We start from the raw sequence: 70,788 nt of genomic DNA on the forward strand, positions 1-70,788 counted from the left end.
CCTCGCACATTACTCTAGCGATGCCATTAGTGTCCGGTGCTGTGCTGTTTAAGGCACTCCTCTTATATTTGAAACAAGGCTCGAGGTATAAGGAATGCTTATAGCATGCCATTCCCCCAAATTTTGCTTCCTAAATTTTTGTCCCTTGAAAGCAGTGCCCTTGGAAGGCTCTTGACATTGGGAAAGCTATGAATGATACACCAGCATTAGATTTGAGCCAGTGTTCAAACGCCTTGGTACTTGCCCAAGCATGGGATAGCCGTGCATGTGGGATAGCCATCCATCTAAAAGTTGAATTTTCTTTTCAGAGAATCTCGGGAAGAAAATATTCACAATATTTACACTTTGAAACACGTTTTCAGCTGGGTGCGATTCCAAAACCAACTTCTATTTTCAGGTCATCGTTTCGAAATGTAAGTTCTTTACGGAATCGCTCCTATCACAAAATGTGTATTGCAACATAAATAATGCGCAAAGTTTTTTTTTTTCTTTATATTCTCTGTGTCGGTTCTCTTTTTGTAATGGTGATCCCCCTTCTTATATTAGTAGCAGTTGTCCTTGCAGTTCCATTAACCAGAACCAATTTTGTGTCGGCAAAACCAGTGCGATGCAGTTGTATTGCCACGGTTGCTTTTACTTGGTGCTTGTAAGTACAAAACCCAAGGTGTTCATTCCTCTACTTGGACAGCATTCTTGGTGCTTCTGCCCTCAAGTAGTGTTTTGCATTGATTTCTTCCTGGTGCAGCGACGTTTTTGAGGAACATGGCTAGAATGGGACAGGTGTCAGACTAATACTGTGTCCCTGCAAGGCCACAGATGTCGCTGTAGTGCTACCACATTTCCACACATCTCTGACAATGGACAAGACTGGAGCTCCTGCTTTGTCGCTTGCAACTGGAGCGCGGCGAAATTTTGTATAAATTTAAATGTGCCTGTCTAGTATGCGTTGCCTCGAGCGGGGTCCTTTACATTGAGAGTGCTTCACGCTTTGACCGTCCTTCTTTGCAGACTGGTATCGACCGCTGTTTCGGTTCTGGGATGGACGGACGTCGACTCCTTTACGGGGGCACGAAAGTCACCAAATTAGCCGCTGAACAAGATAACGTGGCGTCTATGATCTTATGCACCAAAATGGCCCAAGTGTCGTTACTCCGCAGTGTAGCGTATTTAGTGGCTCTAAGCACCGCCTCGTGCTAAAAAAGACAATGCATTAGCTCACCTTAAGCTGGCCTAATCCCTGCGTGTTGGCGTCCGAACCTATGGTGGATGACAGACTAAGAGCCCAGTAGGTACCCCACCTCCGGCGTGCGGTCGTTGCCTTTCGCCAGGTCTTGGCTGTGCGTGCGACAAAGCATTATCAAAGGCAGAAAGCCCGCGCTGGAGATGGAGCTCCTACCGGGCTCCTAACCCGTTGCTAATTATAGCGGAACTTTGTTGGAACTAGGGCGAGTAAGGAATCCTCCCAATCTCATCTGTTTTGTTCTAATAGTGAAGGTCGAGCTGGAATGGCAACACTTGGTCGTGCCAAGAGGCCACGCACCACTGCCGCCTCTACACTTGTCACTCCATGCACAACGTCGACGGGCACAAAAAGGAGCCCGCGAGAGGGAAGCCCCTCAGCTGCGGCGTCTGCCTGAAACAGTTTGTCTTTAACCGCCGGTTACAGACTCGCACGGGCCAAAGGCAGTTTGCGTGCTAGGCAGGGTGTCGAACCGGAACCGAACCGGAACCGGACCGGTATTTTTTCCGGAACTGAACCCGAACCGTTATATTGTTATCGCGATGAACCCGAACCGGAACTGAACCGGAAAAAAATAACGGTTACCGGCTCATGTCAAAACGGTTCGGCCATGCGCTGTTGACAATGGATGTGCTATCAATGCCATTTGTTTTTAAGTGCCGTCAACTGACACACACCTCGCTTACATATTTTTCTTCTCCACTCAGTCTTAGGAATATAAAGGCTGCATCCATGAATCTTGACATAGGAAAAAGTATTGTGCTGGTCGCGGCTTGCACGGAAAAAAAAAAATTAAAAAGCTGTGCAAAAAAAAAAAAATTGCGTCACGGGATTTTATTTTTTTACAATCTCGTAAATTCTAAATGCTGCTGTGTGCTCATTTCATAACACGTTTCTAGAACGCGCGAGTTCTTGAAGCTTGCTTCCATCGAAATGAGAAAAGAAAAGGGTGTGGAGTTTGATAATAATGCATCCGGTTTCGTATAGGCACTTAGAAGCTAACATATTTGTGAGACAGCGAACTCTTCTATTTTAATATTTATCGTATTACGTCCTTCTGGTGTTGCGTTCGGTGAAGTGTTTTTCATGTTCCGTATCTTGTTTAATGAAAACTTCTTTAAGGGTCTAATTTGAGTTACTGAAGGCTAGTTCAAATAAAGAAAGCTGTATTTTCTCCCCACTGTTCCTTCAATTGCTTACACGCCGAGGTGGCGGGATAGTTAGCGAGTTCTACTTGTAAGGGGGTTTGTAAGGAGGTCGCGGATTCGTAAACGTCGGTGAGGTAACCTTTGAGTGCACATAAACCATTCCTGGTAGAAATCCCTGAGCCTTACACTACGATGTATCCCGTTTCGTATGTGCTGATTTCAGATGTTTTATTTGTAATTTATTTTGATGTTGCAATTTGTCATTTATAATTTCCGAACCGGTTCGCGAACCGGTTCAGCGCCCCGAACCGGTTCGCGGATTGAATTTATCGAACCGGAACTGAACCGGAACAAAATTAATTAACCTGAACCGTAACCGAACCCGTATTTTTTTTCGGTTCGACACACTGGTGCCAGGTCTGCCGGAGGGCGTTTTCCCACAGTCCCATCTTGGTGCGTTGCGAGAGAATCCACACGGGGGAGAAAGCATTTTGGTGCAGCATGTGCGCGAAGACGTTTGCGTACAGGTCCAGCCTGTTGGGTCATGAGAGAATGCACGACGGGGAGCGGCCGTTCCGGTGCGAGGCCCGCAGAAAAACGTTTACGCAGACGTCTCGTTTGAATGCGAGCCGGAAGAAAGCTGCACGTGAGACCCGTGTCGTCTGTGTCGAAGTATCGTTCAAAGATTATCCGGTGTGCTTTGCTGCCTCCTCAATATTTGTTCGCACAAAATAACGCAGCGATAGGAGGAACCTTATTCGTGACTTAAATCGTTTTTCAAAACTATCCGCTGTTTGTACTGACGCTCCAGGAATAGCTGCACTACCATTGTTCTTGCACCCTTTTCTGGTGGACCGCACACGAAACAATAGGCTTCTTTCTTTGGGGATATGTGAACTACAAACGAATGGGGCTGCTATGCGCTTTTTTATTTCCTCGGCCTCTATCCTAGTTTTGTGGCTCTTGGAACAGTTCCTCATATACTCCACATTGAATTGGTTTCCCGATATCATAACGCATGTTTTGCACTACTTGCATTTGGCTCTTTATTTTATGGTCATTGCGGCGAATTACCAATAAATATCCCGCGCATGCAATAGATGTACCTAGAACCTCGGCCAGACTTTTTTCTGAAATACTTTGCATCCCACAAAGAAACGATGGAGGCTGTATTAGTCGTTGCTGAGAAGACAAGTTGGCCGCTGAACAAGGTTGCAGTTAACTGTCTGCCTGCATCATGTGTCCAAGATGGCAACTAACGGTAACTGCAACATCATCCCTGTAGAAGGGAAGTCTTTTGTAGTGGGCTCCAAACTGAAACCGTCAGCAATCAAATTTCCTTTTTTTCTTTTTTCTGAACGCTATGGAAGGTTACATTTTTCTAAACTCACCGCATTTACTGGTGTACAAGTCGCGTTTTTTTTTTTTTTTCGGTTTTTTTTTTACAAAATTCCTATCTCGGGGTTTTGTACAATAGTGCGACTTGTATGCTTTTTTTTTTTCTTCAAGTATGGATCTTAACTTTGCATATTTGCCGTGGGGTTATATTTAATCCATTCATTGACGACAATGTTGAAACGCTCCCACTTGTGCAGATACTGCGATCACAATGTGCAGATGGAGGCTTATCCGCGCAGTTTCTCCACACCAACCTAGAAGTCATACCCTTTACCACTTTCCACCTTTGTGTTTGGAGGAGCACCAGAGCTGGAGTTATAAATTATTTTGGGTAGTGGTTATCAGACCACTCAAAATTTCAGGAGCTCTGTAGGCGAAAAAATGCCGACCCACTATAAATAAGTTAATCGGCAGTGAAATGTACTTGTTTTATTATCACACATGTGCAAATCGGCCAAGGGTAGGAAAAAAAAGATCACGGGACAGTTCCTGTATACATAAGAGTGGCTGCAACACCTCGGACCTCAGCATTCTTGTCCCTATTTCAGAACCTAGATGCCAATCTTGTAATTTTTGTAATGAATATAATTTAAAATTTTCTCAGTATTTTTTTAAACATTCAGTTGCTCGGTTACCAATAGTAAACCATTCTCGTTGAGGTGTCAAACTGCTTTCATAACTGCACATAGCCCTCTGGCCAAAAATGTCGCCAACTTTAGCGAGGTTGCGATAAAATGTTGAAAAATATGATGCGAAACGTTTAAAGAAGAACCCAGTACTTATGCCACGAACCCCATGATCAGTTTAGCCACCCACCCTCTTCATTCCACAATAGTTCTGGCCCCATACTAGACACAAAGCCAAAAATATTTTATGTGGGCAGAGGTGAAAGTAAAACTGATCATCATCCGATTCACTGTTTGGACTTTGGATATCGCTGCGTTAGAGCTCTTGTTCTCGTTACTTTCTTTCCTAAGAACTTTTCTTAGAATTCTTTTTGCTAAATGTGGCCATTGGTGCCCGCTTCGGTCTGCGCTATATGTCGTGCTCGCTTCACTTGAGTCACTCTCGGTGACTGGTACTCTTCTTAATCTTGCCGTTCGACTTTCTGAAAAATTCTCCCACGCACAAAATATGGCGAATTGCACGTCGCTGCCTCAGACTCCTACCCATAAGCCGAATCAAGTTTCGGCAGTACAAGTTCTCAATGCAAAGTCGCTGTTCATAATGTAAAAGCATTACATCGAAATCGGTGGCACCAAGTGTCGAGACATTGTATGAAACTGATTCCCATCGTTTATCCCTGGCAGTCTTGTCCACCACCATCGCATTCATAAATAGAATTGAAACCAGCGTGATGGGTATTGCTGCAGTTTTTGCCTAGTGTTTGAAACTATGTACAAGATCTAAAGATTCCTCTGCCAGAACCCCATTTTAGTACTCTAAGTAGTGCTGCTTTGCTCGAGGAGTGTATGATCTTGTGTTGACTTTCCCGTGACATCTTGAAAAACATCCCTAAAATGGGCAGATCCATGAGAAGCTACACCAAAGGCCCATAGCAATTGCTGCAGCACAAGATTTCATAGCACCTCTGGGAGGCAAGATAGAGCTTCACCCCTTGTTCACCCATCACGAGTGTGTGCGCTCGGCAAACTCGCCACTAGCAAAACGTTGCCGTCCACACCAGTACACTGCAGACAAACTAAGAGAGCGCAAGAAGCACATTCATGCTTTTGCATTCACAATTCGTACGAAGTGCTTAGGTGTCCTCAGAATATTTTTTTTATTTTTTATATGTTTATAATTTTTTTATTAATTATTAACAATTTTAACAGATATTGCAACAATGTTTTGACAACTAATGTTGTCATTCTAAAATTTCCTCTTGTATGCCTTTTTTTTTGTCTTCAAATGATGCAGCTTATCTAATTTTTTTTTTTTTTTTATTGAATCATTTACTGACCAACATCACTTGGGAATCCCTGCCCAAGTATATATAGGTACTATATCTTAGTACACCCATTTGTGTGAAAATGAACCACTTCTTACTTTGTTAGCCTCATTTTTTTTTCATTCCACTAACATTCAACCAGTCCGCAATGCGCCACGCACTGGTGCACCGCAGAGAAGTTGCGCCCGCGGAGTCAATGTCGCAATTCTGTGTATGTCGCTTCGCCACAGCACAGCCTCTAGCTAACACTGCAGTATACACTGGGCTCGCGACAATTCAAACGCTGATGTTTCGTACTTCGGATTAATTCCAACAAATTTGAAAATTTTGGTTGCCCTGCTATGTTTTTAGCGTATCCATAAGCCGCATAGTTCGAACGGCGTTTCTGTGTAATTCGTATAGGTTCTGGCGGCGTTGAGTGCGCTTCATTCCGAGCACCGGTGTACCGCAGAGAGAGAACACGCTTCCGCAGGTGTCGCTTCTCTGCAGTGCACCGGTGCTCAGTGAGAAGCACGCTCAATGGTGCTCAAGCAGGTCACGCACGAGCTAGGAAAATGTGCACCATGCGAAAATTTCCATAGCAACTGGTGCGGACGCTGTTACGTAGGGACAGCGTGGCATAGGTCCACGCCACATTGTCCACGCAAGTTGGTAGAAAAAGTGCCGTGCGGTGCCCGTTTTCGTCGCTGATGTGTGACCTGCTTAATACAGTAGTTCACATTAGACAACTTGGCCCGATGAACAAACCTAATTTTGTTTTGATTCGTCATCGTGCTGTCAAACAGTCCACGATAAACAACAATTTTGAGGCATGAATAAACTTGTGTGGTACATTTCAGAAATGTTTCATGTGTGGCATACCTGCTTATGATCAGTAGGCCTAAGTAGAGGAAATCGTCAAATATCTGCTTTGGATGCGTAGCCATTTATATGGCAAATCATAATTTTATCTCGCATCATATTTATATGAATTCTTTGGTAATTCTAATTCAAACAAAATGTATGGCTTCCTGGAGTTTGAATTAATGAGAGTCTATTGTACAAAGAAGCATGGTAATGCTATGTTTCCTCGTTTTCCCCACATCTGCCAGTTTCGATCTGGATGAGCATCGTGCCGGCATGTGGTCGTGTATTGCATGGTGTGCTTTGAAGAACCAAGGCTAGCTGGTGTACTGCACTGGGCTAGCTGGTGTACTGCACTGGCTAGATTTCTCATCTAAAGCTGAGAGACTCGTCGCCCATTGAGGCAGACTAACTTCCGGCTGTCTAAGCATACTTTTCTTTATTTATAGCCATAAACCTAATTGTGTGATATTAGCTCTAAAATTAAGTGTACCGAAACAATTGGTATCAACCGAGCACAGCAGCTCGAAATTCTGAAAATGTCTTGCTTGGTGGTACATTAAAGGGACACTGACAGGGTATTTATGCTATCCGATTAAAGCTTAATTGATCGTATCTACCGTCAAATAGTTAAAGGACTACTTAGAGAAAGCAACTAAATGTGATGACAAAAATTTGCCTGTAGCACAGTTAAGCTACTCATCAGTTATTTCAAAGCCCTTTCACTACATTCAGGTAGTCTCCAACTATACAAAAGACCCATTTGCCTAGAATCCTGCACAGCCCCGTGAACCTCTATCAATGGGTCTTTCATATTGATGGAGACTGTACCGTTCCATAAATCTAATTTAAAAAAACGAATTATGAACAACACGATCGCAAATCAAGATATTGTGGTTCATGACGTATATGAGACACGGTTTTATTTAGAAAACTTAACTCTCATCACGATTCACCCTCCGGCTCCGATAAAGCTTTTCCCAAGCCACGCAGATGCGCTGCGGTGAGGAGAGAAACTGAGAAGTGCAATGTCTACTGCACGTGGGTGCTGTTTTTCCGCAGCGCACACGTGTGTGAAGAGAAGTGCACTAAACACTGTTTAACAACACACCCGAGCAGACCATCAAAATGAAAAATATTGCGAGACTTCCAACGACTGTCCGTGTTCGATGTGAATGTCGAACCCAATATCAGTGCTTCTCAAACTGTGGGTTGCAACCCCAAGAGGGGATGCAGAGCGGCTCGGGATCTTGAAAAAAAAAATGCAAACCTGGCTTTTCTGCGGTGGTGTCGCTGAAAACAAAGTACAGATCACAGATCTGCAGCTAGCTGGAACTGAGTGTTGCAGTGTCCTCATTTTGAGAAACTGCTCTAACGAACAAGCTCACTTTAGTCATTATCATATGCTCGATGGCACACTTTTTTCCCTTTTCGCTATGGTTTCTAAATCGGATGATTCACGACAAAACTGTCGGATAAAATCTCGGCGTTAATTTTGTGTATTACCGCTCACGTGAAAGGCTGGAATTTGTTTTTCTACGGGTCGCAGATGTTGGGGAAGCACTGCAATAGCTGCATTTGTTTTCAGCTGCCCAATACGTTTTACTATAATGCTGTAGTTTTTTCTTTCTCCCCCTGCGGTGACACTACTGGCACTGCAGGTATCCGAAATAAATGAATAGTACATTATATGAAGCGACAATAAAAAAAAATAGAAAATTCAGATGCCTACCATATGATACAGCAGTGTAGCAAGGATCAAACTCCTTGTTAGGAGAGAACATTGGGCACAATATTGATATAATATAGTAAGGGTGGAGGCAGGCTGGTGAATGTTAACCATATTGAATAAATCTGAGACTGGGGCAGGAATGAACGCACAAGTCAAAGGAACAGAAAAGGACAGGACATCTCAAGACACGTTGTCCTGTCCTTTCCTGTTCCTTCGACTTGTGTTTATTTCTGTCCCAATCTCAGGTTTATTCAAATGGACAACATTGATGCAAATTTTTAACATTTTTGTGAAATGTAACGGGGTAAGCACTTGGGCAGAATTTGATGCAAATGGAGCAGCAATCACATTGCCGCATATGCTATGCCAGTTGGCGATGTTCAAGCCCAAAGATGCAAAGTTTACTTGGTAGTGCTCCTTGCTTGTAGAATGCTCGTCTAGATGGAGGAATGAGGCAATAAGTTGCATAAAAAGGTTTAATTGGTGACTCACAAAAAAGCGTAAAAAAATTTTTTTTTTTTACAATATCAGGAATTTAATTTAACCTGAACCAGAGTAGAAGAAGGCTTAAATTTAAGAATATTCGAGGAAATTTGGAGGAATTAGTTTAAAAGCTAAACTTGCAAAAATTCTTGATTCAAGGTGCTTTAATCCTACTTTCCTCATCCGTTCATAGTGAGGACTTAAGATGAACTTGATGCCAGAATAAAATCTCGCACTAGTGGTACTACAGCTTTTCTGGGAGGGTGATGGCACCAACTCATGTTTACAGCAGATAAAGATACCTCCATTTCTAAACTTCACATAAACAAAACTAGACAGGCAGGGAAGCACATTGTGAAACTCTAGCCTCACGCACAAATCCCCTCCAAATATTGCCTATGCAGATCTCTCACTTGTGCATATTCATCCGATGCCAATTTAAATAGCTCCTTTCCCTGAAAGTTTTTCCGCAGGCTTCGCACGTGAAAGGCCGTTCTCCCCGGTGCGTTCTCTCGTGACTCAATAGGCGACCTTTTTGTGCAAATGCTTTCCCGCATGTGCCGCACGGATACGGTTTCTCCCCCGTGTGGACTCTTTTGTGACTCACCAAGTGAGCGCTCTGTGAGAACGCCTTCTGGCAGACCTCGCAACGGAACGGCCTTTCCCCCGTGTGAGTCCTCATGTGAGTGTGCAAGTGAAACCTGTGAGCAAACGCCCTCTGGCAGACGGAGCAGCTGAAACGCTTCTCTCCCGTGTGCAGCCTTTGGTGCCTGCTGATATCCGACGCATACCAACTGGAGTAAGGGCACAACTGGCACTGGTGCGCATCCTGCTGTCCCGAATGCACCCTGGGTTGCGGCGCGTCCAGTCTGCCTTTTACGAAAGAGGAGTCGCTCCCGCCGTCCCAGCACTCTGTCTCTGCCAGCACTGTTGGAGAGACCCGGGAAGCATTAGTACAGTTCTTAGCCTGCGGACCTCCTCCACGTGTAGGGTGTCTGAAATGCCGAGGCTCGACCTAAAATGGGCCGTAAAAAGCAGCGCATGCACGTAGCAATCTAAACTTTTCGTCAAAGGTGTATTTCACGGATGGGTTTTTGCTTCATAAAACTACGAGGCGTAGCTTTCTTTCTGTAAAAAAACAGGGCCAAAAAACTTGTGAGTGTTAACAGCGGACGGCGAGGCAGACGAGTGGCAGGGCGAGTTTGGCGCATGTGTTTATAGATGGCGCTACCTCCGTGTTCTGGCTTGCTTTTAAAAATATTAAAACTGCCTCCAATGAACATGTTCCGTTAAAGTGAACATGATCTTTTTCTTAATGTACCTCTGTAGACAATGATATCAAAACGAAGTAACAAAAATGAAGTAACAAAAATAAAATGCGACTGCATAAGGACGGCTCTTGCTGCATGCAGATTTCGTCTGTGTGTCGTCTGCTTTCTTTCGCTGGTCGGCTACACCTTCCAACACTGCTCCCAATGCCATCTATCAACATGTGCGCCAAACGCACTCTGCCACTAGACTCCGTTGTCTGCGTCGCCGTCCGCCATCGACCCCGGCAAGTATTTTGGCCCCATTTTTTACAAAGAGGCAGCTATGCCATGTAACTTTAGGAGGTAATTAAGCCCATCTGTGAAATACACCTTTGACAAAAGGTTTAGACTGCTATACGAAGGAGCCGAATTTTATGGCACATTTTAGGTCGAGCCTCGGCATTTTAGACACCCTATAAATGTAGGACAGTGAGAAATAAGAAAAACTGGAGATGCTTTTTAATATTTTTTTTTTTTTTTTTCATTCCCCAAAGATCATCCTGACAATATCCCACACTGTCTGGTGATAATTACGAAAATGCAGAGGGCAAGCAAACAGGCTTAAAAGGGCGAGGGGAGGAATCACACTTTTGGCTTCTAGGCTAAGTGGCGCAAGCTACTGCCTGCCGTAGCATCCATCCACGTCAAACTTTGCAAAAAGAAGTTTGAAGGCTCGCCAAAGCTGGAGGTTCAATAAAAGTTTGTGACATCCCTACTCAAGTGATATCACACACCGAGTTAGTACTAAATGGACAGTCGTGGCACCTTCGCGCGAGGCTTCTTTGTGCACATAGCCAATGACGAGGTGAAAACGGTAGGGAGGCGCTTTATTTACCCGCCTTGGGCGCAAGCTTCTTGCCTTCAACGACACTTTGGCATCTCATGCAGGTCGAGTGCACACACACAGCCAGAGTATCGCAAGTGGCACGGAGCGTGTGCTGGGGCATTTGAAAGAGATATCCTTCCGTCGACTCTGTCAGTGACAACAATTTATCTGCCTTGGATTCAGCTTGGCTCGCTTCCCAATGCATACCTGCCAAGTTCGGAAAAACCAATTCCGGGAGAATTGCTAAGCAGGGACGGGGGGGAGCGGTGTTTTAAAAAAGAAATATTGACAACAAATTTACGTGAAGGCAACTTCATTCCATTTATATCTCACTGCTCATGCTAGCGAGATGCAGCCGGGCCTCGCTATCATTGCAGCCGTCTGTTGTGACAACAAAATATCCTCGTTTAAGTGTGGGAAAAGGGGGGGGTCGATTTGCATTTTCTGGGAGATCTTTCTGTCAATAGTAAAACCGTACAAACTGGTGAAAATTTGGGAATCTCCCGAGTAATACGGGAGACTTGGCAGGTGTGCCAATGGCCACAAGCAACGACGAGCGAGAGGAATTGCTGCGCCTCGAAAGTTGACAAAAAAACGCGGGGCTGCAGCGACTGCTGGGGCATCGCATAGGCCATGACATCTATCCATGGTAGAAATGTCCGTCAGAATGTCACTGTGCTAGAAACGCCAACGCAAAATCGTACACTGCCCGGGAATACAAGCGCCGCTTCCAGTGCATCAATGTGGTTCAAACACAATAATTGCTGGCATCTCGTAGTCTAAAACAATAAACGAGCAAGCGCAGCAAAACAAGCACTTCACACTGGTTTCGCACGAGCAAATGCAGTGGTGTTGAAAGGGATCACATGCGTCATCGTCTATGCCGACCTAAATAGAGAGAAGCAGTTTCACGCAAATGCCACAGACTGGGTGACGGGGATGTCGATTCGACGACAGACTGGCATAAAGGACACTGCGCAGAGAATGCACGCTGGCACGAGTTGAGTTGGCTGGTGGGAAGGGCCCCTCTAGAGGCCGCTCGTCAGAATCTGGGACGACTGCCAGAGCAGGCCTGCAAAGTTAAGGAGGGAATAAACGTTTGAAAGGCATTAAAAAGCGATAAATTAATGCGCGCACCCTCGAATGCCACTCCACATTGTGCAGATTAAAATGGGGCACCAAAAACCAATCGTTACAAAAGAAATAGTGAAAGGAGTGCTCAGAAAGAAAAATCTGCAAGGAAAAAGAAGGAGACTACTTATACAGCCAGGCCCCAATCAAGCTGATACTCTGTCCTGGATAATCGTGTCCGCTTTTGACTCGAGCCTGTTGGCTCTTGATTTGAGGGAGTCACAATTTTTAAATGGGGTTCAGACGGGGTAAAGCTTTGGAAATCTTTACTTTCTCAGACTTTTTATATCATCGGCAGTCACTTTCGGCACATGTGACAACAGTCGTCCTGAAATCGGGCAAGTACTTTTAAACTTTCACTGTATTTCAAGGACTATAGTCTGCAGAGGCAAATTTTGGTTAAATCTATGAAGCTTTTCCATAGATAGCTTACACCCGGTTCATAGCCTGCACACGGTGTCTTGTATGCAAGAAAAAAAAATTATCATACGCAGTACACCCCGACAAATGTCCGCCTCATTAGCTCCCGAAGAACCTCGAATTATGCGTAACTCATCATTAGCTTCCGCTGCCATCCAAAAATCCGTCCCGTCATGATGAACGACCTAGAATAAGCAAAGCCTCTAGATAGTCTGCATTGCGTAGAATTTCAGCTTGTAAGCATAAGCGTGTATAGTGTGCGCACTATAGCCCGGAAAATATGGTACTTGCACACCGAAGTATGGCATACATTCAACATATGGTGTCGACAAGGTATGTGCTGGTTCCAAGCAAGACAAAGCGTGGGGCAGGCTCACTGGTACGCGGCGGCCACTCAATGTCGAGGCCAAAAATGGCTCGCACAAACCCCGAAAATGCGCATACTGGAGGCTCAAAAGAGCAGCTCTGGCAACTGTTGGCACCAGTCAGAGTCAAGCCTTGAGGATATCGCAGATTTGCGATCGAAACCGAAATAAAGGTGGTTTAGACCTCTGCAAACTCGCTGCAAATACATTCATTTTTTTTTTTTATGCACATCCATAATTATTTTATTTTTATCTGCTTGGGCTCCCCCTCAATAATTAACCCAATATAGGGGGGAAAAGGTGAGGCATTTACACGGTACGATTAGAGCATGTTCCCACTGTAATATGTTTGCCGCATGAACAACTCCACTGGCGGTACTTTTTGTTGAAAACATGATGGTTTGCAACAAAAGCACCAGACTTCCTCCCTCATCACAAAATAAAGCAAACAACATAAAACACATGCAAACATCTTTTTCCATCAAAAAAAAATAATTACTCTTCAGTCAGATGCATAAGACATGGAGAAGCTTTAAAACAATCTTAAGCACAAACTGTTTGCATAGCTGCCGCGTAATGGGCGCTTCTCACCGGAAGCGACATTTTTGAAGCAAAGATAAAACGGTTCACCAAGTAAACACTTTTCTGCGAGTCTCGCACGGATACAACCACTCTCCCTTACTAAAGGGGCAGTGCAATGATTCTCAGACCCTGGCCAATTCATAGTGAGAATTAGCCTATGTAACCTAAGGAACAAAGAATGGACTATTTAAAGTTTAGAGTACCCTTATCCTTTGAGGGACGTGCGCAGTGACATCACCAGGAGTGCCACCTGGTTTCCCATCAGGTTCTGTCTTCAAGGCCCTTGGCACTCCCATCGCAATTGTAGACTTTTCAATGTATGTATCTACTACAACAGAGCCCTGCACCCACTGAAAATCATTGAAGGTCGCAGAGAGAGAATGGTTCCGTTGACTTCCATTAAATGGCACCATGAAAACTTTCGTGCTCCCAATAACGTACCACGGTTCCCACGACTGCCACATGAAACTGCAGATCGCAAGATGATGCGATTTTTTCCTTCACATTTACACAGCGAAATAGCAGCATTTTGGCAGAAGGAGGCACCTTTTCTCTCGCTTGGGCCAAGAAAGCAATATAGAAGACGCAAGCTGCCGATTCTTTCGCCGTTAAAATCGTTGCACTGCCCCTTAAATCTATGGCAATGCGTCAAGTTGGTTGATGCAAATTCTTTCCCACAAGCGCGTCCCTTGGATCTTCTTTCCCTCCTGCTGCTGGAAAGCCTTGCACTGCTGCCCGCCAAACCCGTCTCCCGAGGAAGGTGTTTGCTCTCGGCGTCCCAGAAACCGTAGACGTCCTCTTAGTCACCGGCGGCTCCCATGGTCGGTCCTGCTGGGGATACGTGCCAAATCAAAGTGAAACTGCCCCCATTTTCTCCGCGATACACACGCTAGAGTGGTGGAAGTGGCCTTAAAAATAAAGTATGTCAAGTTTAGAGCGCTGAAATCAAGGCTAGTGCGCCCAGATTTCAGAGTGATTTCAACTGGTTAGTTGTGTTTGCAACAAGATCTGCAAGGAGAATAGCAGGCACCTCTTTGCTAGCTATCTTCCTCGCCACGCGGCAACGTAAAGCACGCACACTTGCAACCAGTCTGCCCAGGAGGCGTCCAACTGCAAACTGCAGACGCTCTCTATGGCTTCAGTTGCTCCCTCTGTTAAACCGAAGCTCTCTACAGGTGGCCCTAGAGTTTCTGTACAGCTACGGGAGCCAGAGTTGCGCATTCATCCCTGTAGAGCCGGCTCTCCTGCACAACCCGGGATTTTTTGCTCGTAGCATGACTGAATTCGGCAAATAGCGGCGCCGCTATTTGCTTTTGTTTCTTTTTTCCTGGAAAACAAGAAAGGATGAAAAGGAGGCAAAAGCGGGGGAACGTACGCCAGGGTGCGTGCAACGTCGGCAAAGCGACCGTATCAGTGCTTTCCTGCAGGGCACTAGGATTCTTTGCTCCTCACACGATCGATCTCGGCGAATAACGGCGTGGCGGCACGTGGAAAACGGACGCGTAACTCTGGCTCCCATAGGGAGCCTATACGGGAAGTCTAGGTGGCCCTAGACGCCACAACAGGTGCTTCCCTCAACCTCGGCAATAGCAAACAATGTTTTCAGTTAGGCTTAGCAAAAGATTTTTCCGTGTTGCGCAAAATTTTTTCCTTTGTACAAATAAAACATGCTGAATGGACGCAAAATCATTGAGGTTCTTTTGTCAGGCTACTTCGACCCTGTCAACGATAGCCGCCATCTCCCGGCAGTTGCGTCGTACAAACAAGAGCAAATTCACGCTTTTAATTTGTTACTCTTTGCTCGGGTAATATTGCACTTTGCAATTTTGATCCACTTAATACCACTTTCAACCACATCAGTAGAAGATTTTAGATCAATACGTTAAGAAACCAATTCATGCGGTTTCTCGAAACAGCCAACGATCCCTCCGACTCTTGTGGTGATAATGTCGGCAGGGACGTGATTGGTTTGAATAATTTTGAGAGCAACTTTCGGAGCAGCTAAAATCCCGGCTCGAAGCACCAAAATGAACTTTTGGAGCATAAGCACACTCCTCATTCATTCCACTGCGAAAACCACGTTACGATTCGTGCATTGGCCTGTCCAAATGAAAGACTGTGCTTTTCTGCATTCCAACCACTGTAGAACCAATGTTTAGCATATACGACATAGCATGTTTGAATTGAGAAGGTGATTTGATTACCTGCACTGATGGCATCTTACACGTAGAAGCTGATGATGATGCAAACTTAGCATGTGAAAATTATACCTTACAAATTTAGTTATTTCCTGCCTCTGTCCACAAACGGTTGAGGGCCCCTTTGGAGATGTTAACAAAACATAATAATTAAACTGATAGTGCAGCCCAGATGCTCCTCATTGACGTGATTCATCGACCCTTCCTCAAAACCTAAGTTCAAAATATCCTTCCTTGAACCTCAGATGTGAAGAAAAAAAAAAATACTCGGTTAACGTTGCGTGCAATCTGTCAAGATGACTAAAGGTCTATTCGCACGACGCATCTTGTTGGCGAATCTTGTGCCTCAAAACTAGGTTTCGAGAAATTGATGCCCCGTGTGAACGCAAGTGAAAACGTCCTCTGGAAAAGGTTGCGTGCGCTCCTTGCCTCTGGAGTGAGGTTCTGCCGACACCTCGCCGAGTCCCGTCAATCGCACGAAGGAGAAACATGGATGCTGCCAATGGCTGCTCGACGTCGCTACGTCATCTCCGACCTTCGAGGTGGAGCGATCTTTCGGAGGAGCGCTGCTAACCCGCATCGCCCGTACGGTGCGTACGGGCAATGCGGGTTAGCAGCACAGGTTGGTGCACTTGGTGGCACAGTGCAGATTTCCCAACCGTCGCAACAAGTGCAAGCACCGTATATAAACCTGACGACTGGGTACAACAGATCTTTTGGCGGTGGAAAAATGTCCAAAATACTCGGAGATCATCAGCCTGTTCTTTGACGTTTGTAATCCTTCCCCGGTTTGGCAGGCCTAGAAAACCGAGTGAGCCAAATCCAACAAAGTTTACCGGGCGGCCTTATTAAAGCACACTGTCTCCCCACATTGTGCGTACTTCATATCATTTTGGAGTGAAACACTCGATAATCCTGGTGCAGATTACAAGGTTTGGCAATGTTTTCCTGAGCCAATACGTCGAAGGTTTCGTGCGTCAAACTCCATGTGTAAACGGGCCAATTTCTGGACTTCTCGGGTTCGTAAAACCGTTGCGCGTTAAAACATGCACCGTGCGAATAAACCTCGAGTTAATCATATGGACCGACAGAAGCTTTCCTTGCAGATTTTAATGATGAATTATCGGAGGGTCCTTTGTTTTCGGGTGAAACCCGATTTTTCCAAATATTTACACCCCGACCATGGTTTCTGTAAATTGGGTTGAACGCGATTTCTTCCAGAATTCAGAAAACGGACTACACCATTTCCACGCACGTTGTCGTAGTAAACTGGAGCTCACAAATAACCTCGTTAAAAGCGAATAAGAGAGCAGCAAGGCTGAAGCTACTTAAAAAATACTTCTCAGAAAAAAAAAAGAAAGAGAAAGTTAGTTTTGCGAAGTATGTCAAAGGGAATTAGCAAAAAATCAAAACGACCAAGTGAGCTCTTTACCACGTTTTAATTCTGTTTTCTGTACATCGTTGGCTTGTTTATGTAAATAAAATATTCCTGGTCCTAAGGCTAATCAATGTTGTTTTTTTAATTGTGAATTATATTTAATAATTTATAATAGAACCCGAAAAACCCGGGGTCGCTGAACGTAGCGTCTGACTTTAACCCGCCGATTTCTGAAAGATATAAAATCCGAAAATGAAGGGATCTACGTATATGTTGTCATATCAGCATTCATGAAGTTATATTTTTGTTTCTCCCTCAGAGTCGAACAGAGCACGGCCTCCGCAGGCGTAGCTTCACTGGGGTGCAGCTATGCGCGGCGAGAAGCGCACTCAACGGAGCCAGTGAAGCCGCCCAAACAGACCACGAACAATGAGAAATATCATGAAAACTTCCCAAGTACAGAGTCATGTTCCATACGACCATCATATCACGCGTTTTTCGAAGGAATAATTAAAAGTTGTAAAAATTCGCGCGAGCTCACCATAACAGTTCGGCACAGTGTACCGACGCGCTCAGCTATTCACTCCCCGGTGAAGTGAAATGTGCTTTTGGTGCAACGTTGGCGACAATTCTTTACATTTCGGTGCAGTGTGTCAGGGCAAGCACTTTGGCGCAGCAAACACATCACCGCGCTGGAAAATCGGCCCCAGTCGTTGCCGGTAGGCCTAAACCCGCGTACCTTCTCTTTGTCGTACGGCTGTCCGGACTAGGAGTCTCCCGTTGTCGAAGACTGTCGAGATCGAGAAGTCGGCGTTGTCTTGCTCCAGATCCATATCTCTCGTTTTGTTTTGAATATGGGAAGTCCGTGAATTTCAGATGCGGCACCGAACAGCGGCTGCAACTTGGTTTTGGCTTGGATTGGATTTTGACGGCTACTCTCGCGCAATCATGCTCTCTCGCACGAAAAGATATAATCATCGAGCGCAATCGTGAAAATTAAAGTAACGTTCCTTTAAACCAAAAATTCAGTGCCCTCTATATATGTTTTATTTTTTGTTTTAATATCCGAAGTAAATTTGCCATTATTACCCATTCGCACCACCGGTTTCGATTTGTTCGGCTGCTCCTCGTTGCCGCCGGAGAGCTGTCGCCCGGCCGCTTGTTGCTCCTTTGACCCGAGTCTTTGTCCGTTCTGTCCAATGAAAACTGGAGGATCCTCAATCTAGGACTAAAGTCACTGGATCCTGCTTTATCTAGGACAAAAGGACCCATGAAAAAGGGAGTCGCACTGCGCTATTGTCGAAAGTGTTGAAGGACGAACATGTCTCGCGAAAATAAAGCCTTCATATCGCTAACTACTCGTATTTTTGTTTAGGCATGCTCGAGCTTCAACATATATCGTCACCGGCTTTCTCTGGCGTTGTTTTAACACAGATATAACAAGCATGCCAGAAAAACGGGATGGGCGATCTGTCGGGGAAGGCTGACCATACGCGATTCTACGGTGTACGTAGCTCCCAAGTTGTCAATGGCGAACTATAATGAGCGATAAGCTAAAACCAATGCACGAGTGCACTGAATGTGTCACGAAAATTAAGTGTTGCGGGGGACTGTCCGCGCTCGATGCGAATACCCAACCCAATAATAACGCGCTTATCGTGATCCATTAATAAGACAAAACCCAAAAAAAGTTAATAGCGCAAGCAGCATTTTTTTTTCCTTCAGCAAGAGCTTGAATCAGTGTGGCAAAACAATTGGCTAAGGAAATTTAATAAAATTTTGAAGAATTCCTGTTGTTTATTTTAGGTACCCCAAAGCACCCACCAGAGCGTTACAGCGAAAAAAAAAAGTAAATGATATTAATGTGAAAAACAGTAGACAACAGCTTATGTGCTAAATCAAAAATAAATAGAATATAATATGAAAAGCTAAAGACAGGCCAAGGATTGAAAAAAATTAAGTTCTCTGTATGCAGAGACTATACATCTGATAACTTATTCTAACATCTACTGATGCGTGGAAAAAAAAAAAACAAGTTTTTGAAGATTATGATGATAATGCACAGGCTCAAGAGCTGGACAAGAATGGCAATAAGAATCCCTGAAGAGGAGGGGGGCAAGGGGGGACAAACACAAATCTCCAAACAGCTAGGTGACTGGTGTGCGACCGAAAAGCCCGCCTGGTCCTGGTATCAAACCAGGGGCTTCCAGTGGAGCACACTACCAACTGTGCTAACCAGGAGCTAGACGCAGAGCAAACGGGTTTTGTCAGCTGCCACCAGTCTAACACCAACCAGGGTGAACGGACTGCATTTTATGATTATAATGCAATTAATTGCAGAAGTGCAAACGAGCTGGAAAAGAATAACAAAAAAACAAATCTCCAAACTGTGTTTGGAGATTTGTGTTCGTACTTTGTCCCCCTTGTTCCTCTTCTCTGGGGAATATTTTCATCAACACAGATTGGTTGACGGGTGGAAGAGGAGCGAGGTGCTCATCACTGATCGGTTAATGGAGGGGTCATGTGACCTGGGGTGGAGTGAGGAGAGGTGTAGAATTATAAGGTTCTGGAAGTTCAGCAGGCTTATCATTTTAAGTGTTCAGATGCCACACACATTAAATTATCCAATGAGGAGCGCCGTGAAGTAGGCGTCTGATTGAACAGGCTTGACGTGTTGCTAAACGATATTGATAAATACATCGTATATACAACACAATTGCCTTTTTTTTTTTGCTTTTATATTTTAGTTTATTTTCCCTCACTTTTTGCCGGTGAATTTGATTTGGACAGCTAGGCAGTTCGAGCTACTTTGTCTTGTAATCTTCCACACTTCAGAACCAGAGTCAAAGCTACTCTAATCAACCTCCTTGGCTATAATAAAGCGAGTTGCATCCCGTTTATTTCTGAAAGTGCGGAAGGTAATGTTTTCAGTAGAAAAAGCAACGATCCCTTTTCTCACTCACTCACACTCACTCACTCACTCTCTCTCTCTCTCTCTCCCTCCCTCTCACTCACTCACACACTCTCTCTACCTCTCTCACTCACGCACGCACACATGCACACACACACTCACTGCACTCACTCACTCATGCACGCACACACTCTCACTCGGCTCACTCACTCACGCACGCACGCACACGCATGCGCGCGCGCGCACGAGCACACGCACACACACACACACACACACACACACCTGGCTGACCCTAATATGAAGATTTGTGGATGGTTATTATATGGGCCTTCAAAGGTAATTTAAATATTACCAAAGTAAAATTATGTTATAATAAACAGCGACTGCAAAAATTGCAGTCATGAAAACGACCAGCTTTTGTATTATATACATTTGGGTCCTGAAGTAAAAATCACCCACTGCTACAGCTTTCGTTTGAATTCAAGGTACTTAATTGGTTCTGCCCTCAAATGGTTGGAGAGCTATAGGGAATTTGCAGCAAATAAAAAGGCAATTTGACATAAAAACTGAACCTGTAGTACAGTGCTATACGTTGTCTACCTTATTTCGAGAAAAATAACATCTTTCTCTATCGAGGAAAAATTATGAACAACAATGCTCACAATTTCTTTAAGGTTGCCAATCTCTCCACAGCTTTCAATTATTTTCTCTCTCCCTCTGCATCAATTTACCAAGGTATAGTTTATGATGTACACAAGACGCAGTTTTGTTCCGAATGGTTGTCGCATCAAGATTCACCGTCCTGCTCTAAAAGTTTTACCCTAAGGTATAGAGGTGCACCATGGTGAAGAGACACACAGTGAAATATATGTGGGTGCTACTTGTCCATATAGTGCACGAGTGTGTGGTGAAAAGAGTACTTAACGTAGCTAAACACAACTGAACAGACCATGAAAATGAAAAATAATGTTCAACTCTTGAAGGCTGTCGGTGTTTCACGCAGTTGTTGAACCTAATAGTGTGTTACTTGAAGCGATAATGAACAGGTTGGAAAATACAGATGCTCACCGTATAATGTGAGGCCCAAGATCAAAGGACAAATAAATCGTTTGGAACAATGTTAATTCTCATCATCTCAGGGAAATGTAGCAGGGTAAGCTCTTTGGTAGAATTTGACACAAATGGTGCAGCCATCACATTTCCTCCTGTGTTGCCAATTGACATTCAAGGTCAAAGTTACAAAGTTTACTCGCTAGATCTAGTTTCTCATTCAATGGGTATATCTAGACGAAGGAGGAAATAAAAGCAAAACTTGCCGGGAAAGTGTTTTATTTGCGATCCATTAAAGAAATCCCAAACGGGTATACAATGCTTTTACAATATCAAGAATGCAAATCATTCTGAAATAAAGATTGGCAAAACAAGGTTCAGATATACAGGGTGTGTTTTCTTAGCAGCACGAAAATTTTAAATGAAGCGTTTTCTGAGATATCCGCCCCCAAATTTTCTACTTAATCAAAATTTTTATCCATTCAATCCAGCAAACTGCGAAAGTGACCACTATAGCTGAACTCTAAAAGTGCAAAGTTCAGAAACGAATATCGAGGAACACAGGCTGGCTACACGAATTCTACTAAATGGAACAGATGGAACAGTTTTGGCACACGACCACCTCAAAGCTCGTAATATAAACATACATCCTAATTACAGTAATTAAAAAAATAATTAACAAACTTTAGTCAATTATAGTCCGATAATAGTGATGGTTATATTCCTATCTAATTCCTGCCAAGTTATATAAACACGCAGCTAAAACCACATTCATGTAACTTTTCCCCCGTATTCGAGCAAATTTGGAGGAATATTTAAAAGCTAAAATGACAAAAATTCACAATTCTAGGTGCTCACTCAAAACCCTGTTCTCCTCGCTTGTGCATAGCAACGGGTTAAAAGTAAGTTGACACTTCCCAATGTGAAAATGGTCCCAAAGTTAGAAGCTGCAATAGATGAGGGCCGTTCACGAGCGAGGAGAAAGCCGCAGTGGCGGTACTGCAGCTCTTCCTGGAGGGCCAGTCATCGCGACGTCTGATCAATGTTTACAGCAGACAAAGATGCCTCTGTTCCAAACTCCCTCGTGCGAACAAATACTTTAATATCGCCTCGCAGCCAACCAAACCGCAGCATCGGCAAATAAGAATGTCCAAGAACCAATTGCGAAGCACGAATATACCGAGCCACGCCCAGCATCTCTTTCAGGTGCCAATCACCGCAGTCTTCGACACAAATCGCCTCCACATACCGCGTAACGCAGATCCCTCACTTGTGCGCGTCCTTCCGATGCTCCTCTAAATGGCTCCTCTGCGTAAACGTCCTTCCGCAGGCCTCGCACGCGTGACTCTCATCTCCTCTGTGAGTGCTCTCGTGATTCAGCAGGTGGAACCTTCGTGCAAATACCTTCTCGCAGGTCCTGCATTGGTACGGTTTCTCCCCCGTGTGAACTCGTTTGTGAACCACCAAGTGTGTGCTCTGGGAAAAGGCCTTGTGGCAAACCTCACATCGGAACGGCCTCTCGCCCGTGTGAGTTCTCATGTGAGTGCGCAGGTTGGTGATCTGCGAGAAGCCTCTCTGGCAGACGGAGCAGCGGTAAGGCCTTTCTCCCGTGTGCATCCTTCTGTGCCTGACGATGTTCGACGCAAAGGGACTGGTGTAAGGGCACAACTGACACTGGTACGCGTCTTGGTATCGGGGCTGCGTCGGGGGTTCCAACTTGTCCAGCAAAGAGAAGTAGTCGCTCTCGCCGTCCCAGCAATCTGCCTCGGCCGGCACTGTGAGGGGATACGGTAAACGGGATGAGGACAGTTCTTAGGCAGATAATCTACACTGCCCTCGGCGCTAAGTTGCACGAATGTACTAGCGTCTCGACAACCAGCAAATGAAAAAAGAGTAAAAAAAACAGTTGCAACTTTGAAGTGGTGTCCCACTTTGAGTTACAGTGCAAAATAAATAAGCGTAGACCCTTTGTGTGGAGCTGCTGTGCATACTAATTTCTCTTTTATGGATCGAGCTCAATTAGCAGCCTATGGGCGCAAACAACAATGAGCAAGAGAAATTGCTGTGCCTCGAAGTCGCTACGACATGGGGGGCCTGGAGCATTACGTAGTCTGCAATGTCTGTCCATTGTAGTCACACTCTTCAGAATATAGCCGTAGGAGAAAAGCCAACACTAAAATACACCGCTCGAGAAAACGAGCAATGCTTCCAGTAAAGCAATGTGCTTCAAACACAATGCTATCTTACATCTTGTAGTCTGAAAAAACAGGCAAGAGGAAGCGCAACAAGACTATACCACACCGCGCTGGTTTTGTTCAGGCAAGCGCAACAGTGGTGAAACACATCATGTGGGTCGACTTTTTATGCCGACTTAAATAGAAAGATTCAGCTTGATGTCGACTAGATGATGCTGGATTGGTTCAAACAGTGGCACTGCGAAGAGCACATAATATGCTGCCAAAAGTTGGCCAATGGGAAGGACTCTCCCTCCGAGGCAACAATATGCCACATCTTGAGACAGTCGCCAGAGTGGGCCTGCAAGGATGAGTGGGCAATTGAAGGTCAAAAGGCAGGAAAAAGCCATGAGATTGATTTTTATTGCCACAACACGTGGCACATTGAAATGGGCAACAAAGGGCACTATTTGAAAATTTAATCGCAACAGGAATGCTAAAACACAAAATCTAAAAGTTAAAAGAACCAGGCTAATACAAAGGGTCCTTCAATTCTGGATTTTAAATTTTTCAAAAATCAGGGGAGGAGGGAGGGGGTATAATTCGGGCAGTTTGTTTCAAGCCAGTAATCAAAAAGAAGCCTTTTCTTTTTTTCAAAAAATATTCCTAGAATTTGGGTTTGTCAAGTCATAATTGTCATCCTTTTAACGTGAAACGTTCTTCAGCTAGGCCTTTACATTTTATCAAGTCCAGCTAAAAGAGTGGCCCCGAGGCTAAGCACTGATTGGTTGATGGGTGGGAGAGGAGTGATGCGCTTGACACTGATGCAACCAGAGGGGTAGGCGAGGAGGAGCTTGACCACCTGTGCGCACTCAGAGAGAGGAGCTCGCAAGTACAAAAGGCTCTAGAAGATCGCCAAGCTCATCAGCCCCATTAGTGGCAGTATCGCTTCACCCTACGAACAACTATCGAGTGTACACATGTACACATGGTACGCACTACACTATCTCACGAAAAGCGCCGTGAACGTGGAAGCGTCTGGTAACTCAGTGTATCGCTAAACGTTTCTGATGCAAGGAAGTTTCACGTATGCAACACGTGAAAGCCTAGCAATTTGAGATCATTTTCTCATTTTCTTGTTTTGCTCTGGGTTAACAGGAAAAGAAGAAGGGCAAAGGATTCTTCCCAATGGGCATAAAAGGGACATTTGAGGGTTCCATCTATGTCACTGGAGCTCACTGAAGCCAGCAGAATCTAGCTTTGTTTTCAAGGTCTGCAATTCACACATCTGTTCCTACCAACTCTTTTTTTTTCTTTTTTTTTTTTTCTGGAAAATAGTTTTGAAGCATCATACTTTGGAAAATGGTGCGATGCACTTTCGGAATTCGGAAAAATCGGGTATCCCCTCATTTTCGAGAAACATGTGTTTGGGTGTAAATATCGGGATATGTGGGGTTTTATCCGAAAAAACAGACCTATACTAATAGTCACATCCTACTCTAGGACACTTTATACACTCAAACTCCGTTATTCTTGGATAGAACATCCCCTTAGCCACCCTTCCCGCCCTACTAAAGGCACCACAAAGAAAAACAAAAAGAAAACCCTATGCTGAACAGTTATTAGTATAAAATAAGAAATGACACTGTACCTTACATTTAATAGCAACCTGGACCGGATGAGTGTAAATAAAATTGGCAACACATAATACTCTCCACACAGAAAAACTTGTCCGCATATTTGGCTCCTCTTCGCTCAAGTGTGGCAGGGCTGTGTCGAAATATGCTTCCACAAAGTACCTATATGTTGAGTGGCACAAAACAGATTGTGTCAACATTTGCCGGGTTAATTGATCGATAAAAATGACCATAAGTGTTCATCGCTCATTTGATCAGATTTCTCTTTGCTCGCTGGCGAATCGACTACATTAAAGCATTGAGCATGTGCCCCTGATGCAATAAGCAGCGATGTGATTGGCCTGAGCCGTTTTGGAACACCTTTCGGAGCAGCCAAAATGGTGTTTTGGAGCAGCAAAGGTGGCTTTTGGAGCACAGAACAGTGTTTACAAGCAGCAAAAGTGGCTTTTGGAGCAGATATTCTTAAAAAATAAAAACAATATTTGTTTTAAATGCTGGACAAACGAAGGGCTCTTTGCTCGCTGCAATAAACAAATTATGGTTAAGTTAGATCAACTTGGAGTCTTTCAACATGTAACTGAAATGCCAATGACATGACACATTTTGCAATGCTTCAGTTAAATTATATACATATATATGTACCAGCTAGGTAAATAAGAACCAAACTGCACATACTACTGGTGTTTTTAAAGTGAAAAAAAAAAAGAAGAAAAGACTTACCTTGTGTTATTTTTCATCTTTTGGCCCTCTTTGGGTGCATTAAGGGACGCAGCAATGAGTTGGCATGTCGAACGCTATCACCACTGCCGAACGCAGCGGAATGGTCCAGGTTCAACCGTCCCCCTCGATGCTTGACGACACAGTAATGGCGGATTTTGTCAAGTTTGCGCAACCGACACTAGAGGCGCTGACTTTCGTAAAGGGTCTATTAAGGCAGCTGGAAGCAATTGTTTTAATTTTACCTTTTAAGGAAAGTTATTCCAGAGTTCTTTGAATTTCCTTCGATTTGAACCTCGTTGTGCCCCTTTTCGGTCGAGACTGAATTGTATTCCCGACACTGTAAACGACTTATTTTTTGCGGGCTCAATATTTCGCGATTTAGGCCAAAGCTGAAGCTTCGGAATAATTTGCGGGTTCCAATTTTCGAACATGGCGGGATATGTGATATGGTGAATAAAGTTATCATTATCTCAATATAGATTCCAATGTGGTTACATTTCACCGGAATTGCTCGCGGGACCCATTTTTTGCGAATTGTAGGCAATTTGCGAACATTAGGTCCTCACGAAAATTAAATCGTTTACAGTATTATAAAAGAAATGTTGTTTACACTACGTCTGTCTTTTCTGGATTATAAATAAAATATTCTCCCGAGCAAGATAATGTCTTATTGCCTCCTTCCTCTAGACGAGAAATCTACAAGCAAAAAGCAGAACCAAGTAAATTTTGTTTGCAATCTCTGGCTTGAAGTATGCAAACTGACAATAGGAGGTTATGTAGTGATGCGATTCCTGTGCCATTTATGATAAATTCTAGCTAAGTGCTTCCCCCTCTCCATTTCACAAAGATGTTAAGAAGTTTCATCAACACTACACCATACTCTTATTTCGTTTTCCCAATGAAGAGCTTATACTCTGCGACAGGTCAAGAGTTGGGGGAAGCTCCTCCCACCCCTTCGAGCAGAGCAAAGCCTGGAGAGGAGGTCAGCACCTCTCCGGCGTTCGCACTGCTCAAGTGGAAAGAGGTGGGAGGAGTTTCCCCCCCCCAACTCTTAACTTGTCTCAGACTATAGGCAGCGCAGCACTGCTGCATTATACATCTGAAATGTCAAACCTTTTTATTACCGCTTCCGAGAGAGTTGTCGGGCGTCGCTCTCAAAGCCTTCTCGTATAAACCCGCGCTTGTTCCCAAGTTGTGTAGGCATGTGTGCGTGGCCTCGTCGGTAGCGTCGCGTGTCACGTGACGTTGCATGTGGCTGTGACGTCGTGACTTTATCGACCCGCCAAATTTAACGGGAAAACTTTCCGCTAAATTTGGCAGGAAAATTTTCTGCTAAATTCAACGAAGAAGTTCAGCGGGTCGATGGGTCATGACGTCACACGTGATGTCACGCGTGGCTGCATGTGTTGCGCTGTGGGATTTTAAGGTCCAATTGACTCCGACGCCGGATTTTCTGCGTCCTTCCGAGCGACAAAAATTTTGACGCACCAAACGCAAAGCGCGACTGCGTTTAATTGACCCGTCACCCTTTCTCGCCAGCGCAAAAGAAAATCGCGTATGAATACGAGACAAATGTGCTGTACCGAGCTACACGGCAAAACTGCTTGATCTCTCGTCCTTGCAAACAAAGACCGCCATCTAGCGGGCAGAGAAAAAAATACAAAACACATCAAATATAGCTCAAATCTTTCTTTCGGAAAAATCACTGTAGTTCCAAAATGAATTACCAAACACTAAGTATTTTTATACCAATCGTTTATGTATTAAATTTTAGAGGCACTGGTGCAAAGACAAATGTTTTTAAAAATTATTAGATTTATGCAAAACGACGTTGAACTTGAAAGTGCCAAAACAACCGTTTTCAGTCGATTTTACGATTAAACAAAAAAGAATATATGTACCAAATACTGAGAAATATGATCTGAACCAATCTGCCAATTAAGTATTAATCTCTTTACTGTAAAAGTTTTAAGCAAATAAAAAGAGCGGTTCGCATGTAGAAATGTTTTGAAAACGGCAAAAATCTTCATGTATTCTCTGTGGCATTTGGAGGTACTATGCACTCTTAAACGCTATTGCGTGATTAGTGTACTATTAGGTACGACACTCGCAAGGAATACGGACACTCCTAGGAAGTCGGGACGTTTCTCATTTCCATGGTTTATCATCTAGCTACGTTGAGAGCGTTCCTCGCCTCACGCTTGTGCATTGTGGAGAAGCAACACCCACGCAGCAGACATTGCATTCCTACGCATCTCTCTTCACCCCTGTGCTTTGAAGAAAAGCACCGAGAAAAGGTTGAATCTTGATGTGGCAACTCTACCTTGCTGATAATACATTTTTAGAATAAAACCGTGGCATGTATATATCGTAAACTAGGACAACTTGGCAAGTTGTGAGCATTGCTCGTAATGGCTCTTTAAATTTGAGATTGATAAAACGGTACTTGAGTATAAGAGGGGGGAAGGGGGCAGGCTCAGCTTAGGGGGCTGAAGCCTCTCCTGAAAAAATGTAAAATCCCATGTTTAGTTGCTGCTTCTATAGCCCTTCAACTACATACATTCGGGTCACTTTGAATTTCAACTAGAGACGCAGCAGTGAACACAAAATCTTGGTGATAATGTTGATAAGTTTATCAGCACCTTTACTGTTTTAAAGACCTGGATGGGTACTATGGAAGGGTTGGGTGTTTTTACGTAGGGATATTTATTATCCACATTCTCATTTTGCGCAGATTTACAAAGAACCGAAGCAAAATAACAATTAGTGCTCCATCTCTTTGTTATAGCCATGTGTCGGTTGAATACTATTTGTATTGCCCTTGATTTTGTGCTCTAGACAACCATTCACAGAGCTTGATAGAGTTATGCCCTTCAGCCATCACCTCATCAAAAAGCGACAGCTGCATGGCCTTTTCAAACAAACCCAATTGTCGCAACATTCTCGTTGACATGTCAAGTGCCTTGAGGTAAAACTCTAGCCAAGCGTAGTTTTCACTTCAGATAAATTTAATGTGCCACAAATAGCATTGCTTATTATACATAAAATATGCAAAACTCTGCATAACTTGATATGGGACATTTTTTTTAACAACTCGTAAATCTAAAGCAGTTATTCCATTTAATAATCTCTATTACTTGATTCAGATTTCTAATCAAATATTAGTAGCGCCGCAAATTTCTCGAGTAGTTAAATGATTTCCCCCATGTTTTAGAAGAAACCCAGAGGCTGTTCCGATTGCACGGCACATTGAGAAAGTCGAGTTGCTTGCATTCTTACAACATTCGAGGCTGTTCCCTGGAGGCTACTCTGTTGTCTCGAAGGAACTCTTATACTTTGACGAAAAGTTTAGATCGCTCTGTGCAGGCGCCTATTTTGGCGGCCCATTTTAGATAGATTGTTGGCATTTTAGGCACCCTACATATTTTTTTTGCGTATTTTTGATTCGGAGCATAAGCGTGCATTGGAAAATTCACCGTTTCAGCAGAGATCTGTTTCGCTGTAGGCAGTGCATACTTCCTTCGATGTGTTGCGGCATCATTTAGTACTCGTTTGTCCCTCCCCCACTAAAATGTCCTCACAAAAGTTTGAGGTATCTCAACAACCGAAAAACAACATTTTTGCTGCCATACGTTTGGTGCTTTCAAGCATAACTAGCTAGCTAGCTGAGAGGGGGAACCAGACTGCGTTGCTGCCGACCAGTTAAGGCACTGGAGTGGAAAAGCAAAAGAAGGCAACGATTTTTGAGTTGCCGGAAAAAAATTCCAAACAGGATGCACCCTGCATGTCCCGGCACTTGTTGAATGCTAATCTAGCTACATAAACGAGGCCGTGGGGCTTTCATATGCGCAGAAAATTAATTTATTTGCATTCCACCAAACTGACCATGAAAAGAAATGGACATTTTACAATATTTACGACACAAATCAACACGGAGAAATGTCAACATGAAACGCGGCTCGTCTCGGCCGGTACGGCCCGCATGACATAAGAATGCCAAAATCTTGAGGAAGCTAGACTGGCGGTTATGCTATAGGCCGTGTTCCAAATCTCACCCGAATGGGTCCGAGTTGCTCTGGCGGATTGTGTCACGTGACAACACAGATGAAAAACCGCTGGATGTGGGTAGGTTTTGGAACGCCAAGGTACAAAGCCCTGACCCCGGAAAAAGATGGAGGAAATTTTGGAACATGGCCATGCTGACAGAGAGGAGGGAATGGTGGTAGAGGCTGGACTTTTCAGAGAGATGCCCCATGGTTCTACATAGTACTGCCGGTCACTACCGTAGAAAAAAACACGGGATACTATCCAAACATAACAACATTTCTGAGAAGTGCTCTTACACTATGCCCGTACACTCGCCTACGACATTCACTTGCGTGCGAAAGAGTGTTACAAAATGAAATGACACCTGCCAGCAAAATACAGTTTTCAAGCTCCTTCTCTTTTCAACATTTATCCTTTACGACGACGTTAAATGCTCCAGATTTTATTGTTTCCCTCGTGTTTTAGACTGCGACGAACCGTCGTGAAGCGTGGGATGAAATAATTCTCGTTAGTAAAATTGCATTAGCGGCACTACCCATAAACAGTGTATTTAAAACAACCATTTGTAATTTATTAACTTTTAGGGCAAACTTCTCAGATTTTCACGTGCTTCGACAGCTGTTGCCTGGTTTTCTTGCACATTTCATCGGGCAAAAACTCCATTTCCCTCACAATGCGTAGACCTTCCCACAGAGGCCGCGCTTCATGGGCCCTAAGTGGGGCATGCACCCGGGCAGAGGTGTTCTTGCAAGCGCAGCACCTAAAGGCCTCCTTGAAGGGAGACTACGAGCAAAAATAGAGATGCACAACCAATAAAAGCTCGCTGGGATGCTGAACAGATGGCTCCATGCTTGTGGTATCTTCCTGAAAGTCACTCCAAAAGCAGCCGCCGAATTGTGAGAGCACACCAGGGAGGTCTGAAGTGCCTTGTTGTGGTCAGCTTTGGTCCAGGTATGGATTTTACAACCTGGTAGCACACGTGTGTAACTGCCATGTAGAGTGCACATCTGAATATTCGTGGACCGCATTAATTCCGGACTTCAACTTGGCATAGTTCAAAGGTTGACCGAGCCGTGGAGAGAAGGGTCGGACAGTGTAATCAAGACAGCAGCTGGCAATGCCACTCTGCACACTAGACAGATCCAAGTATGTTCTGGCATAGGGCAATGCAAAGTAGCCAAAGCCCAACGAGTGCACTTGAGTCTAATGAATTACACGCTTCATTCAATGAGATTGCTCCAATAATGCGGCACCATTGCAACGGGGTACTTCAATGAGATTGCTCAATAATGCGGCATACTGCAACGGGGTACTTCAAATCACTGGAGGATGTACTTGGAGCTCCCCTGTTGAGAAACGGAAACAGGAGAGGCAGGCTCTCTGGTCCACTAGGTGACCTGCCAAACGTGATGACCGTACCGACATTTACTCTATACTCTGTGTCTGGATAACTTGGCCAACTGAAGAGGCTGCGGCCACCGTAACCCAACAAGAGCGCCCAAGCGAGGCACGCGACAACCTTGTACAGAAGCGCGGCACAGGGAGGACAGGGAGGCTGTGGGGCCTCGTTACCGCCACAGCAACAGCGCCGTCCGCGACAATAAGCAGTTCTATGCTTGACTTTCTTTTAACGGCAATTGAACTCACGCGATCCCATCACTATCGAGGTTATATCGAGAATAAGAGGGGAATATTAATAGATTTATAAGTTTAGGCTATCCTTAAACCAAAAAAGTGATACCACATCCATATTCGCTCCCGATTTTCGTCTCCTCATAGGCATGGGAGAACACTACCGTGCAGTCTGCACAAGATGCCTTCGTGAGAGGACACAAGGTAAAGAATTCGTCTGGAAAGGGAGAGTGCCTCATCATCGTGCATGCTGGCAGCGAAGATGGGTTCATCCACGGTGCTGATCGAGTCTTCTGCACTAAGAAGGGCTTTGGCGACTACCATCGAGAAATGGATGGGAAACATTTTGAAGCGTGGTTTGTCTGCAGGTTGCTACCCAACCTGAAGCCCAACAGCGTGATTGTGATGGACAATGCATCCTGCCACTTGGTCAAGCTGCATGCCTCCCTTACGAGCCGCGCGCCGGAGGAATTGCAGTCCTGGCTGACCACCCACACCATTCAGTGGTGCCCGAAAATGCTGAACTGCTGGAGCTCGTCGCCAAGGGGAGGAGCCCGAGAACCGGCCTTGACGTGTATCGCATTGATTCAATCACTGAGCAGCATGGACACATACTTCGTCTGCCACCGTACCACTGCCAGCTCAACCCTATGGAGCTCGTCTGGAGTTGGGTCAAGCGGCTTGCTGCAAGCCTGAATATGACGTTCAAGCTTAAAGATGTTGAAGCTCTCCTGCCTGCTGCCAAGACAACTCCAGACAACTGGGTGGCTTACGTGAAGTACAACTTGACTGCTGAGAAGAGGATGTGGGAACTGTATGGCTTGGGCAGAAATGACGGAGAGCGTTGTGATGCAGTTGTGTGAAGATTCCACCACAGACGACTCAAGTGATCACCTGGGCTGGGGATCTTGGTAATGGAGACATTAGCAAGGAGCTGTGCCAATCGGCACTACAGGAGACAGTCTGGCTTTACTATTTTGAAACGGCTCTTTCAGAGCCACTAACTTATTGAAAACGGAGCAACTGCGAGTGCAATGCCACACGTGTCTCTAGTTTGTCACATCGTGGCTATGCTTCTCTTGATATGGATTTGTCTCATTTATAGGAGAAAAGCTGAAATACTCAACTCCGAAAGGTATCTGAGCACAGGACTATGTACAAAAAGATAACTCTACTTTCAAGGCAACTCTCAAGTTCAACTTTGTTCTGCCCAAACCTGCACAACCAGGAATAAACTGAAAACAATTTGCAACAGGGAGTACCTAAATGCTCACATTTCGATTCTATTCCTCTTCCAAACCCGTGCCTGGAAAATCACTCTTCCGCAAGTTGTTGATATTTACCAGTCTTCTGCAGTTATTATTATCGGAATGATATTCGGAAGTCAACAAAATAATAAATACAAGCAAGCACTTGGAACAAAAGTAGCTTGTGCAGGTCAACCTGCGCATGTTTCTGAAGGCAACATCAAATAAACAAAAAAGGAAAATGCGACAGTCTTTTGTCTTTTTGCGAACCAAAACATAGAAAAGCACCGGATGATGGTGTAAATATTTAACGTTATTAAATCTAAAAATGTAAAAAAAAACAAAAAAAAAAGAACAGTAATGCAATTTGAACTTCTGGAATTGCAAATGTCTAGTCCGCTGTTCAACCAATTGCACTACCCAAACACTTGCGCGGGACAGGTGAGCGCCGTAATATAAGAGCCACATGATGCGTAAAAGCAACTAGCGCGATAACATTTCTTGTACCCAAGTCACGTTTATCACAGACTCTTCTGACTGCAACAGTACACGACACGGAAGAAAGACATAAATTTGTTTCATTTCAACAATATTTCCACTCGGATCACCTCTTTTCCGCAAAGAATGTGGGTTTCGAACGATCCCAATCTTGTAATCGACCGCTGCCACTCCAAACATCGACCAGGCATTACCACTCGTTACAGATTCACGGTTAAATTGAGCATATGGGTTCTCATGAACTGTTTGCGAAGCACTCTCTACTCCAGCAGACGACAACGTTGCGGCAGTACACGTTCATCTGAAGTTGGTTGGTTTCGCAGCAAACGACACTTGGAAAGCAGGCGACGGCCAACTCCTCCGGCTCTCGCATTTGGTGCAGTGACACGAACGGTCACGTCAAGTGGTGTCACGTGCCTTGCTCCAACGCCCCAGTCGAGTCGCGTTGACCGTAGCCTCCGCAGTTCGCCGAGTTATCGTGAAATGGAGTATAGTCCCCGACGGGAGTAGAATGGCAGGGCATCTCTTTCGGACGCCTCCAGCAAGCACCCGTTCTCTCCCGCCATGCTTTGGCAGCGTGCGCATGCTCACAGCTCGCTATACATCAAAGTGTCGTGGAAGGTAGGAAGCCTGCACTGGTGGCGGGACGAGTGAAAAACCTCCCCGCTGTTCTCATCCCGACAGTGACTACAGTGCCAAGCTCTACACCTAGTAATAACCAGTCATTTCTTCTGTGACAATTAAGAAAAAGAAATATGTACGCAAAAAAAAAGGTTTAGACCATAAATGCCCTTCTAGTGATTCCCTTCACTTGTACCAATCCTAAGGGGAACTAGAGGAAGGGGGGCAAACTGTCAGTGCCGACGTCTTCGTGAGGCATTGCGGGTCCGTCCCTAGCGTGACTCTTGATCAGGTGGATCTTGAGGGAGTAGCTCTGCGGGAACCCCTTCCCACACACGCCGCACGTGAACGGCCTTTCGCCTGTGTGCAGCCTCGAGTGAGCCGTCAGCGAGCTCCTCTCAGAGAACACCTTCCCGCACGTGCCGCACCGGTAAGGCTTCTCGCCCGTGTGAACCCTCCCGTGGGCCGTCAGGTGCACCTTCTGGATGAAGGTCTTGTGGCAGATGCCGCACGAGAACGGCCTCTCGCCCGTGTGGACCCACTGGTGGTGCCTCACATGGGCCTTCTGCGAGAACGTCTGCTGGCAGGTGCTGCACTTGAACGGCTTCTCTCCCGTGTGCGTCTTCTCGTGCCTGGTCAGGTTAGTTTTCAGGTAGCTGGAGTAGGGGCACAGGAGGCACTGGTACTCCCTGCCTTCTGGGTGTGGGCGCCCACCATCTCGTACAAGTTCCTGGCAGTCAGGCTGGCTGCTGCTGTCCCCCCTGTCGAAGCCCTCGCCTTCGGGTCTGGAGGCCGGACTGTGAAGCGGCTCTGTTGGGGAGATGTACTCTGAATTGGCAGAAAACCACGTTCCAACCGAAAGCCCCAAGTAGGGAAGGCAAAAGACACTGGAATCTCCCAACGTCCTTCGCTGGATACGACGGGAGACGTAAAGAATCTTTGTCAAACCCAAGGTTCGACATCGAGCCTCGTGGTTCGAGTGGTCCGGCAAACTTTCGGAAAAAGTGGAGCAACTGCTATTTTTGCAGCATGGCTGCCTGAACTAGACAAGATCATCAAGATCACTGGAGAAGCCGTGGGGAGTTAGTCGTCACGACCACACGAGTGAGTGCCCGAGACTTTCGTGCACTACGTTGCGGTAAATGGGGGGTGTGACAATCACTCATTTTTCCCAGCGGGCGAGTTGTCCCACAATTCAGCCTATAGAGTGAAGTATCGTGTACGTCTAGAGCACCACCACTGCACTCCACAACTGCAAGCTACTGTATATTTGCACATATGGGCCACACTCCTGTAAGGGCTGCCTCATGTTTAAACCAAAATATTAAAAAAATAGATTTTAAAACTTTTTCGTGTAATTGTTGCACTTTCCCCTTGAAGCACGCCGAACGCTTTTGCAGAGTGGCACAGCGAAATTCTAAAAAATAGTTGGTTAACGCAAACTGCGAATAGGCACTTACAACGTGGCTTAAAAGAGCAACGCTGACCACTGTTGATGCTGGTCAGACTCGAGCACCGAGGATACCGCAGGTTACAACCATCGAGAACGGAATAAAGGCACTCAAGACCACTGCTTGCAATCGCAGGTACACGCACTTTCAAAACAACTTTGTTTTTATCCATGGGTGGCACCTAAAACTTAACCCCGAAATTAAAAAAAAAAAAAAAGTGTGGCCCTCACGTGTATTTCTATCATCCTTCGGAAATTAAAAACAGCGCGGAAAGACGAGGACCAGACAAAGAAGTGACACGGACGTAGCGCTGTGTCACTTCTTTGTCTGGTCCTCGTCTTTCCGCGCTGTTTTTAATTTCCGAAGTATGTACCAACTCGCCCAAGCCTCAACTTTAGTTTCTATCATACTCTCGCCCTTCAACACTATTACAGCCCCATGCTTGCTCAGGAGTGCAGGGTGAGCCTGCTCTTCACTTATAACTGTAGGCCATACTAAAAATCACTCATCCTCAGGAATCACTTTTTATAACGACAAAGGTGAGCTTGCTTATTATAACAGTTCCTCAAAAACAAGGGTGCAGTTTAGACAACATACAGTGATGAGCTGCACCATTTGCACCTAACTGCGCCAAAGGGCTTACCCCGCTACATTTGACCAAAATGTGAGAAATTTGTGCCAACATTGCGCCAAACTTCGGTTCACTTTCATTATACCGAAAAAAAGTAGCTCAGGCCTCGCTACCCAGCCGGATTGTTACGATACGCTCGTGCGGGTCTTCGGAACTTTCGATATTCACCACAAATAACGTACTATTCGATTTGATTTCACGTCAAACACTGACGGACTCGGATGTTTGGCAATAATTCTCATGTTCGCGGTCTGTTCTGGAAGATTAGTATCGTTGAGTGCGCTTGTCACTCCACACTGATGTAATGGAGTAAAGCGACAACTACGAGCAGTCATCACGGTTTTTGTGTGCATCGCTTGGCCGCAGCGCACCCGCTTGCTCGGGGGGGGGGGAGGGGGGGAAAGCACTCCTCCGGAGCGAGACTTGGCACAATTTCTGAATGAAACTTGGGCTTGTATAGACGACTGCAAGCGAGGTGGCTGGCCGCCACCGTGCTTCCGCTCGTGCTGGCACGCCCGTGCGATTGCGAGCGTGCCAAAGCTACATTCGCTGCACGTGCATGGGGCACCAGTCGGGGCTCCGTGCTTGTAACTGTCCATACCTTTCCAACGTATACAAAAAATGCACAGCCCAGCGTGTTATCTTCACAACCCAGCACGCACAAAATTGAAGATGGTGCCTGCTCAAAGGTCTTTATTGGAATGGTCTGGATGCCATATTTGAGTGCGCCGTTTCTAACGGACGTTCGGAACGAGCTCGCATTATTAGGCCGCTAAGACCAGAAATTTCAAAGGTCTGGAATGCACGCTGCAAAAGAAGTGCGTATGCCCGCCGTCGGCACAGGCTTAGCAGTCACGTATGCAGCTATGGCCGGCAGTGAGATTCTGGCGGCATCCTTTTTCCATTTGAGATTTTGCGAGGATACTTCGGTATTCCAAGATTTATATGCACTCTTCCATAGGTTTATTTTTTAGGCTTCCTTTTTTACCCGAATTAAGAATTACAGTTTAATTACAACCTAAAAACTTAAAGAGGCCATGAAAAGATTTTTCTACTTTCGCTACATACTACTCAGAGTCACTCCCATATGCTGATAACTGAATAAACTTGCCTTAAAGAGTTTCTCTCTAAGCAATGGCAGTTGCACAAAAGAAAATAAAGAGCATTGTTTATTTCCTCATTGCAGAGTCAGACAGAAGAAGCGGCCACATGGCCTGGCGCCTATCCCATTCCACTAACGGAAATCATAGCCACGCGCTGGGGGTGGCAATGCAGAAAACGCGTGCTGAGCTCCAGGCATTGTCAGAATTTGGCTATTCTCATGACCGCAGAGGTTGGACACAAGCCACTACCCAGGTGTTTATTGAGGCATTGATTTCTACGAGCCAAAGTCGAGTGCTCTCGCAGTTCTTGTGTCTAATCCACAACCGCGCTCGACTGTCGTCAGGCGGGTGATCCCACAATTACGTCATCCAGCTTTGCTAAGGCAAGAATGAAAGAAATAGTTCCCATTTACCCTCGCAATTTTGCTGTGACCTATGAGCTTCCGAATCAGTGGCAGTCTGTGCGAGCATACCTGGGGCCAAACTAGGACCAGTACGCCTCTACAAAGTCACGAGCATCCAAACTTAAAATTGTTTCATAAACACAAAAAAAAAATTATGCGCTTAAAATTATTCTATTCTGACATCTTTTCAGTGGGATTTCATACTTAAAATATCCATTCATGGCTGTTTGAGCTGTTTTTGATCAGGTGTGCTCTTGTTACCATGTTTGGTGCTTCTACACGTAATAACCAGCTAGTGTTGCGTATGAGGGACTCTCCTGTTGTGCGAATGATGCAAACAAAAGTCTACACATAAGTGAGAGTGCAAAGCAGATGTGGCCTTTTAGTTCGACAGGCCAACGCCTGAATTTCAATATTTGCACTGATATAAATGAAAATGAAGCATGCGCTTATGCTCCAGAAGCTCTTTTTGCTGCTCCAAAATGACTCCAACCAAGCACATCACTGACGGTGTCTCAGTTTCGGCTCGCATGTTGAGCTGCGACCGGTACTCTGGTTTCAACAATGTAACCGCACAGAAGCCAAGTTCACATTTCATCGGGTTCCCGAGCCGCTTTGCGACCCTCTGAATCTGTCGCAACCCCCTTTGCGGTCGCGCCTTACAGTTTAGGAAACACTGATAAGGGCATCACGCTTTGCGTGGGACATTCAGAATAAATTATCAAATTTGCCCGCATGATTTAGGTGAGCCGTCTTTTCCATCACAAAGGATGCTGGTGGCACAGCTTACCCTCCTTCACACTGTGCACTCCCTCCCGGTGTCCGTCCAAAAGCAGATGAGATCCCAGTCGACCTCCGGGCTCCAAAGTTGGGAAGCCTGTCAAAGTGGGCACAATGTTTCCTGGCAAAGAAAAGGCACAGGAATGTTTTATGCTAGCAATGGTGCAATGATAATGATGACGATAATCATTTATTTGTCTTAGAAAGGTCAGAACGCTCTTAGTCCACAAATGACAGACGTCGTACAGGGACCAGAAGGCAGAGGGACCACAATTAGTGAGCTGCCAGCTTTTCTTGAATGATGCCTGGTATTTGCAATGTGCAGTTCAGTGTTCTCACAAACTTGCACATGTTGGACGATACAACTTCAAACGCAGAAAGGCTAAAAATGGGACAGGGATGAGCTACTGTCAAAAACAGCCTCCTGTCCAATCTCAACACACTCTTTTCACGTTTGTGTGTTACGGTAAGTGGAGGCACGAGCAAATTAATGATTCATTATATGCAGCACGCATTGCAAAAAAGACCAGCAGAACAGAGCAGGCACATGCAGAAAGACCAACAAGGTGTTGACTCACGAGTCACGTATATTATAGTCGATGACCTAGTCGATGACAGGTCAAGAACAAAGTGGAAGGTCCTCCCACCTCTTTCCCCTTTAGTAGAGCGAATGCTGGAGAGAAGGCGACCTTCTCTCCACCGTTCGTTCCTCAAGAGTAAAAAGGTGTGGGGGGAGCTTCCACTTCGTTCTTGACCTGTCACCGGCTATAGTTTTCTATACTTCTCAGCAAAAATTACTAGTTTTTTATACTTCTTAGTAAAAAGCAAAAAAAAAAAAAAAATATTAATGAAATTTGCACAGGTTACATTGACTTTTTGCCAAATAGTCCAAGAGATGAGTTGTAACTTGCAAGTCATTGCCCTAGTTTTTCTTTCCGTGCGTTTGCCAAGTTATCCTGGTCTCTTTTGCGCTGTTGCCGCCCACATGTTCAGTTCACAGGCATGTCTCCTCTGCACACTTGTCTCTCTGCATACACTTTTTCGCTAACAAATTATTCTTTCGATTAGCCCCACCGCTGCCACAAAAAGCATAGTGCATTTAGAAATCACTTGGTATGTCAAAGTAAATAACCTGGAAAGAAAAACGGCTGCCCCCTTTGTCTCCACAATCCACTCAAAGTAATGACTCCCTAAAGAGAAGCACCACATGGAGACACAGGTCTACCATAAGACAAGATGTGCAAAACATCTAAAAAACATAGCAGTATTGAAAAAAAAAGCAAAAATTCAGGGTCATCTGACACAGAAGGTCTAAAAGAGACCCCCAAGGAAACCAAGAGTGGACAACACCTCTAGCGGCGAGCGTTTGTTAAGGCCCGTTCCCACTCTTGCGGCCGAGTATGACCGAGAGAGACGAGATCTCTTAAAACTTCTTAAATGTTTTTAGAATGAGGGAACACACTGGGCATTGTGGCGCCATCTATGGGGTGACCCTGGAACTGCATTTCACAAGAGCGAAAGTTTTGCGGGATTTCCGAGGTCAAATGTGCGTAATACTCATAGAAAGGCTCGTTTATAACATTGACAAAAGCTTTTTCGAGCCAAAAAAGAAAGGATAATGCGCGAGAAATAAAAAAAATATGCCGGACCGCCGAGTTTACACTGCTTCCCAATAGATGGCGCCAGTGTGTTCTCCGGTTTAAGAAGTTTTAAGGAACCCAGATTTAAGAGGTCGCAAGAGTGTGAACGGGCCTTTATAGTCCACGCGTCGTACACCGCTCCGCGCAACAGCAGACAAAATTCCAGCATTGGGAACGCCAAGACACGCACTCCCTCAAAAGAGGAGCGTCGTCTTCAATAAAGGCAACCGCGAGATTATTCCCTCCAATAGTAGAGACAATGCATAAAAGGTTCTCGTAGCAAAGTATATACCAGACCTGCACACAACACATAAAACAACCGCCAAAAATAAAAACAATGTCCGAGAAGCACCACTATGAAAACAAGCGCTTTGACACACAGTGCTCCGAGAGCACGTGGTTTCATCCTGCGCCTCATTGGCACGTGTTCTCATGCAAAAAAGTCGCTAAAAGACACCACACACACGCAGAAGTGCCTATATTCATATTGAAGCCCAGCGGAAGCTATGCTAGCAAAATATATAGTTGTCGGCAAACATAGAAACTTTTAATCTCCAAAAAGTACTATAGTCGGTTACAAGTCAAGAAGGTAGGAGAAGCTCCTCCCACAAGCGTGATGCGCCCGCTTCAAATCTCTCCGCAGTCGAAAGAAGAGTTCACTGGAAACGCTCCTTGTTCCGCTTCAATGGATTCCCACTTGTCTCCGATCCCACGTTTTAAGAAAGCGACCTTTGTATTCGTTGGAGAGGGAACCGAGCCCCTGAAAGCAGCCTTTGTATTTATCGGAGGGGGCAGCTAATCCCCGAAAGTCGTATTTGTTTCCGTCGGTGGGGGAAAACTCTAATCTCCCTCTCGTGGCTTCCACAATGCTAAGTAAAAGTCGAAAGATAAAGCAAATATGTACAGAAAGGCAAGACCCTCCTCGCGCGTTGGCCGCGACGTCACGGAAACGGTGGGACGCTATTGGATGCGGAGGTGGCGGAGGGATATCTGATTCCCTTTGAGGGGCATTTGCCGCTACCTTCTTAACCTGTAACTGACTATACAACAGGGGAGAACAGAAAATGAGATAAAACTCTGTTTTTTTTTGTTAAGATGAATGAATCAATAGCTATAGTTTGAGGGAGCTTTCTTTTTCTAATAACAAAAGCACTAAAAAAGAAAACCGCGACGACATCACAATATCCTCCCGCCCCCCCCCCCCCCCCCCCCCAAGAAAAGTGACGGAATTAAAATGAAACGAGTGGTTCATCCAGGGTAACTGGTGACTAGAAGTGAACCCTCCGAGACGGTGTTCAGTCATTCGCTGCTTTTGTTTCTGGAATGATGATCAGTAGAGCAGGGCCTGGAATGGATACAAGTTGCTCAGCACACCCAAATCTTTTGCAAAAACAAGCAAGAGAGTTCAGGTCATGCAATGCATGCTCTTAAATGTAAGGAGATTATAATCCGCAAAGATGTTTGCAAGTTTTAGAAATGCTGTGTGCGGAGGTAGGTGCGTCAGACTATATCCAGTCATTTTCTCGTAGAAACAGATGCACATGCTAAGTTTCCATAAAGGCCTCCGTGTGCACAAAGACATTGAAATAGCATGGACACCATTTTGTTGTTTGCTCGATTTTCCATGGAACTTTTTCATGTTTAATGAGGTGGTGCGTAAATTCCACTGCACGGAAGCAGCACAAAAACGACAAAGTATAAATGAGCGATTGATTACACCTTACCATTCAACATATCCTCAAGTCGATTACGCAGTTGGGTCCGACTCGCCAAAAAATTTTGAGTATGCCCAGCGTACACCCACATGAAAGGGTATGACCAGACATACTTCAAAGCACTGCATTTTAAGGAAGACACTGACACAGTAAAATGCACCAGAATAACAACTTCATTGCTGCAATCAATACGGATAAAGCAGCCCCTGAATACTGTCTCGACTGTGTTGTGTCGCGAATTAAATCTCGACGACACTAGTTTCGAGCGACAAATAGATGGACCACTTGAACGAATATATTATGTTCTGTCAAACACATCAAGCCGACGCACTTGTTTATGGCATCAGCAACAATGGCTGCCCTCCAGTGGTTGATCCTTGCAACAGATGTGAGGATACACTCTCAATTAATTAAACAGCGTAGTTGTCACAAAAGCTAGAATTTTTTTGGAAAATCACAGGGTACACGTATTAATAAAGGAATGGTCGCACCAGATGTCCGTATAAAGGCAGCATGTGGTGAGCAGACGGCATATACCACAGCCCAGCGCTACACTTTGTGTTCAAGATAGACAAAAAAAAAAAAGTTCTGGTGTGACTCCTGGACACTAGTGAACCCTCCAAAGCGGAGTTGTATCAGTCACTACGTTTTTTTCTGAGCGCGCACTCCTTCGAAAGCAATCAGCGAAGACTTCGAGTAAAGCGTAAAGGTACAAATCGCAGGTTTCACGTTTCGGTACACCTCGCGAAACGATTGGCAAAGACAACAAAGACGTATGATATAACAAAACACCATGTGGTAAAACACAGAAAAATCTGGAATAGGCAACTTCCTCAGGCGACGGACACGGTATAGCAAGGAATGTGCTGCCAAACACATCGAGATCTGAGGCTTGTTAAGCTCATCCGCAAAAAACCGGCACGTCACCAGTATCCGTATGACCGATGCAAGGATGCAGACACAACATGAAATGGCACAGTTATTATTAACAGGGGAACTCCCCTGTATTTCACGCAAGTTCAGCTCGGGTCCTCGCGTCGTACGGTCGTACCAGTCGTACTGTGACAAAAGAATCCATTCTCAAGCACTGGATTGGATTGTTCTTTTACTCTAGTCTCTAGCGCAATCTAAATTAATCCAATCCGTGACGATGTTGAAGTTCTGGTTCTTGTTCTGACGCACGCTCCCTGCAGAGGCTCTGGCTCCCTGCACTGCCTCCAGTTAAGTAGGTAGGTAGAAAACGTTTATTGGAAACGTTGGAAACCAAGAGCTACGAATAGGAAGATTATCCGCGCCGCGGTGATCCTCGGATCTGGCATCCATACCCCTGCAAGCGGAGCCGTAAGTTGGGACGCCGTGACGACAGCGACACTAGCGTTCGCTCGTGCTTTTCGCCAGCATTTCTACGACCAATCGCCAGGATCGCGACATGCAGCAGTGATGACACTTCGGCTTCTGTGATGTCATTGGTTGCCACTTCGGGAACACATTTGGTGTATGGGCGGGATTGAACGCTACACACACCAGTCGGAGACGCGCCCCAGGCCCTCCAGGCACCGATTTACGAGTTGACGTGTGCTGCGTGCCCCTCTGTAGGCAGACTAATGACAAACCTGGCATTAAGGTACGTATTCGTAAATGTACTCGTTATCGGTTGACGGGCGCCGGTCGGGTGGGGATATTCAGCGGCGTAGACGTTCGCTTGCTCGTGTGCAAGAACGGAACACGAGCTGTTCCAACCGAACGCTCCTTGGGCGTTTGAGTACGGTGTTTTTAATCTCACTTTGTAGCGTTTAGAGGTAGAGCTTTTAAGTTTCAACTCATTCGAAGAAATCAAGCCGTCACATAGAAATGTAATATTTCTCGTAAAACCGCTTGTGGACATGACAGCTTCGAGAGCGCGTAGCATCTCGTACTATGCGCGAGTTCGCGGTGCTTCCAACTTGCGCGTGTAAATTACGTGAGCACTGATGCCGCTGGCATGGCCTAAAAAGAACAGTGGCTCCAATCCACGCTGTAAAGGTGGATTTTCTGTCCAACCACCTGTAAAGGTGGTTGGACAGAGAAGCTGTAAACGACACCCACAACGATTACCCATCGCGACGTCACTTGAGAAGCGTGACGTCACTACGTGATTTCTGTGCTGTTGGGTACTTTTTCGCTCGGAGTAACTTATGCAACCGTAATCTACCGGGAAACACACGCAGGGAGAAGGGACGTGCTTCGCATTGTTAACAACCATTATGTGGTTTGCACGTCACACGAGGGCAATTCGAATGACGTCAACCCGTTTCGAAGCAGCTGCAAACCTAATCTTTACCGGGACGCGTGACAGGGTGTGCCTATTGGGCAAGAGATTGAACTATTGGGGGCGCTCTAACCCCTTTGTCGTTTCCCCCCTCGGTGTTTACTCAACACAAGGCCTGCGCACATGCCAACAGGCCTTATGGGCTTGTCTATGTCATCTTCTACAATAGAGCGCTGGGCAAAGTTTAATGTAAAAAATACTAATAATCGACGAAGTGACGTTAAGTGCCGGATCTATCCTCAGAGAATGCGACCTTGACCGACTTCAGCTTTTGTGCGGAGCTGGGACCTGGCATGCTGCATTGTTCATGCAGGCCGTAGTGGAAACAAAAGAGCCCCTCCTCCCCTTCACCGGAAAACACGAACTCCAGCCGAACGCTGACGCAGCGTTCAATTATGTCGGCCGAACGCTGAATCATTGTATTTGTTGTCCCCATCCGTGTAGTTCTAAAGTTAACCGCTTGGGGCGTCACAGTCGCTCCTCCTCTCCAATTGTTGACACGCGCCTTATCATCCACCATGTGGTTTTCTTTATTGAAACGGATACTGAGCTGTATGCTGTATGCCTGACTTCAAAGGAGATACGCTGTTTTGCCTTCAATTGTTCGCCGGGAGTTTTCTGCTTACAATGCCTGCGGCACGAAAATTTTCTTGGCTGGTAAAGGTATACAGGTTCGCCGTAAAATTATGGCACGTCTCGAAGACAATGCGCCAATTTACTCTCGCCTCATTTACGTGGGCGATGGAGTGGCCGCCCATGTCGAGAACCACTTCCAACTTCACGAGTTGCAGTGCAGTGAAGTCCAGACGACGAGGCGGATCTTTTCGACGGCAGGAATCCAGGCAATGGCGTGGGCTTGTGAAACATTGGACAACGCCGCATGATTTGCGGTCGCCTGCCACTGATGTCGTACAAGGTGCAGGTGCTTTTATGCAGGCACTAACACGCAAAATAAAAAAATGTCCGCTTGCTGCACGTTGGCAATAGCGAGCTTGAAGTATTTCTAAAAAGAAAAAGGGAGAGAAAAGATGTTAAGGGGGGGTGCCTGCAATTCGGTCATTTCCCATGTGGAAATATGAAAAATTGAGTCAAGGGGATTCCCTCGTACATGGCACGAAGTGCAGACTGAGTGGAAAGAAAAAAGTGTTTTACTAGATTGCATGTGGTGGCAAAGCTCACGGTTTCTCATCAAGAACGTACTGATTACTAATAAACGAGTGCAGGCTATGTGCCTTTTATCTTAAGAAAACCCTAAAAAAAATGTTTTTTTAAACAGCCTGGTTGGGACACACGTGTCAAAAAATAAATTTTAAATCTTCTTTTAGATCAATATTGATGGCGAAAGATTTATTTGAAAGTCTGCACGCAAAGTCCATGACGTTGCGAAATGGTCATGGGCTCTTTCGACCTCAACGTGAAGGTGAAGCCGATCCACCTCTCCTCCACGCGCCCCAAATGCCGAGAGAAAACAAATGGACAGGAGGGGACTACCAACAAAATCACGTCTTGCGCCGTCAAAACTGCTCTAAAAAACGAAAAGATTTTGCGTAAAATTTTTTGCCACGCGTGTCTCAATTAGAATGTTTAAAAAAATTGTAGGGCCCATCCACTTGACGTGAAAATGGAGCACCAGCGAAGCGGATCTTTATGACAACTATACGACATCATACAATTTTCATATGATTGCAATGAAGGCGCGTACAAGACTTTGTTGTTTAATTGTCTTTATTTTTTTATTGATTTCAAGTCTCTTTATCAGCATCGCGGAAGCGAAAGAAAGAAAGGTTACATCTGCGCGTTCTGCCCTGAGCCTCAACACAGCGCACCCTTAGCCAAGTCTGCGACTAGATGATAACGAGGGCTCAGGACCTCACTGTCGAATAATGCCAAGGAAGGGTGACTCACGCTGGTGCCCCCTCTTTTTATTTATACCTTTTTATATCTGCCACAACCAATAGGGGTATTTTTGTTAACATCTGTGGTTTTCCAGACGCTAGCACATACCAGCTAGGCTGTAAAAAACTTCTTTGTTTTCTTTTCAGGGGCCCTTTCAAAGGGCGCATCACCGCACTCTCTTGCTCCTGTGCCAAGCCCCTGATGATGACTTTTTCTATGGTGGAGGAGCCCTCGCAAGGGTGGAAGAAATTCAGACGTTGAGTGACTGGCACTGTTTAGCTTTCCTTTGCCATTTCTTTTTTTTTTTTACACATCCTGTTATTGTTTTGCTTCCGCAACGGTAATCCACTGCAACATTGACCTGCTTACACATATATTTGTTTTTTATTTAAAAAATATAATGCAACATGTTTTTGCAGGTAGGAAATTTTATTTATTTGTACTCTGCACCGCCAAAGCATTAAAGCGGAGTGGGTTACAGATCATATTTATGCGAAAATTCACCCATACTGCACAAGCCAGCAACCAACGATACAATAAAGAAAAAACATAATTCAAAACAAAAACAACGCATAATCATAAAATTTCAATAACACCAAAAATACTAACAAAGATATTCACATTGCATTGATCAGGTTAACAAAAGATGCACTGTCAACTACCTAGTGTAATATCCGGAGGTAGCTCATTCCATTCCGATAGAGTTTTCGGAAGAAAAGAAAACATCACGTAGTTAGTTGGACATTTTATTTCGCATATTTTCTTTTCATGATCCCTCCTGCTCGACATATAATGGAGCATTTGAAGATAATTTGTTCATTCCAGTTAAATGATTATGAATAGTGTAGATAAGCTTCAGTCTATTTTTCTTACGCCTTTTTTTGAGAGATTGGATGCCCATACAAGCTTCCGTCACTGTCACACATTCTGCTTGAGAACAGTTATTTCCAATAAATCTAACGGCACAGTCTTGAATGCCCTCGATCTTGTCTAGGAGATATTTTCGATGCGGATCCCATAGTGCAGTTGCATATTTAAGGTGTGGCCCAACTACTTTTAGCATGACTAGGCTAAGGACCCTGCCAGCCTTTTTCAAGATCATGTGTTGATGGAAAAAGAGGTCTTCTCAAAGAATTTAGTTTTGGATACTTTTCGCAACGAGTCTCTTCCAGTAGCAGAATCAGTATTCTGTTTCTTTTTGCTAAATGGGATGTGAAAGCATTTACTTGGGTTTAACCCCAGTCCCCAGGTTTTACACCACAAACTTTGAGATCCTGCAAAAACAACATTCATTGACATTCTTTATTGCTCCGTAAATTACCAGTTATGAAAGATCCTCCAGATAAAGTTAGAAGAAAATTGAGGATGATTATTTTTTTAACTGAAGCACAAAATTGATGCTGTTTTATTCAATTTTGCAGAAATTTTTGGGTGCAATGAAAAATATATTCACGGTAGTAGAACTCTATATTTTGTTTCTGAAAATGTACAAAATATATATACTTGGGGCAAAAAATTTGTTGAAAAATGCCTTATTACAAAAGAGTTCCTCAAAAAGGTGTTTAATTTTTATTTGTTTTAAGTATATGATCGGATGAAATTAATTTTAGTAGTCGAGTTTGCGTGCTTTGGACGTAAATGATTTTGATAATGTAGACAATTGTATTTTTTATTAAGGCGCCTTCAAAGTTACGTTAACGCACGATTGGGAAAGTCGTGTTTTCAACCTCATTTTATTTTTCTCAGGAATACGAGAAAGTTTTGTGCAAAAGTAAGGTTTCTACCGTTATGTGGGCAGATTTCTCGAGCTTATAAATCAATTTAATTGGAAACAAAATCTAGGCGTGACACCACTAGGACTGTCCCTATCTGAACACACGCTGCTGTGATGGCATTCTTTCTCTGCAAAGCATGTTTTGTTTCTTCCTGGTTTATGGTTATCCAATGGTTATTCTCACAATAGTAGACTTTTAGCGTAGGATTGGGTGTTGCAGAACATAGCAGCTCATGTGCCTCCAAGTGCTGCTTACGAGCGGGCCAATATTTGCTTGCACCAGGAGTGTGCAGAAGCAAGATGTGTGTGAAGTGGGGTGTCAGCAGCATCACTAAGGTGGCATGACACCAAGGCTGCAAGTACATGCTTGGGAGGGCATGGAGAAATTTCTGCTTCCAAGCATTGCTGCACTCATGGGGATGCCAGCTCACTGCCTCTGAGAAACAAAGTTTCAAGAACTGATGTCTCGAAAAGCCATAGCTTGGAGGTGTGAGATGAATAGAACATGTCATTGTTTCTATTGACTCTGGGGCAAAGAAGAGAAGGGCTGCCCAGCACTGAGAGGACAAACACCAATGCCCTTTTTGTCTCTGCCTGCCACAGACTTGGCATCAACAAACACAAAAGGACGCACTTGGGGGAAAGCATACGGTACAGATTTAATGTGGAGCACTTCTGGCAGAGCACTCGAATATGCGAGCCACTTGATGAGGAAGAAATCCTCAGGGAGAATGGTGGTACCAGTGTTAGACCCATGGAAAAGCAATCATGTGGGCAGATCTGTGTTTGCGTCGAACGAACCTTAAGGGGGGGACACTACCCAGAAAAAAACAATTTCTGCAAAAAAAGTTGATTTTGAAAAAATATATTTACATCTGCCAACATCTAGAGAGTATTCTCAGAAAGTTTCATTAGTTTACACCGCATAGTTAATTTTTTTATAAATTATTTTCGACCGACCGATGCTAAAGGAAAGGTAGTGGTTTAAGCACTTTGAACACATTTTTCTAAGTTCCACTTTTTGGCATTAATTTCACTTTAGGAAAACGGATTACACAGTAGAGAAATATTCTTTGGTGGTTTTCCGGGAGAGAATTTTGTGAGGAACATGCCTGGCTGGTTAGTTTTTCTACTTAAACATTATTTTATGCTAAAAGAACTACATTTGTAAAAAAGAGCAGACATGAAAAAAAATGTAATAATTCTTATGGAGTTCTACTTATAAAAAACAATTCAATATAGCAAGATAACTAGCTGGGTATGTGCTATGGGTGTTCCTATAACTATATTACACATAAAAATCTAAAATGTTTATTTTTTTCAAAGCAAACAGACTGATTTCTATATTGTAACTTTGGTAACAAGTTTCACAATTGACATAGGACAATGAAATTTGGCAGGGATGTTCTTGCCACTCGTATAAAGTTGCAGTGCAAATTTGATTGTAATCAAGCAAGCGGTACAGAAGTTTTTCTAGGTAGTGCCCCCCCTTGAGGCACACCCATCTAGCTGTGCCTGAAGACACCATTTTACGGAATTCAAGCTTCTCCATATATATCTTTGAGCTCATGATGAACCTTATATATCTCGGAGCTGTATTTTTTGGATATTCTTACACCTCTTTTTTATTTTTGTGTGAAAAGTAAGCGAGGCAATGTTGTTTCTTGGAAAGCTCTTCATGTTCTTAATAGAAAAGTTGTGAAGTGGTTCCTGTAACAAAAAAACCTCTAAAAGTGTTTTCTTTTTTTTTCAGTTTGGCAGTTTGTTTATTTTTTTTATGCAAGGGGAGGAGGGAGGAAGAAAAAAAAGCTGCCATTTCAACTTGATGAGGCTTCTACCTCCCTTTACAGCACAATGCAAAACAGGACACCTGCTAATGCACAGGCAGAACCAAGCAAATTCATAGTAAACACTCATACCAGATTTTATACGGATTGAGAAAAGAATACTACCGTAAAATACCGAGAAAGCGCCCCCCCCAACTCAAGAGATAATTCAACCAAAATATGGGGGGGCCCTTCCTTGGTTCCGCACCAATATTCAAGATGGCGGATAAAGAAAATTGCAGCCACTAAAAGTATGCAATCTAGACTGCAGTCTTACAAAAAATGATTTCCGTAGACAGTTTCCTTGCGAACTTTATCCTTTTATTCGCTGTCGAAACCATCGAAGGATTCCTCAGAATCTGACCCAAAAACCAGGTCCACACACTCATCCCTCAGCTCGTCGCGGTCTTCCGGGACCACAACGCCGATGTCAGCGAGCCGATCGCTGACATCGCTGACAAAGAAGTGCTGACGGCGCGTCCAGCACTTCTTTCGCACTCAAAAAATTCAAATAACGCGTCGTCCACTTTCTCGCTGAAAACGGGGGCTCCGTTTCCCAACTTGCGTCGTAACTTCGACTTTCCGAAGTTCTCTTGAAGAAGCACTTCATACTTCTTGTCCCATTCGCGGATTCTCTTGCGATCAAGCTTGAACTGACGCGATGTCCAATGCACGTTCTTGCCATTCAGCCTGTGCCACTGGACGACCTCTATCTTCTTTTGCACAGTGTACGAGTGCATAGCGCACGCAGTAACGCGACTGGTTCCGGCGCCGTCAAACAACAAAATGGCGAACAAAAGGTTCACGTGGTTCACGTTTACTTTTGGATTGGATTGGATCCCTGGCTACACATGAAAACAAAACTTCCAGAACGAAACTTTTTTCGGGGCCACCGGCAGCGGAAAAGGGGGGAGGGGGGGGCGCTTACTTGGTAGTTTACGGAAATGCGAAATGTGCGGAAAAAGGGAGGGGGCGCTTACACGAGGGGGGGCGATTACGCGGTATTTTACGGTAGTTACATCAAAAGGGACTTTTTCACATTTTGTTCCTCATTCATAAACGATATCACTCTCCCACCGGGAGTTCTTTGATATTTCTCTCAAAAATCTGAAATCTGAAATTTCAACTTTTCTTCATTTTTTGTTTAACAAGGAGAAAACTTGAGAATCCAGTTGGTTCTTAGTTTAGGTCTTTTCCAGATATTTTTTCTCAGTTCGTGTTCTGAGCTAACGTTCTTCGGGATTACTAGGTGTGGCTTTTTGGATAAGCTGAAGTTATTTCTAGTATTTTATTAGCCTTTAGCATAGTATATTTTTCAAACAGTGAGTCTGTACGCAAGTCTCGCAAGTTACCCTGAAAATTGTCGAGCATGCCAAGCATTCGTTTTTAAAGAACTATTATTTTATTATAGTTTGTCATAGTAACCACAAATCTGTTGCAATGGGCCTTTGCAAATTATTCCTGTGCAGGGCAGGAAGGTGTGTCCTACTTTGTAAAAGTGTCTATTACAGCCCCAGATGGAAGTGCAATGTTGGCCGTTTTTGAAGACTTGCTGGAATTTTTGATTCCAGAGATTTTTTTCTGCAATGTTCCTCTCATAGTAACAGTCTTTTTAGTTTTTTTTTTTTTTTTAAATACCCGTAAAAATGTTTTACCGGTAGGTGTTACACAAACTGAGTAGCTTCCCTGTGAACTCTGAAATTTTGAAATGCTTAAAAATGAGACACTATATTTTATTTTATTCTTGCGAAAAGAGAAATTGATGTGTTCACTCATTGTTTCGTTTACATGGATGAATCGTTTTCGTGCGGTTGTCGAACTCTAATACTCTCATATTTTCGCTGCTGTACATTGCTGCTTGCTAGAAAATGCGGGCAAATGAAAAAGCTGCCTTTAAAGTGTTCGCGAAAAAAGTATCGCGGAGGTTAAAAAGAATTCAGTGTAGAGCCGATTACAGTATAACCCCTTCCCAACCGTATTTAAGAATTGCGATTTCCTCCAATCGAGCATGAAGTAAAACACAAACTTGATTATCTGGTGCAGAGTCTGGCTGTATGAATATTGATGCCGTTTGTTTTACTCTGTTACCAATTCTTTTCCTAAAATATGCTTTTGGTGTCCATGTCATTCTGCCGTGTTTGGGGTGAAACGGTCAAATGCTTACCTCACACAAGCGACAGTATATTTGCACATTATTCTCAACCTTGCAGGTGGACTCTGGCAACCATCGCAAGATGCTGCAAATGGCAGTCGGTTGCTTTGCAGAGAGGCTTCTTCCCACTGGCCCACTTTTGGGAGCATGCATTCTCTGTGCAGCGTTTCTGTACTTGTCCAGCATCATCGAAAGGAGTGTCTCCCATTGCATCGTATAGATCCCAGTTATTTGGATGAACACGAGCATTCGACCTTTGTGATTGCATTCACCACCACTCTAGTTGTGCAAAACAAAACCTGCGTGATGTGGTTTCCTCGCAACGCATGCTCTTGCCTCATGCTTGAGGCTACGTGTCAGATATTGTTTTTTTAATTGCATTTTTGTATTGGAAGTGCCGCTTGCGTACTCGAGTAGTGCATGATTCTTTAGAGATTTACCGCGACATTGACTCTACAGCGAGATTTTGTAGAAATTACGATCTATTGCAATGAACAGATGTCACTGCATGGTACCTCTGCAGTACCATAGCATTCCCTGCAGCCTTATATTTCGTAGCAATTCCCAGGCCCCGAAGTTGGGCTTGCTTATTGTTGCCTACGGTTATTAGGATCTGAATGGTGTGACTTATGGCGTATGCAGCTTAACACTAACAAATGTAAGGTAATGAGGGTTTCTTGGCTTCACAGTGATGTCTCTTGCTATTACCTGAAACATACTCCTTTGCAGCAAGTAACAACCTACAAATATTGAGGAGTTCATATTTCATCCAATCTGTCCTGGGAAACTCATATTCAATATGTAACAAGTAACGCCAATCGTATGCTGGGTTTCATAAAACAAAATTTTTCAGCAGCCCCCTTATCGCTTAAACTACTTCTTTACAAAACGCTTGTTCGCACTAAACTAGAAAATGCCTCTTCAATTTGGGACCCCGACACTGACGTATTAACATCTGCAGCAGTTGAAGCAATTCAAAATAGATCCGCCCAATTCATACTTACTAATTATCACTGCACTGCCAGCGTGACATTCATGAAATCATGTTTGAACCTGCCTAATCTTGCATCGCGTAGAGAAGTTTTCCGTTTGTGCCTGTTTTACAAAATCTACTACCACAATCATACTTTGCGGGACAAGTTATTAGCATCTCCTTTTTACATATCACCAAGTCTCGATCACCGACACAAGATGGGCGTACCTTCATGTAACACTACTACTTTTCACAATTCATTCATACCCCGAACCACGGTGTTGTGGAACCACCTTCCAGCGTCTGTGGTATCAATATCTGACAGCGTTGCTTTCAAAAATTGCCTTAACATTGTTCACATTTCAGCGTTTCACTAATGTGTACATATTGTTTTGCATTCATAGGTTGTTATTTATTGTATGTTGTTGCATTCTACTGATGTAACTCGCTCCCCTCTCTAATGCCTTCGGGCCCTGAGGGAACTTTTAAATAAATAAATGAGCTGCCTCGATGAAAGATACACAGTTTTCTGCATGAATGGGCTATGCTGATAAATTTTTTATTAACTTAAAGTGTGTTATCGCACAAATGTAATAGCAGCCTTTCTTAATACTTGAATTGTTCTTTGCCCAGTTTGTTCTTAAAGGGATACTTCAACGAAATCTGAAATATTCCCGTCGTGTTCAAAAATAGGTTGAATATGATCCAGAATATCCGTAAATGACAATCGCACGTTTGTATTTTGAGCCTGGTGGCTGTATTTTTCGTTATAAACGGCCCACTCTAGCAAGCGCTCGGAGAAGGCCCAGCGGAGACCACGTGACATCCAACGGAATCGTGACGTAGGTCGTCTCAAGACGAGCAAGGCTACGGCGAGGCTGACGTCGAGAGGATGGCCTAGTCGTTCCAGCCACCGAAGCGGCTGCTTTTGTACGAATTTTGAGTGACGGGTTAATCTTCTGTAATCTTGTGGGGGACAATAGCGACTTCTGCGACACACAAAAGGCATTCTCGGGAAGAGGAAAGTTCCTCCTGCCCCTCTTCTCTCGTCGTGGCCGGAGACGAGACAACCTCCGTCACTAGCTGTCAAGCTTCCTAGACGGGCGTTACAAGCGAGGCGTTAGCGACATCCACCAGGTGCTCTTTGCTAATCGTTTAATTCGTTTTAAAATTCCTTTTCGTGACTTTTTGAACAAGATATTTGTATGTTCAGTGTGGTGCTGCTTTTTTGAACACATGTAGACCAAAAAATGAGCGCCGAAATTTCGTTGTAGTATCCCTTTAAACGAACAAGTGTCGGGACACTTGTTTGAGTTTGCTTATTCTGAAGACAGTGCCGGTTTTCCAAGCTTGTCTAATGTTCGCGTGTTGGCATTGAACTTTGGTTGTCTTTGACTTGTTTTGTTTCTCGGGTCTCCCTAGCAGTGCTGGCCGAAGCAGCCTTCCGGGACGATGAGGATGGCGAGAGTGACTCCTCTTCTCTAAGGAGCAAACTGGTTGAGTTGCAACCCACGATGCGGCCACGAGAGGAGGACACGTACGACTGCGCGTTCTGCCCTTACTCCAGTCGTCATCTACACGATGTCACCCGGCACCAAAGGACGCACACGGGAGGGAAGCCTTTCCGTTGCTCCGTCTGCGAGAGGCCGTTTGGCGAAAGTAGTCAGTTACAGATTCACATGAGGACCCACACTGGGGAGAAACCATTCCGTTGCGAGGTGTGCCAGAAGGCATTTGCCAGAAGTCATAACCTGATTATTCACAAGAGAGTCCATACGGGCCAAAGACCGTACCAGTGTGGGACGTGTGAGAAAGAATTTACGCAGAGACCTCACTTGTTGTATCACGAGAGAACCCACACTGGGGAGCGGCCTTACCAGTGCGAGTCCTGCGGGAGCACCTTTAAACAGAGTAGCCATTTAAGAAGGCATCGGAGAGGAGTGCACCAGTGAGGGATCTGCGTCCTGCAGTATCTGCATGTAGGGAAGAATTTTTCCACGTTTCCTCGTGCACTTCACTGCCTCTCCGGTAGCTGCTCAAATGAAGTTGACAAGTAGAGGTAGATTCGTCAACTCCAAACATGATCGATTGCTATTAGGCATCAGTTGCGGTTGTTATCTAGCTTTCTGGGTTGTTTTCAATGGCCTTACTTAATTCCGTTTAGCACCTTGGAACTTCGGAATCATTTTTGTTTTAGGACTTAAAGGGATACTTCAACGAAATTTGAAATATTCCCGTCGTGTTCAAAAATAGGTTGAATATGATCCACAATATCCGTAAATGACAATCGCACGTTTGTATTTTGATCCTGGGTGGCTGTATTTTTCGTTATAAACGGCCCACTCTGGCAAGCGCTCGGAAAAGGCCCAGCTTAGAGCACGTGACATACAACGCAATCGTGACGTAGGTCGTCTCAAGACGAGCAAAGCTACGGCGAGGCTGACGTCGAGAGGATGGCCTAGTCGTTCCAGCCACCGAAGCGGCTGCTTTTGTACGAATTTTGAGTAACGGGTTAATCTTCTATAATCTTCTAGGGGGACAATAGCGACTTCTGCGACACAAAAAAAAGATTCTCGGGAAGAGGGGAGTTCCTCCTTCTCCCCTTCTCTCGCCGTGGCCGGAGACGAGACAACCTCCGTCACTAGCTGTCAAGGTTCCTAGACGAGCATTACAAACGAGGCGTTAGCGACATCCACCAGGTGCTCTTTGCTAATCGTTTAATTCGTTTTAAAATTCCTTTTCGAGACTTTTTTAACAAGACATTGGTATGCTCCATGTGATACTTCTCTTTTGAACACACATAGACCAAAAAATGAGCGCCGAAATTTCGTTGTAGTATCCCTTTAACACTGAACCTAGGAAATAAATTTTTTTTTGCTACCTGGTTAGGACAAGCACGTCTTCAAATGTTCGTCGAGAAAAAACTTTTTTTTTTGCCCAATATTTGCTGTGAACGACATCTTTTTCGCGGGTTCAGTATTTAGCGATTTAGGTCAAAGCTGAAGTTTTGGAATAATTCGCGGATTCTAATTTTTTGCGACGCGGTGGGATCTCAACATAGATTCTAATGTGTTGACATCTTACCGGAATTGTTCGCTGGACCTATTTTTCGCGATCGCTGGACCTATTTTTCGCAAATTGTAGGCGATTAACAAAGTTCTTGAAAATTGGGTCCTCACGAAAATTCACTCGTTTACAGTATGTTACACTATGAATGTTTTTATTTGCGGGGAAATTGTATCTCGTGGGATGATGATGAATGCATTTGTACCCGAGTATCGTGGCAAAAATCTGGCAAAAAAAAAAGTTAACGAACACTCATTTTGAGACATGCCTGTCCTAACCAGGTAGGAAAAAATGTTTTCTTTTTCCGAGGTTCAGAGTTTCTTTAATCACCTTGAATCGGATGTATAGATTTTGTGACGTTTTAGAAGTGATTCCTCCTAAGTCTTCTGGATTTCCTTTCATTTTAACCTAGTTTTGCCACTTTGCTCCAAGTTGAATTGTGTTCCCGAGGTTGGAAAAATAAACATGTCGCTGTACTCCTCCGCTCTTTGTGAATTCGGTGAATCGCAGGTAAACAGCTTTCCCCTACAAGGCACAGTCTTACTGCCACGCTGCTGTTGATGAGCATTCTACAAGCAACGAGCAATACTAATCTATGCTTTGATTTCAACCATTTTTGCGCTCGATTGATTTTGCTAGCTGACGATGAGTGTATGCTCAGTGATGTCACGGCTTGACCATTTGCGTCAACTTTATTTTTGCTCCGCAACACTGAAACAGCTTGGGCCTCGCTACACTGGTATTTGTTACGATAGACGTGCTAATTGTCGAAGCGTTTTACCTTTCACTTGGAATAGCGTACCGTTGGATCTGCTGCTGCTTTCGCATTAAAGGATACGCTTGAGCCACGAGAGTGTCAGCAAGAGCCACGCAATACCTGTTCACACTCGGAGCGGACGCGCCCGTTTGATCGAAGTGCTGGATTCGCGCTGTTGGACCGCGAATTCGTAAGCGCTTCGGGACCGATCCTTTACGACTGCAACTCGATATTGGCGTGACACTCGGCAGAGAAAGGTTAGACCGGCATTGCGTAGCCCCACGAACTGTTATAACTCGACAGTGACGTACAGTCGTGTCACAATAAAAAAAAATGACATACTATACTTCGTCTCATTTTAGCATGGACTATTGTTAGCCGCGCATGCTAAAAGTACGAGCTGTTTGCTTTGGATCACGGTGCTTTGGATGAAGCCTCGCCGGCTGCACGAGCGCTCGTGCAGCGAGTACTCCGGTCAAGGCGATCAAGGCTACCCGCTCGGGCTTGAACAGCCTTTAGTCCATGCTAAGGTGAGACGAAGTACAGGGTGTCACAAAAGAAAATTTACACGGTCTTTTTTACCGCAAAAATAAACTAGGCATCGCCGAACGCTCATTCTCCGCCCTAAAGGTAGCGCCAGAGGTCACAACCAGATGCCAAAGTTTCAGCCCGATCCGATAACTTAATCAAAAGTTATAAGTGATTTTCTGAAAATCTCAGTGGGAAAATGGCGGCCGACGGAGTTTTCAAACACATGTGGCTCTATGGCACCAGAAACCGAAAACGGGCAAAAATGGGCTCCATTTTCCCGTTGAAATTTTCAGAAAATCACTAATAACTTTTGATTAAGTTATCGGATCGGGCAGAAATTTTGGCATCTGGTTGTGACCTCTAGCTCTATCTTTGGGCGGAGAATGAGCGTTCGGCGATGCCTAGTTTATTTTTGCGGTGAAAAGGACCGTGTAAATTTTCTTTTGTGACACTCTGTATACTACATACCGTGTTGCGAAGGTAATACATGCGGCTTTTATCTGAGCTCCATATTACAAAAACAAGGAGATAGAATCGATGGGGGACCCTTTTCGACGACAGCGTTCGTCCACGCTGCCTCCGAAAGCAAGCAGATGACAAGGGGAAGAGATTGAGGTCAGCGACCAAGCTGTAATACGGGAAGGGTCCACAAAGGTCGCGCGGGCGCGTATTCCATTCATCAAACCAGCCGGTCGTGGGCAGTCGGTCTTGGCCAAGGACCGTCGGAGCAACGCTGCGCCGAGTCGGAGTGCCTGAGGCCTATATATTCTGCCAAGCTTGCTTGGACGGTGCAATCCTTGTCGTTGTAGTTTTTCCCAAGTGTTTGTGGACCCAGCGTTAATGTTCGTCGCGGTCGGTTTCAAGCACTTCCTTCTTTTTTCTTGCTGCGGCTGCTTGAAGTCGGGACGCGCGAGAAGAGCGCGTAGAAAAATAAATGTCCGTTGGTCGTCGCGATCAAATAAGCTGCGCGACGTTGTCGGTCATGTTGAATTGATCGTAGAAAGTGTGTAAGACGGCTACGGAACTGTTGTAGGATTCCGTCGTAACCTGCGCAAAACTTACCAGAATTTCGTTTCGCGAGTCTGGCCTCTTTTCTTGAGCGCATGGCACTGCAACAATAACACGCTGCGACCGCCGCTGCCCCCCGCCCCAACACTTGGACGCAACGAACTCTACGCAAAACGTAAAAAAAAAAGAAAAGATTGTTTTTACGGTTTTGGCAGTCACGTCACGGACGTCAAAATATTAGTCTTGTGCGAATAGTGGATTTTGAGTTCGAAGCGAATTCGAAGCGAATACTGGTTTTGGCCGAATATTTTCGATTCAAATGTCGAATAGTTTTTCATGCCTTTCACTACCATTGCGTAATGCTTAGACGAAAACCCAGCTAACTTCTGAAGGTTGTTCCACGTGTTCATTTATAAGCTAAGTTTATCTATTTTTTTTAAACTGTGTCTTCATAAGGTCTGATGTCTTGGGATGGCAAGTAAACAACGAATTTGACATAAAATGAATCCCATAGAGAGGGCCAACTATACCCAATTGAGTGAATTTACAAAGTTTGCTATATAAAATATGCCTTTTTTAATCTCGAATTAAAAAATAAATAATTGCACATATCGAACGCAGGTTGTAAGGGCAACTCTGCCTAATATAGTACTCTTGCATAACAATCAGTTTAATTTTGAAACTTTTACTACAATGTAGATATACATATGCACAAAGTTTCTATTTATTCCCAAATACAGCCGGCACGCGTGCACCATCCCGCTTTGAATGTATGCTTTTCTTCCAAGAACGCTATTGCGGTATTCATACTATTCCAAGTGTTTATCACGGCGGGTTACTCCGTTAAGTGCGCTTCTTACCGAGCACCGATGTAATGCGGAGAAGCAACACCCGCGGAGCTCGCTTCCGCGGGTATTGCTTCTCCGCTATGCACCGGTGCTCGGAAAGAAGAGCACTCAACGGGGCTAACTCATCGCAATCAACACTTCGAAAAACGCGAATAGTGCAGTTCTTCTCGAAGCGAATATCGAATAGTCTATCATTCGAAACTAATATTCGAAATTTCAAATATTCGCACAAGCCTACAAAATATAATAGGGAGTTTTCGTAGACCGCGTATCCCACTCCGCTGAGCTCTCCGCAACGAAGAAGCCGCTAATGCGCCTGCGCGCCGATGGCCTTGACTGTAGAGTCCCGAATAGCGTAGCGCGTTGCGGAGAGCTTTGCGGGACGGCGAAAGCGATCGACAAAAACGCCATATTTTATTTTGACGGTAGCCGTCAACTGCCCCGTATCGACCTCCGAAAAATGCGTCCCGCTAAAACTACCTTGGAGTGACAATAGTGCTCCTGATTTCTTTTTCGCTTTCACGCCGGCACTTTTTTTCTCGCGAACTATCGAAACTAAACAATCTGGAAACATGATTGTTTTATAAGTAAAAAGCTTGAGCGAAGGTGTTTTTTTTATTTTGGTATAAGCTTAAGATTTATCTGTATATATGCATCGCTTCCGCATCGTCACTGTTTACCAATTTAATTAACGTTCTCAGCACGAGTTCTTATGTTGTCTTCGCTTGACAACAAATTCGGCTCAAAAAACGAGGACACGGGAGGGACAGAAACACGGCGACGTGTTTGTCTCCCCTCTCTTGACCTCTTCTTTTGCGCTGAATTTGCTCTCGTGAATTACTGACTAGCCTAATTATTAACCCTTCGCTTCCAGCCATATCATTTTTATAATTTTATTTTGAAGTTAAGGTCTTGTGTTTCTTGATAAGTGTTTCTTGCTACGGTGTGTGTTTCTTGGTATGATAAATGTGTTTCTTGGCACGGTGTTTTTTGATATGATGTGCGGGGCGATTGTTGTCTTGCAATAGGTATGGCGAACTGTACATACTTCGCAATTTTTCGCGGAGTCGTGATTATACGCCAATCTCGTGTTTTCAACTTTTAGCATGTTAATAATCCGAAAACGAATAAAGAAAAACTTTCAGCCTTTCCGCTCTGGTGAAGAAGGAAGACCATCAAAGCTGTACTATGGTGGGTATGAAGTAATGGCCGGCCGCAAGTCGGCAAGCCAGGGGAAATGCTCGAAAGGTTGCCACCATCTATGAGTGACGGTGACAATCAGACAACCGGCATTCGGGTTGTCTGGTTGCTGCCGTCGCTCATAGATGGCGGTAGCTGTCCAGAGTTCTGTGTCATCAGGTCGTTTGAGGACGGACACGATCCTGGGGAAATTAGCCCTTAGTAGCTCCGCTGTAAAAATGAAACAAGTACCTAGACCTTGCTTTTGCTACCGTGATTGCTATGAAGATATAAAGTATTAATGAGAAGGTCTAGACCAGTTTATAGAGCTAGCCCAAGTAAAGAAATGCATTTCTTACAAAGACCGAATAGTAAACATTGTTCAAGTTGTTTTGCATTGAATATAACTAATCTTACCTTTTTTCTTTTTGCTATGGACCGAGTCTCTCTGCTGTAAATGGGGTATGGGATGTTGTTTCACTCTCACAAGTTACAGTGTTTCTGTGGTGTTGAAGTTTCATATTGCTTTCTGAGCGCAGAAAATAGGGTTAAAAACCTGCGTGGTCCCTTTTGTGGAGTTTTTGGAGCCATTGCTTCAATTGCATTGTGGTAAAAAACACCAATATTCCCTTTTTTATCAGATGCATTCCCGGCCAAGCAGAAGCTGACGTTAATTATATGCATTCTCGTGTATGTGCACTCAAGCCAAATAGTCTCCATTGTTTATGGTTCTGAGGTTCAGCTTGTATCACAACTATACCGCGGCAGTTATTGTAGGAAACCTACCTGGGGGGGGGGGGGGGGGGGGGGGGGGGGGGGAAGAGAGACTCCAAGGGTGTTGATGGGAGGTTGCCTTAATATTTTAGTAATACATTGGAAATAGGTCATTCATATTGCTGTCAATGACATTTTAATGCTGTATGAAAGACTGGAGTGCCACAAAGTTATCCTTTATCGCCGTGTTTTTCTGGGTGATCTTTTGTATGACAACCTGGTCAATCAAATGAACGGCATTATTTCAGTTTCAGAACATTTGTAAGCAAACAGCTTGTGACATACTGTTCCTGTGCAGGGCTCTTGCTAACTAACAGGTTTTTGTTCCTGTTACTATTTGGGTGCGTGCCATAAGGTGCGGTGCAGCAAAATGCAGAATATTTATTAGCAACGTTTTACATACTTGCCTGGCACTTGATATTGACTCTGTCATGACACAACCTAAAAAATACATGTGGAAGTGCTTGTCCTAAAGTTAAGCCGCACTGCGGCCTGTGACTTGTATGTATGTTATCACAAAAGTGAAAACCCTTTCGCAAAAAGGCTAAACATTGGTTTGGTTTCTGTTTTAGTATTTTTCAGATGAACCTATAACGCGGCGTTGGCGTCTAAAGCAATGGAACCGACATTCACCCAAGAGACAGCAGGATAGACTCAAAGTGCCTTCGGCTGGCAGCCCGCGCAGCTTTTGGAAACCAAAAGACCTGCACATCAGGAGCACGGCACGAACGCCTTGTCTCCTTTTTCTCCAGGATGGGGACAAAGGCAGCCCGGACCTGACATCCAGTAGAGCGGAGGAATGGCAGTTTGGTTGACAAACGTAACTCTGTGATTTAATACACCCTTACACCCTTGCACGCTTTTGTAGGGTGTAAAGGCCCGTTCACACAGTTGCGTTCGGAGCGACCACTACGCTTACGAACGAATGCAACCGGTTGGAACGACGAGTTACCATAGCAACGAAGCGCCAAACGGTCGTTTCGTTCGTGTTCGTTCGCAACGCAAGGAGTTGAGCCGGGCTGAACTTTTTCGTTACGTTCGGGAACGACGGGAGCGACGGACCAATCACAGGTCGAGGAGAGCTCGGTCGCGCGCGTTGCATGCCGGTCGTGCCAGGCTCCTTCTATTTGCAAACATGGCGTCGGTGGTGATCGTCGACATGGACGGCGCGGTGAACGTTCATCGTTCCCAGTAAAAGCGCTATCCTTGACTGTGAATTTTCGTCGTGTGTCGTTATGATAACCCAGCACGTACTAGAAGGGAAGATCCACCTACTCGTGCGGCGATCTCGTGGCGGCACTCTCAAGACAGCAGAAACGCCCGTGCCGTCGTGTTTGTTTACTTCGACTACAGTGGTGCTTTCTTAGCATTTGTGTCCTCGAACATCACCCGGATTTCTTTTTTGGCGCATTTCATGCGTGTGCCCAAGTTCAGGGTATTACTGGTGCGTACCGTATAAAGGATGCGAGTTTTCACGCGTTTTCATCACCCGAGAAAGGTGATTAATGTTAACAATTCTGAACGCTCGCAACGCCTATCTGATCACGAAATTATATTTCTGCGTTGCTATATCGCTGCTAAAATTGCATCGTCTTTTGTGATCGTAGAAAAGGCGAGTGGCGAGATTTGTACTGTTGACAAAGTCGTGCATAAAAGTCATGATCGTGCAAGACGGCGTACTGCATCTTTTTTTTTTTTTTTTTTTAATGCGCTACCCTGCGAGCGTATCCTGAAAAAATAAATAAATAAAGTTTAGGTCATAAAAGAGGGTCTGTCTATTTTCTGTTACGCAAGTGAGTGGCAGAGCGTCCCCTTCTTTTTAGAGGCACCGCTGAAACAGCTGACGGCGGCGGAGAGGCGGTCGCCGTGCTGCCGACCCGCTGCGCTTGGGACAGTGGTTGCAGGAGCGTACGCGCGGCGCAGAGCGGTCGTTCCCGTCGCTCTGGTCACAACAGACGCAGTCGTGGATAACGGGTTCGTTGCAGATGTCAGAACCAGCCTTTACACAGCTATTGTAGCGCACAGCAGATCTTCGTGACTGTGGTGTTGGAGTATGTAGGGATTGCTTGGATTGAGGACTGCAGCGTGGTAATTTACGTTCGTTTAATCCGCCATTTCTGATACACCAATGTTGCCAACCCGTACAGTCGATTTCCCTAAATCAAGGACACTACAGCTACCCTCCTTGTGAGAAGATGAAATTGAGAATCTAATACATCAAATAAAATGTTGCAAAGTAACAAAACAAAATTAAATAAATGACGTGCTGTCGATGTTCAGCTGAACACTTGCTGAGATGAGTTCTTTCATTTTGCAATAGTTCACTCTTCTTCACAAAGAATTTAAAAGGGATTATGTTGCAAAGTCAGCAAGATGCCGTGGTGGCTTGCGGTTTCTGACAGGGTAGCGTCGATGAAGGGGGCTCTGTCGTCTTGCAGGCACTGATGGCCCTGGTGCTGAAATGCAACTGTCCGTGCTGGACGGTGGCATAGTGTCATCTAGGTCGGTCTCTGCTCTGCGTGGCACTCGGTTGATCCTGGAGGCATCCTTGAAAAAACTAGCATTCCGTGTGATCATTCGGTTGCCTTGGGATGCTTTGATCTGAGATCCATGAATGCTGGTAATGGTATAAGGGGTCGGATCGTAATACGACGCAAATTTGTTGTGTTGGGCTTGTTTACACAGGACTCGCTGACCCACCCAGAAGCGATGTCGACGAGCGCCTCTCCGTGTGTCAGCTCGATGCTTGTTGTAAGCCTTTCTTGCAAGCTCTCTTGACCTCAGTCCTTCTGATTCAACTGTTCTTGGGGTTGGGGCTGCATAGAGGGGAAGGAGATTCCTCATTGGTCTTCCAAACAGCAATTCGTAAGGCGTTTTCGTTGTTGTGCCTTGTTTCGTAGATCTGTAAGACATCAAGAAGGTATCTAGCTCAGCCTTCCAGTCCTTGTTTTCGAGTTCACTGGTGTGCACCTGTTTCTTTAATGTCCTCATGAATCGTTCCACTTCACCGTTGGCCTGAGGCCACAGCGGTGTGACTCTGTGGTGTCGAAATCCCAGCTCTTGGGCAAACTCGGCAAACTCTGTGCCATGGAACGGTGGCCCGTTGTCCGTTTTCACTTGTTCTGGGATGCCAAACTGGCCAAACACTGCTCGGAGGTTGCTCAGCACATTGCGTGCGCTTGTCGAATTGAGGACCTGTACCACAGGGTATCGCGAAAAGTCATCTATCACCACCATTGCATATTTCCCATCGGGAAATGGACCGCAAAAGTCAAGGGATACTTTTTCCCAGGGACTGCTGGGAGGTTCGGTGATCGCAAGTGGCTCTTGAGTTGTTTGGGGTACTGCAGCTTGGCATGGAAGGCAACTCTTCACCAGCATGTGCACAAGGTTGTCCATGCCTGGAAACCATACCTTCTCTCGTAGTAATTGTTTCGTCTTTACGATTCCCTGGTGACCTCGGTGTGCGAGTTGCACTGCACGTTTCTGGAGACCAGTTGGAAGGACAAGGCGTGTCCCTCTAAGGATGAGACCTTCTGGTGAGAAAGTGAGTTCTGCCTTCATAGCTGCAAATGGCTTTAGTTCTGGTAGCAGCCAGTCGTTACGTAGAGGATGCTGGATGGCTCTCACCAGTAGCTGCAGCTGTTGGTCTGCCTTAGTCTGTTCCACAACTTCCTCGACCGAGAAGGCTTTTGGGATGCACTGGCGTTGGATGAAGTTGACATACTCATCAGGAACTTTGGCGATGCGAGTGCCTGTCTCCCGTTGTGGCACTGGGTGTCTTGAAAGGTAGTCCGAGGGGTTGCTGCTTCCAGCAGTGTGTCGTACGTCAAATGCATACTGTTGGATGCGGAGAGCAAGGCGCTCTATGCGGGCAGATGGTGACGACCTTGGGTTTCCCAGGATGCTCACCAGGGGCTTGTGGTCTGTCAATAAAAGAAAGTTTGCACCACACAGGTAGAGCCGAAAGTGTTCCATGCCCCATACTGCTGCCAACATTTCTCGCTCGATTTGGGAGTAGCGGCTTTCCACTGGTGTTAATGCTCTGCTTGCATAAGCTATCACTGCGACCTGTGCACCATCTCGTTGTGTTAAAATGGCACCAAGTCCGTGTGGGCTTGCATCTACAACCAGCTCTGTCGGCTTGGCTTGATCGAAGTAGGACAGGGTAGATGCGTCTGACATGACGCGCCGCAGTTCGTCGAAGGCTTTCTGGTGTCGTTCAGTCCACTCCCAGGTTGCATTCTTTAGCGTCAGTTCACGCAGTGGCTGAGTAAGGTCAGCAAGGTTTCGTAAAAACCGACCCGAGTAGTTGACCATTCCCAAAAGACTCTTCACCTCTTGAGGAGACTCTGGTACTCTTACTTGTAGGAAAGCCTCGATTTTCTTAGGGTCTGGACTAACACCCTTTGATGAAAAAATGAGCCCGAAGAAGGTCAGCTCTCGCTGGTGGAAGTGACACTTCTTTTCATTGAGCGTTAGTCCTGATTCCTGAAGTCGATGTAGGACTGCATCTAGAGCGGCGTCATGCTCTTCTTTCGTCTTTCCAAAGACCAGAATATCATCACTGACATTTAGGACGTTTGGGATGCCATTTAGCACTTGGCGAATTGTGTTCTGGAAGATTTCTGCTGCACTGCTGATGCCGAAGTTGAGACGTTTGTAGCGGAACAAACCAGTGTGCGTTGAAAATGTTGTTAGTCGTCTCGAAGACACATCCAGTTCCAGCTGATGATAGCCGTTTTTCAGGTCAAGGTTTGAGAAAATGGTTGCTCCGTTGAGAGCTACGATGATGTCATCAACTGTTGGACACAGATGTCGCTCTCGTTGAATGGCAGTGTTCACAAGGCGCATGTCGATGCACATACGAATCTCATCAGGGTGGTGTGGTTTCGGTACAATAACCACTGGAGACACCCATGGTGTGGGTCCAACTGCTGGCTCGATTATGTCCTCTGACAGGAGACGGTCGAGTTCTGTCTCCACAAGTGCTCGCACTGCAAATGGAATGCGTCGGTGTGGTTGAGCGATGGGAGGAACAGTTTCATCCGCGAAGAGGTGGATTTGCTGCTCTCTGAGTTTGCCAACTCCTTTGAACAAGTTAGGGAATGATTCCACGATCGACTTTCCTGTTGGGGAGTCTTCGACTTGGTATGTGATACGAATAAGACCAAGATTTGATGCTGCTGCAAAGCTTAGGAGTGGTGCGCAGCTTCCTGGGGTGACGAAGATGTCCTCTTGACTGCACCTTTCCTTGTACATCATGCTGACTGAGACTTTTCCCAGAAGTTGCAGAGGAGACGTTGCTTTGTATGGAAAAAACCTTTACGGATGTTTTCTCCAGTTTCTCATCTAGGTGACAGTTCCGGAGCTCATCCTCACCAACAACCGACACGGTTGCACCCGTGTCAATCACGAAGGTGATTGGAACATTGTCGACTCTGATGACAGCTTTGGGAGACGTGCTTGCTGGAGGCAATGTTTTTGCTACAAAAACGTGTTCTTCACCGCTTGAACTGCTGTCTTGGCGGGTTTGGCTGATAGTTTGTACTGTCTTGTTTGATGAACGGCACACCTTGGCAAAGTGTCCGATCTTGTTGCAGGCTTTGCATGTTTTTCCCCATGCAGGACAGTTTGATCGTCCGCCGTCATGTGGCCATTTGCCACCGCAGTTGTGACAATCTGTCGACAGGCTGTGATGTTGTTGTGTCTGGTAGTTTGGTCGCTGAGGCGGTTTCAAACTTCTTTTTGGCTTGCTGCCGCGATGCTGCTCATCCTTTCGTACTGCGAGGACTGGCTTTTCGGCGCTCCGCTCGATTTCAGACACATCGTGCTCCACGTCCTCGAACATGCGTCCTTGCTTGAGGATATCTGGCAAGTCCAGCGAATGCAGTATGGCATACTTCCGCAGGCGCGTGGATGTGGTCGCGATGATGATCTGATTCTTTATCTCGAGATCAACGTCTGGGAAGTTGCAATGACGAGACAGCTGGCGGAGCCGCGCATAGAAAGCATCGAGTGACTCACCGACGTTCTGTTGTGCTTGTCGGAAACGATAAATGGCGAATGTTGGGTTGATTCTTGGTGCGAAGTGAGCGTCGAGCTTTGCTCTCGCGGCGTCGTACTCAGATGTTGACGTTCTCGCTGCGCCTTGCGCGGTGCTGCTGACAGTTGCCGATGACGAGTCGTCCGGGAGAGACCGGTAGAGATCATGCACTTCCTCACCGGCGTAATGAAGGAGGAGCGCTTTCTTGCGTACGTCCGACGTGATGTTATACGCAACGAGAAAGTTCTCGAACCTGTCCACCCACTTGGCCCACTCGAGGCCGATGTTGTTGGCATCCGTCGCTTGGACGTTGAAGCTCGGAAACGGGGGCAGCGTGTGTGCCATGTTGACCCGTTCCGTTGATTGCTGTGGCGGTGCTCGCCGATGATTTCGTGGTGTACGGGTTCTAGGGGTCTTCCGTTACCACGGACGGCACTTCTGACACCATTGTGGTGTTGGAGTATGTAGGGATTGCTTGGATTGAGGACTGCAGCGTGGTAATTTACGTTCGTTTAATCCGCCATTTCTGATACACCAATGTTGCCAACCCGTACAGTCGATTTCGCTAAATCAAGGACACTACAGTGACTGTCCGCCGTAGCCCAAACCTCCGGCTGCTCCGGTGAGGAGTCTGAGGGCCTCGCGTCGGGCACGAAACCGTTCGCCATGTTTGTAAGCGTAGCTGGGTTGCATACTATTGGGTAGGAGCAAGAGTTGAAGCTCGTTCCTCATTGGCTGTTGCTTCGTATGGTTGCATGCGGTTGCATGTGTGTGTACACGTCGCGCACAGTTGTCGTTGAAGTCGCAGCGGTTGCATTCGTTCGTAAGCATAGTGGTCGCTCCGAACGCAAGTGTGTGAACGAGCCTTAATGCTCTCTTGAACAACCATTACGTAAGGGGGGGTTATTATGTCCAAAACACCCTTTCCTAGGGTGTTAGGGTGTGAGTTATAGACACTGCAAAACACCCTTAAGGGTGTAAATTAATATACAGTGTAGCGGCATCATGGGTTATACTCTAATTGCTTAACCCCTTTCTTGCACCCTTCTAACATCCGTCTTACTCCCTTTCCTATTTTAAAGGTGGAAAGAGGGCGTTTTAGTAGTGTCGTACACCCTACTAACACCCTTCATGTTGGAAATGAGCGTGTTAGAAGGGTGTTTTGACTACAGTTACACATTTAAGGCAGTAAACGAATGTAACGTGTAGTTATACACGTAAGGGGCTTTTGAGTATTGAAGTTTAAGACCTTTGTAAACTTATAGATATCAACAGCATTCCAGCACGTGTGACCGGGAAGTATATTTTATTTCGTGATAATCAGATGTATAGAATCTATGCGATGGTGACGAAGTACGTAATCTGTTATAATAAGCGTATACAGAAGTAAGTCCAGAACACTTTTCCGGTTATTTCGTTATACACACCGTACACTGATAATAGACGAGCGGAGTAATAAATGCGAGGTAAAGTTTATGAGAGCAGAGGTGAATCCCGTTGCAGCAATAAACCTACTTTGCAAGCAATATAAGCGTCGGGATAAACACTGTGGAAGTAGCAGAGCTGCGCTACGAGCACGTTGGAAATTCCGAAGCGCAAGTTTTCTTCTTAAAGTGTAAATCGAATTTTTTTTTTTTTTTTTTTTTTTTACATTAAAGGGCAACTCCGCTTCATTTTTGATATTTAGAAAACTATGTAGCCCTCTTCAGTATCATATAGGAAGACCCCACGTCAAATATTACGATCTAATTCCGTTTATTTATTTAATAAACTGGCCGGCAAACCTTCAAGCGAGCCAAGTCGCCGAAATCTGCCAACTCTAGCGTGCGGCGCCAGGCGCAATCATCAGCGCAGTCAATGCCACGGAGTTGGAGCGGCCAACGTTGAGCCACTACGTCAGAGGCATGTACGTCATTCTCACGTTTCGCTTGTTTTTATTTCTCAGAGCGAAATGCAACGATGACGTCATGAGTTTCTCCTCCCGGTGTTGGCTGACCGGGCGTTCACGTGATCACCGTAACACGGATGCGCTACTTTGCGCTGCCCTGCGCGCTTATCGGTCTGTTTCTCCGCTCCACTTCTCTTTCGTCTTTTCCCTTCCCCCTCTCACCCAGGCCATCACCGTCCACGCCACGCGAAGCGACCTTCCCGCGTCCAATAAAAAAAAAAAAAAAAAAAAAAAAAAAACTGCCCGCGTCGCGTGTCCTGTTTCTCGCTCCCTCCCGAACGTCACAAGACCACGTGGTTCGACGTGACGCGCATGCCTTTGACGACCCGAGACCGATGTTGCCTGACGCAACCGAAGTTTCGGTTTCGGTATCTGCTGACGTTTAAATTAGGATTACACAAATAATATTCCACATTTCGCGAATCCGAAGACGTAGAGTTGTTTAGTAGTGCTTTGTGAATGTGAATCACATGGAAGCCTAAATTTTTCGGAATTGAGCGGAGTTGCCCTTTAAGCTTTACATTTTTTGCCCTCGGCATTTCGCTGTCTGCCACTATGCAACAGTTCCTTTCTTCGCCCGAGAAACCCAACGAAATTTCCTTAGTGGGGCATGATCGAATAGGCCCGTTGTATAGTTGCCGAACATTAAAGAAACGTTGGGCGTGGCTTCCTATAATCACGCTTCGGGAATGGCTCTTCGGCATCCTTCTCGGTTAATGCCGCTATCTGATGGGCTGCTGACCGATAATGATATGCACGGGACTCAAGCATCTTATTCTAAAATTTTCCCCAAGATAGAAAACAGGGGAAAATTGATAAACACAAAGCCGCTAACCTTCTTTTTCAGTGTCGCTGCCATCTGCGGCTTCGGTAGTATATGCACCAACATCCCCATTGCAACTTTTTTTTTTTTCTCACAGATTTGCATATTTCGTTTTATTGTATAAAATTATCGTACGCCTCTCGGATGCAAGGTAATTTAGTTTGAACAGTCGAGTATTCGAAGCGTGCGACAAGACAGTGGCACTCTGCGGTGCGGCTCGTATATAGCTAAAGAATTTCGCGTAGAGATCGTGTGATCAGTGGCGTACCAACTTGTTCTTGAGTGGGGGGGGGGGGGGCAAACCAAACCCGAACCGACCGCCCCCCCCCCCCCCCCCCCCCCCCCCCAGGGCCGGGGGGCGATGGTCGCCGCCGGCCAGTGTTTGTCCTGCCCGGTGACGGCTGTTTCAAGGGGGGCGAAACACATGCCTTACCCCCCCCCCAATCTGAGAACTGGGGGGGGGGGGGCAAGCGTTGCCCCCCCCCCGGTTGGTACGCCCATGCGTGTGATAACAATCGACCTTAGATTCTAATCACTATCACATCGACTAAGCGCACGAAACGTTCCAAGGCATATTTCGAGCTAACTTTCTATAGACACAAGACTCGGAAATTGAGAGCACAGTTACCCTCGGTGCGCTATCAAAAACAGCCGCGGCGGTCATCTCAGTCCCAGTACGTCTCTGCTTGATGGGCCAGGGATCGAAGAGCGAGCTGATAATGAGAGTGGCAGAAATTATTTCTCGCGCAGATTTGATCAATCACTGGCCCTGGTCAATGTCGTCACGGAGTGATTTCCAGACGGACAGAAACACGAGCGTTTCGTAGAGGAATAGTCTGTGCCAGATATGAGAAAACCACGACGGTGTGTGGCCTTCGTTGGTGCTCACAACTGCGGGGGACACGATCGAACCGGAGCTCCGAAAGACTGCAGCGGGTCGGAGGACGTGAGCAGAGACAGGGAGAAACGCTGGACACGTGATACGTTTTCTAATGTCATGGTGTCATGACGACATGAAGAAACACGGCGGAGGGAAGGCGCTGACCACGGGAGGATTTAGAGGGGGGGTCCAGATGTCCTGACCCCACTCTTGATTTCTGCACGTGTAAAATTTAGGGCCTGAAACGAGGGAAAGGGGGAGGGGGTTCCTAAACAAATGGTACGCTCACCAATAGAACGATTTTTAGCGTCCCCGTATAGACGCACTCTCAAGGAAGCGGGGAAAAATAACCGATACAAATATTAAGGCTCGAATCCACGCTGTGAAGGTGGTTTGACAGCGAAGGTGTGGTATCACCTGCAACGATTGCCCACTGCATTATAGACCCTTTTTATGGCAGACGCCACCAGGTTTTGCTCCAGTCTATGACGTCCCTGTGCCGTATATTGGGAGAGTTTGGCCAATAGGAGGAGCAGAGGCCGCCACCAGCGCCGAATATTCGCCCCGCGGTTAGAGCTTAAACTAAATATGTGGCAACGCGTCGACCAATCAGCAAACCGCGACGTCACAATATTGGAAACGACATTTTAAGCGTGAAATAGAAGCGTTCAATCTCGCAGCAGTACTGGCAGCACGACGACGACGACGTTTAGAGGATGCCACACCGGGCGTC

At 45.3% G+C, this 70,788-nt stretch overlaps 5 protein-coding genes and 1 pseudogene across 11 annotated transcripts in view; 3 read left to right on the forward strand and 3 right to left on the reverse strand.

Annotated features, from left to right (window-relative positions):
• The window catches only part of LOC115308725 (putative zinc finger protein 702), an 8,023-nt gene extending 6,584 nt beyond the window's left edge, over nucleotides 1-1,439 (forward strand). For all 3 annotated transcript variants that reach the window (XR_005714889.3, XM_040206727.3, XM_042293489.1), the window contains exon 2: nucleotides 1-1,439. This exon is cut by the window's left edge. The gene's annotated coding sequence lies outside the window, so the exon portion shown is untranslated.
• A 7,335-nt stretch (nucleotides 1,440-8,774) lies between these two features.
• Nucleotides 8,775-17,912, reverse strand: LOC8050717 (zinc finger protein 79-like). The gene is made up of 2 exons (XM_029966786.4): nucleotides 17,745-17,912; nucleotides 8,775-9,722 (listed from the first exon to the last, which is right to left on the reverse strand). Exons 1-2 carry the CDS (start codon nucleotides 17,836-17,838, stop codon nucleotides 9,205-9,207), a joined length of 612 nt encoding a protein of 203 aa, XP_029822646.2. The 5' UTR covers nucleotides 17,839-17,912; the 3' UTR covers nucleotides 8,775-9,204.
• A 3,316-nt stretch (nucleotides 17,913-21,228) lies between these two features.
• On the reverse strand, nucleotides 21,229-25,875 carry LOC120836020 (zinc finger protein 436). Of its 5 annotated transcripts, none has more exons than XM_040206726.3 (3): nucleotides 25,498-25,875; nucleotides 24,797-24,939; nucleotides 21,229-22,741 (listed from the first exon to the last, which is right to left on the reverse strand). In XM_040206726.3, exons 1-3 carry the CDS (start codon nucleotides 25,512-25,514, stop codon nucleotides 22,233-22,235), a joined length of 669 nt encoding a protein of 222 aa, XP_040062660.1. In that variant the 5' UTR covers nucleotides 25,515-25,875; the 3' UTR covers nucleotides 21,229-22,232. The 5 variants fall into 5 exon arrangements, 2 of the variants coding, with proteins under 2 accessions (XP_040062660.1, XP_040062659.1); XR_005714887.1 differs by lacking the exon at nucleotides 25,498-25,875 and adding an exon at nucleotides 23,268-23,501 and having other exon boundaries at nucleotides 22,655-22,741; nucleotides 24,792-25,271; XR_005714886.1 differs by lacking the exon at nucleotides 25,498-25,875 and adding an exon at nucleotides 23,263-23,501 and having other exon boundaries at nucleotides 22,660-22,741; nucleotides 24,792-25,271.
• A 3,467-nt stretch (nucleotides 25,876-29,342) lies between these two features.
• On the reverse strand, nucleotides 29,343-42,395 carry LOC8050715 (gastrula zinc finger protein XlCGF49.1-like). Its single transcript, XM_040206724.3, has 3 exons — nucleotides 42,194-42,395; nucleotides 37,922-38,032; nucleotides 29,343-34,352 (listed from the first exon to the last, which is right to left on the reverse strand). The coding sequence occupies exons 1-3, from the start codon at nucleotides 42,231-42,233 to the stop codon at nucleotides 33,754-33,756; spliced, it is 750 nt and encodes a 249-aa protein (XP_040062658.1). The 5' UTR covers nucleotides 42,234-42,395; the 3' UTR covers nucleotides 29,343-33,753.
• An 11,018-nt stretch (nucleotides 42,396-53,413) lies between these two features.
• LOC115308727 lies at nucleotides 53,414-54,466 on the forward strand (annotated as a pseudogene).
• Nucleotides 54,467-60,672: 6,206 nt separating this feature from the next.
• Nucleotides 60,673-70,788, forward strand: part of LOC8041669 (sulfotransferase ssu-1) — a 17,510-nt gene continuing 7,394 nt past the window's right edge. Inside the window, exon 1 of the mRNA XM_029966784.4 lies at nucleotides 60,673-61,164. Coding sequence (XP_029822644.2) covers nucleotides 61,158-61,164 — 7 coding nt within the window. The 5' untranslated portion in view covers nucleotides 60,673-61,157. The remainder of the gene's footprint in view (nucleotides 61,165-70,788) is intronic.

Source organism: Ixodes scapularis, unplaced genomic scaffold, assembly GCF_016920785.2.
Source record: "Ixodes scapularis isolate PalLabHiFi unplaced genomic scaffold, ASM1692078v2 PGA_scaffold4__175_contigs__length_147842914, whole genome shotgun sequence".
NCBI lineage: Eukaryota > Metazoa > Arthropoda > Arachnida > Ixodida > Ixodidae > Ixodes > Ixodes scapularis.

Excerpts from the sequence above, each read along its gene's own strand:
- LOC8050715 (XM_040206724.3), bottom strand. The coding sequence starts at position 42,233 with ATGTTGTGTCTGCATCCTTGCATCGGTCATACGGATACTG. Across the intron at positions 38,033-42,193 it reads CATCGGTCATACGGATACTG|GAAACATTGTGCCCACTTTG; the intron begins GTGACGTGCCGG and ends TTTCTTTGCCAG. Across the intron at positions 34,353-37,921 it reads AGTGCACAGTGTGAAGGAGG|AGCCGCTTCACAGTCCGGCC; the intron begins GTAAGCTGTGCC and ends TCTCCCCAACAG.
- LOC8050717 (XM_029966786.4), bottom strand. The coding sequence starts at position 17,838 with ATGGATCTGGAGCAAGACAACGCCGACTTCTCGATCTCGACAGTCTTC. Across the intron at positions 9,723-17,744 it reads AGCCGTACGACAAAGAGAAG|TGCTGGCAGAGACAGAGTGC; the intron begins GTACGCGGGTTT and ends TCTCTCCAACAG.
- LOC120836020 (XM_040206725.3), bottom strand. The coding sequence starts at position 25,010 with ATGGTCATTTTTATCGATCAATTAACCCGGCAAATGTTGACACAATCT. Across the intron at positions 22,742-24,796 it reads GGTCCAGGTTGCTATTAAAT|TGCCGGCCGAGGCAGATTGC; the intron begins GTAAGGTACAGT and ends ATCCCCTCACAG.